At 38.9% G+C, this 72089-nt stretch overlaps 1 protein-coding gene across 1 annotated transcript; it reads left to right on the top strand.

The window, feature by feature from the left end:
- The first annotated feature begins 31533 nt into the window (after positions 1-31533).
- On the top strand, positions 31534-57837 carry LOC131479858 (BAG family molecular chaperone regulator 1-like). Its single transcript, XM_058661327.1, has 2 exons — positions 31534-31630; positions 56663-57837. Exons 1-2 carry the CDS (start codon positions 31534-31536, stop codon positions 57691-57693), a joined length of 1128 nt encoding a protein of 375 aa, XP_058517310.1. The 3' UTR covers positions 57694-57837.
- Positions 57838-72089: the final 14252 nt, after the last annotated feature.

Raw genomic sequence — 72089 nt, forward strand, 5'->3', positions numbered from 1 at the left:
GCTTGTGGCCTGGGAAAGTAGTCGAGAATGGCCCCAAGCCTTGGAACTCTGCACCCACATGGGAGACCTGGAGGAGCTCCTGGCTTCGGATTGGCTCAGCTCCGGCCATTGTAGCTGCTTGGAGGTGAATCAGTGGACAGAAGATCATCCTCTCTCTCTCTTCCTCTCTGTATATCTGAGTTTCCAGTAAAAGTTAAATAAATCGTAAGAAAGAAAGAAAGGAGAGGCAGAGAGAAAAATCTTCCATCTGCCCAGGATACTCCTCAAGTGGGATGAATGACCTGATCAGCAATGAGCTGATCCAAAGCCAGGTGCCAAGATTTTTCTTGGTTTCCCACATGTGTGCAGGGTCCAAAGGCTCTGGGCCCAGGCTATGGGTAGGGTGTTGAATGCAAATGGTACCATCTGAGTCGCAAGCCAGCACCCGTATGGGATCCTGGTACATGTAAGACAAGGATTTAGCCACTGAGCCATTGTTCTTGGCCTGTTTTTTTCTTTTTTATGGTACAGTTCTATAAGCTCAAGTCATTTCCCCTTCCAACTTTCTCATTGAAATGAGTTAAAAAGATTTTAGAAAAAAAGATTCGATCCATCCTCTTTTATCAACATATTTCTTCATAATATGTTTTTAAGATTTTTTGATATTTAGAATTTGTCAAAAATAGCAAATATTAAGTAATTTTAAGTGAAATATTTTTTTAACAACCTAAGCTTTATATTGAATATTTCAATGAGGTCATTTAAAGTTATTTATATATTCTGAATGCTACAATGTAAGATATGAGAACACAAAAACTAAACAAAATACCATTTATGTAATGAATAAAAGCAATTACTATGTTTTTTAATCATAAGTAGATACCAGAGGAATATATGGCAACTTAAATAAAATTAATATACAGGAGTAATTCAGAACCTGAAAGAATGAAATAGTGGGATTTGCAGGTGCGGATTTTGTGGCAGAAGACCTGGGCTACTATTGAAATGTCCGTGGGAGACAATGACTTCATGTGGGAGCACAGTTATTATGAAGATCCAGCATCCTATTCTCTTTGTCTAAAAGATATAATAAATATTTTGTATCTAAGGGAAATTGATAGCACCTATCTAGACATAAATATAATATTATGAACAGAAATGTAGCAGAGTAGAAGTATAACGTGTTTAAATAAAGCATATATTACTTTTCATTCAAAAATAATCTGTATATAAAATTTGTTGGGAAAAAAAGAGAGAGGAGAGAGTGTAAAGTGTGTATGTGTGTGTATGTGTGTGCATGTGTCTGAGAGAGAAATTTTCCATCTGCTGCTTCAGTCTCCAAATGCCAATAACAGCCCGTTTTAGGACAGGTTCAACCCAGGCACCAAAAATTCCATTTGGATCTCCCAGACAGAGGACAGTGGTCCAGATAACTCGGCTATCATGAGCGCCACAGATATTGTGCATAGGCAGAAAGTTGGACTCCCTAGCTGGAATGCTTACTCAATTTTCAACACTGCAACATTAGACTTGAGCCTCTTAAGTAGTAAGCTATATGCTGCAAGGAATGTTCAGCTTCTGAGATATTCTTAATAGATAAGCACAGTTTGCTGTGATATGCAATGGGTCTTATTTTTATTCTCTCATTTCAGAAATGTTTGGTTAGCATAGCTGCCATGAAAGAAAGCTATCTCTCAGATATTGTCCCAAAATTTGGTGAAGCAGCACATGAACACATACGGAACTCACTCAAAGATTAGCTGGTTAGTGATGGCCAATGCTTCAGTTGTGTCCTATGTACACTCTATTCTCATTAGTCAACATAGTTCGGTAGCAAATTAGATATCAGTAAATGTTTCTTAAAAAATAAGCAAAGAAATGACTACATGCAACTAGGATAATCTGTGGAAGGACTTTGTTTCATCTTCCTTGTTTTCTCAAGTAAGTGAATTCAATGAAATGCATTTTGATTAATATAGATTTTTATTTTCTTTCACAATGTAATTGCTGCAATACTCAGAAAATAATTTTGTATATCTAAAAGAGCTGATTTTATTGAAATTCTGCTTAAAGAATGTAAATTCTCTTTTCTGTAATTTATATTCCGTTACTCCAGAAATGATCAGATGAATTAAAGCATACAGTACAGTATTTGCTGTGTAATTGCCTGTAGTTCACTATATTCCTAACATAATTCTAACTCATCTCTAGGCTAAACAATTATAGTCCTTTTAGTCTTATTTTAGGGGTCACATTTTTAATCCTCAAATCATTTATGGAACTCTTTTTTAATTCTCAGTACGTTTCCTTTTCAGTTGCACAGTCAAAATGAAATGTTCTATTCATGAAAAGGTTTAACCATGCTGAGTTTCTAAGTATTACAGGGGTTTTATCTTATAGTACCTTTGCATTCTTCTTCTCACCATGAATTCCAGTATTGCACTTTTTAATAACTAAGAAATCACATTGTACATTCATGTTCATCTTGTTAGTTCATCTTGTTACCCACGGTTAATGAATAGTTCCCATTGGGATTATGAATGAGAAGCAAAGATGATACTTCATAGGATCAAATGTGAATTACACATTCACAATAAAAGGAAGAACCATGCAAATCCAGTGACCTTCCTCAGTAATGAAAAGACTATTACTTACAGCTCACCCTGGCCATTTATTCACTAGGGTGGAAATTTAGGATTAATTTATCCTTCTATCACATTAATGAAAGACCTGAACAGCTCAATATGCAGCAGAAAGAGGTAGGTGGATTCAATTTAAATTAAGCATTGGATTTATAACATATGACAAACAGTGATTTCATTGGCTTGATGATAATAACTATAAAACAGAGAATTCTATGCCTTTAATAACAATGTAATATTGTTACCTCATGAAATTTTCTAAAGACTTGCTATTTAAGAATATCCAATGGGACACCAAGGTGGCCTTGGAAACTTATCCTCAATTTGGTGCAGTGGCATCACATTTGGGTTCTGGTACATGTCCCACTTGTTCTTTTTGTTTTGTTTTGTTTTTGTTGGATCTTTTTCTCTTCTTTTTTTCTATATTTTTATTTTGAATTTTTAATTTTATGGTATAAATGCGTATAGATTGGGATTCCCCCCCAAACTCCCACACCCCAACAGATTTTCCCCATGTTGCTACAACGGTATAGTTCTTCATAAGAAGTCATAATTCCATCAATCTCTAATTTAAGTGTGTCCCAACATTGCTGGTACAGACAATCTGATCTCTGCTTATGTCCTGAGAAAGTGGTATAGGATGTCTTAGGACATTAAGCCCCTGACTCCATGTGAAAGACTGAGAAAAAACTTGGACTCCATTGTTACGAATTGGCTCAGCTCCAGAAAGTGCCTCCACTTCGGGAGTGAACCAGTTCATGAAATATGTTTTTCTTTCTCTCTCTGTCTCCTGCTATCTCTAAATCTGCGTTTTAAATAAAAATAGATGGGTGCTAAAAATAAATATTCCCAAGTACCAGACATAGCAATATCAAGGAACTAAAAAGTTACTTAAAAAGGTTTTGCTTGTTTTTTATTTTAATTTGATTTAAAAAAGAAATAATTTTAGAATCACAAGAAGCTTCAAAGACATGTGCAGGGACTTCAACCAAACTTCACTCGATCTCCTCATACCTCACACTTATATTTGTATAACACTACAGCACCAAGTTAAAACCAGTAGCGTTGATGATAGTACAATTCATGTGTCTTAAACAAAACAGCAACAACAGCAAAATACCGAAACTATTTATCTTTGGATGTATAGTGTTTGCATGTACATTTCTATGCAATTGTTAATACTGTGTAGTTTCACGTATTATCTATGAGAATTGTTATGCCTACCTATGACTTTGTAATGTTTCCCCTTTATTCAAATAGTTTCTAGATTTGCTTACTATTATTTATCCAGTTAATTATTAATTATGTTACTCCAAAATTGTTCTTTTTAGAACAGTGGATTTTGTTTTTACCAAATAGGATTCCAGAGGCTCAGAACCAAAATAGTATGACTAAGTCTTTCTAAATTGAAACGTACGCCAAAGTTGTTGAATTCCTTTGCCATTAAATGTAGTATGGAAAACACCGGGATAACTAGCAACTGACTGAATACAGGTTCTGATATTAAAGCTCAGTCATAATAAATTGTGTTCATTTCATTAATACTAAGGGATTCTTAAAATCTACAGTAGGAATCATTTTATATGTGCTATGAGAAACCACAGAAAAGTTTTACACACCATACAATAAAAAAAGAACAATTCCAAATACATTCTAAAGGTATGCTGCTATATTATTCTAAGTGAGATAATTAGAAACTTGGACAATTTCACATAATTAAGTATAAATTACTTGTTGAGGATTGTTAGAATGAAGCTTTTTTCTTAGAAATGTTAAAAATTAGTGGAAAACATACATGATTGAATATAGCAATGATGTTAGAACTGCCAATATATGTTTATGTTAATACAGAATATTTATAATTGTAACATAGTTTATAACATTATCATAAAATATATAATGAAAATACAGTGTGTATAAGATTGCAAGGTAAAATATTTTCAGATGGCTATTTATCAGAGGTGGGGAAATGTTTCTTCTACCAAGAGCCAGGTGGAAAATGAAAGCATCATTTATGGCAATGCAAAATTATCAACTTAGAAATTTGCCTATCATGTTATATTGAATTTCAAATTACACTTTCTGTTGCCTTCTCAGGGCCCAAACAATTTGATTTTATGGACTTTCTTCAGTCTAAAGGAGAGATATTTTAATTTACATTATAGATAGTTCTAAAGAATCCAGAAATAAATCATTAAACAATTTTTGCTCATAAAAATTCATCTATATATAAAAGTCATTTGTACATACTGTTATTAAAGCAAAAATCCCTCCACAATACTTTTGACATACTTTAAAAAATATATTTATGGAAATATATCGAGTGTTTAATACTGCAAATTACAAAACATTGATAAAGAAGTCTAAATGACTTAAATAAATAGAGAGGAACTTTATTCTCATTTTTTTCAAAGACTCAAACTAGTCCAGATGTTATTTGTTTCTCATAATTCTGAAAAGATTATATAAATATGAAGAATACTCTAAAATTGCTGTGGAAATGAACACTAGCTAAAATGATTTTAAATAAGGGGAAAAGAAAAATGTCAGAAACCATACTTCACCTTTTTTTTTCCTTTTAAGGTTTGCTGTATAGCTATAGTAATGAAAAATATGTGAGATTGGTGGCTAATTAGACACACCCATCAATGTAATGAACTATAATTCCATAAATAGAACCTCACAAATAATTGCAGCTGAGTAAGTTAATACAATATCTTAAAAAGTAATCTGAATGAGGTCTGGACCTTGGGGTGGGGGCGGCTTGCAGCTCCTAGCAGGGTGATGGCTGTGGGAGATGTCCCTGCCAGACTGGATCCAAGGCTGGGGACTCAGGCCAAAGCCACTGCTGAAAGGCAGTGACTGAGTCCTTGGCTTTCTCCAGACCCAACAGGAATCTTCCCTCAGGGTGAGTAAACCATGAGGGAACCTTGAGAATGGGATTAAAGTCCTAGCTCCACCCTGTCGCCAAAACCTTGCATCAGGACAAGTCTGGGAGGGGTCTGGGCCTTGGGGTTGGGGGCAGATTGCAGCTCCCTGCAGTGTAGCGGCTGTTGGGGGGGTGCCCCTGCCAGGACGGATCCAAGGCTGGGGACTCAGGCCAAAGCCACTGCCGTAAGGGAGTGACTGAGTCCTTGGCTTTGGGCAACCAGTGCACCAAATGGTGCCAACCTCTGCCTGCTGGCAGCCCAGTGGTGAGCTCTGGGGTTTGTAGAATATGAAATTGCTGTTTAGGGACACACATGAATAAGACCAGCTTTAGTGTAGGCGGCAGATGAACTCTGGGTGATTCCCACTAACAGATCATGAAATTTTTGGGCAAGCATGGGGACTGAGACCTAATGGTTTGGAGGGGAGTGTCCATAAGATCTATTTGGGTCAGACTGAATCACCAGCCAAATTAGGAATCCTGAGATGGGCTGTTAGCATAGAGCATCACTGACTGCCACACACCAGTCAATACCAAAGCTATGGATGGGGGCTTGTCTGGCAGGACTAGGTACCATTACTTGACAGGGTGGTGGAACAGTGGGCTGGTCACATTTGGCAGGGTCAAGACACTAACCAGCATGTGAGAGAACTTGGTCCGGAGGCAAACTCTGTGGGGGAAATGTGGGCCCAACCCTATGGAAATACAAGTCCCGCAGGTCAAGGCAGCACCACCCGAAGGTGCATCTTAAAAATAGGATGTGGGGTGGGCCGAGCTGGAACTGGAAGGGGGCAGACCAGGCAAGGCCAAGCAACTTCAACTCACAGAAAAGAATAGAAAACAGGATGGAGCACAGGTCATTCCAACCTAGGCTTTTACACCAACTCGTCTGCATGAGGCAGGGATACTATGCCACAACATCGAAGGCAAAGGCTGAGACAGGTGAGGGGCTAAGAAAACTGGGTCAGAGCACCCACTGGCACGCTTACAATCTAGGGCTGGGAATAGACTCGGTTGGGGAGCTGTGAGAGTACACCCTTGCTGGGTTGGGATTCCCATGGGAGGGGGTGGGGGCTGCCTTCTGGTCTGGATGTGTCTGCAATCTCCCTAGGCACAAATGTGGACTGGGACTGAGTGCACTAAGCTTGGCTAGATGCCTTCACCATCTGGCACTCTGGAGAACCTGGGTAGGTGTAGGAAGGATTAGGCTGGGTCTCTGCCCCTACTGATCCATGTGTGAGCAGTGTCTGGGTATGGACAAGCCTTGGCTAGGATGAAACAGGTAACACCAAGAACTGGAATGGATTGAAGGTCAACAATGAAGGCCGGTCAATGAAATCACCAGTATGTGCAAAACCTGGCATAGGGAGAAGTTCTGAAGGAGGAGCTTGGGAAACTCCTCTGTCAGAACACAGCCCCTACAGGTGAGCACAATAACCACAATATGGAGCAACCCAGACCAGGCCACAGGAAGATACCCAGCATCATACATATGGCATAGGTGGGGAGCAGATCAAGCTGAACCAGTTCACATCAACCACTGGCGAATCCGAGCACCAGAATAGACTGTGGATCAGGCTAGTTTTGATTGCAACACATACCAGTGCACATTGAGGAATGCCAAGGTGAGATGAGCCGCACCAGATGTGGTTGCACCACCCAAACAACAGGGAGGGAGGAGGCAAAGCTGGCAGGGGAATGTGGGCTCCCTTGCTTCACAACCACTCCCATTGGAGAGCATGAGTTGGGATGGGGGCAGACCAGACCAGGCAAGGCTACAACACTTGTGGGCCTCATGTGAGCTAGATCGGGGAAGGGTCAGAGTGGGCTAACTATTCCAACTGGTACAAGCAAAAACTAGAGTGGATAAGGGTTGGTTGGGCTTTACCACATCATCAGATGGCAGAGGCTGGCACTGGGGGTCAATTCTGTTAAATTCAATGCCAGAACCACCTGGAGAGTGCACAATGCAAAAGTTGGAGTGGCCTAGTAGGAAGATAGTGGGCACCTCCCTCATGGATAACCACTCCCACTGGAGAGCACAAAAACCAGAACAGGGGCAGGAGTGGCTAGACAGAAAGACACCTGCCAGTATGTCTGTGGGCTAGATAGTAGGTTGGTTGGGTTGAACTAGGCTTCAATGCCGATTAACAAGTACGAGAACTGAATAGGATCCAAGCCTGCGGTACATACTGGCATGCATGTGGACCAGTGTAGGGAGCAGGCTTGGTGGGGGTTATGGGAGCATTCCCAACTAGGCTGCAGCTCCCACTGGTTTGTGTAAGGACCGAGTATGAAGTGGGTAGGATCGAGCTGGACTGAAACACCCATTGGTTCAAGTGGATGACAGGGCTGGAAACAGAATCTGTCCAGCAATTGCAATTTCCAGCATGTGCATAAGCTGATTGGGGCGACGGACTGTGCCAGACCCTGTACTGGCAAATTCACTCAAGAATCAGGTTTGGGATCATCTCAGATGAAGTTTCTTTGGAGATCCTTCCAAATGAACCTCTGCGAGTGCATTGGTGGTTCAGTGGTAGAATTCTCGCCTCCCAAATGAACCTCTGATCTCAGAACCCCAACCATGAAGAGACTATGTCAGCCAACGGATTCTGAATAAGTTTTCATAGCGATTGGAATGGCAAGATTGGCAGCAATTCAGACCTGCTGAACTATCAAAACTGCTTGAGCAGGACCTTGGAGTGTGCCTCACATTGGGGACCTGGAATGGGTGGGAGGCTGGGTGGGGCTTTTCCCTTTGTTTCTCCCCTGACGCCTGATATAGAGGAAAAAATGATATTAGTGTGGAAACAATGGTATCACCAACTTTCCTGTAGCCCTCAAGCCTTTTACCCTAATCAACTAAGTAAGATCATTTGAAATAAATATTTTTTTAGAAATTTTTAATCATCTTATTTAGTTGATATATCCTTTGATTTATGAATAAGATAATCAAAGGCAAATTTTTGTTGTATTTTGTTGATACTATCTAACATTTTGTCAAATGAGCAGCATAAGTATACAGGTCAGTGTAGTTGGAAAATTCAAAATTGGGGGTGGCATTGTTTTGCATTAGTTTAAGCTACTCCCTAAGACTCAGACTTCATATTTCTGAGCTGTGGCTTGATGTTCTGGCTATTTCACTTTCCATCCATCTCCCTGGTAATTAACCTGGAAAAGCAGAGGTAGATAACTCCAAGTACTCGGACAGTTTTCTCCCAAAAGGAGACCAGGATGGAAGCAGCCTGTCCTACCAGCAACTGTTGCAACACCAATTAAATTGCATGCTTATATCCTTATAAATGCATGTGTTGAAGATTTAAATTCTGTGTTGGAAAGTGGAGTTTAATCAAATAGGAAAGGTTTGGCTACTAAGAGTTCAATCCTGCTCCAAGGATTAAATTATAAGAGGTGTTTAGGCTTTCAAACTCTTTCTCTCTCACTCTTTTTCTCTCTCTTTTCCCTTTCCTTCTTCCCAATCTGTGAGTCAAAATTGTGTTTCTTTTAAATTAACCATTCTATGTCTTTGTGTTCCGGCTGCACGTAATGGACAGCCACACTTAAACAGACACTATTCAGACACTTTTCAGTGAATATATTATGGTAGATACTTTAGGAGGTGTTATTCTTACAGAATTTTCTAAGGAATCTGTGATATATTTTGAAACTTCTTGAGGAAATTTATTCTACAAATGTTCTCAAAGATGGAATTATGTTTCGAATTGATTTTCTTTCAAATGTTTGACGTCTCAGTACAAATGGGCTTGCTTTGACCAAATTATAGGCTCCAAATAACTATGCTAATACAAATGCATTTGTATATTATTTCACATAGGTCACCATCAAAAGTAAACTTTATTTTTAATTTGTAGTTTCTGTACCTCAAAACTAGATAAACAGTCATCAAAGTAGTGTTGTTATTCTTAGTACTTCTCAGTTTTCTCAGGTATTTCTGACAGTTGCTTTCATTTGGGAATAGCTAAGAGTATGATAGAAAAATAATAATAAGAAAAACAACTGAGTAATTTGGGAAGACTGATCTGGTAATACATTTGTGAATTCTTAAAGTTCCATCAATTTGTCTTAAAAACAAGAATGCTATCTGCTAGACACGTGTCTTTTGTTAAATAAAGATATTTTATTTCAACTCAGAGAAAACTGAAGTTGGCAACATAGCCTATGAAAAGGTTACTTCAATGCCAATGTCAAAATATCTTAATCTTTCCGTTACCTTCCCCAAAAACAAGAATGTTGGATATATTCTGGGCAAAATTTCACAATATTTGAAATAAAAATTGCTACCTTTCAAATATTAAATACAAGATGTTCCTTAGTTTTCATAATTTTAATATCATTAATATCACTCTACATCTGTTCAATGCAATCCACTGGTGGATATCTAGGGCTGAAATTTGTTTGTAGGTAGCTGCAGTGTGTTTGTCTATGTGTTTGAGAGACAAAAGAGACAGGCAAACAGGTAGAGATTACATCTGCTGGTTTGTTAGTCAAGTGTCCACAGTGACTTCCAAAACTGGAGTCGAAACTGCAAAAACTGAAAGCCTAAAAATGGGAGTGGCAAATTCAGTCCTGATCCCATGTGAGTGACAGGGACTCAAGGACTATCAGCCTCCATTGCTGCTCCCCAAGGAGTGCATGAACAGGAAGCTTGATTAAGAGGTTGAGTAGGAGTATTGGATATGAGCACTCTCATATGGGATGGGGGCATCTTATCTGCTAAGCCAACTCTCATCCTGTGGGTGTGGTTTTTAACATAATGGATTTTACTTCTTGAATAATTGGGGCAATTTTGATCTCTAAATATTTTATTTAGTATCAATAAAGTTATATAATTTACAATAGTTTGATAATAATCTGAAAATTAGTGTCTCTTGCTTTAATATGGATATTGTTCCTATTATTTTTTCATTTGCTTTTAATATGATAATATCTCATTGCTACACTTGGTCTTGGTAAAAAGTCAGCAACGATACTATTTCATTACCAGTTTATATATTTTGCATATGAAACATCATGGATTACATAATACATTAAAGCTAATATTGCCTTCTTTAGTACTTAAGACTTGAGAAATGCTAGGCCAATTTATTCCATTTTAGTGACAAAGAATTCATGTTTGGTCATCAGATGTCTAAGTACATACCGTCTTTCCTTGCAAGCTGTTACATCTCAAAATCCCATCTTGAAGCTAAGGGAATTATTGTCGATGATAGCTGAGTGTGTGGTCTGATACACACAGTTGAGAGTAACGCATACCCACATGTGCCTCTAATTAGGATGGGGAGGTTCAGGTACAAAGATTGGTGGAATGGAGAGGGGCCCACTCTTTGCAGCAGCCTTGCCCACTGTGGCCCACTTCCAACCCTCTTGTGAACTGCTGGGTGGCTCAGTTCAACTTTGCCTAGGAGTTGCACCCTGTCCTGCCTCTCACTTGTGTGCTGTAGACTGACCCTTACTTTTCCACCTCCAAATTCGGTTCACGCATAAGCCAGAAAGTGCGCCCCAGATTTCTTTAATCTGTTGCCAGTCCAGATCATGCACTCAGTAGTAACAGCTGTGCCAAATAGGAGAGTATTCTAAGTTCCACTCTCAGGCAACAAATCGTGTGTGCCCAGTCCCCAGTCTGGCACTTTTCAGTGTGTATTTCAGCCTAGCCTGAATGGTCCACCGCCATTGCAGCTCTCACCAATTGGTTCTACAGCATGATCCACCCCTAGACCTGGCTCTGGAGTGATCTGGTGAGTGCCACAACCTTGCCCAGGCTGTTCCACACCTATTCTGGCTCTAGCAATTAGCAGTGCATGTTGGAGCCTAACCCGGTCTGGCCTGCCCCCAGATCAAGCCCCTATGCATGCTGACAGGTGCTACAGCTGGCAGTGCCTGACCTCCTCCCATTTCCAGCTCTGTATCAGGTGAGTTCCAGTCAGGTGAGTTCTGTGATTCAACCTAGATCAGACTGTCACCACCCCAGCTCTTCGCATAAATTTCTGGGTGCTGCAGTCTCACAGAGGTGAGCCCACAATATCCTTACAGAATCATTCCCCAGATCTGATTCTCCTGTGTTTTGGTGAGTGCTGCAACCCAGCATGATGTGGCTTACTCCATGCTCTGACACTCTCAAAAGTGTATTGGGGCCTAGCCCAGGCAAGCATGGCCCCCTGATGTGGCCTAGCATATGCTTCGACACTCTCAGGAGGGTACTGTAGTCTAGCAGAGCCAGGCATGTCCCTCAGCGGCAGCTTTTGTGAGCACCAATAGGTGATGCTTCTTAGCCCAGGTAGGTCTCCTATCTGGGCAGGTGCATTGGGTATGACTTAGACATGCTCTCCAAGCCCCCATCCCTCTTCTCTCCTCCCAACCTCCGCCCCTCTAAACCACATGGTCTTGGCTCCGTTGTCTACTTTTGAGTGCATTGGTCTGTTCTGTGCAAGCCCACTGTCAAAAATGCCTTGAGCCACCACCACTCCAATACATCCCCCACTCCCTTTCCTGGGAAAACTGCAGCTCCCTGCCTGGGGGCTGGTGTGATGTTTTCTGGTCCAGAATCCATGCCTTTAACCTTTCTTTAAAAAAAGAGAGGGGGCTGGCGCGATAGCATAGTGGTTAAAATCCTTGCCTTGCACATGTCGGCAATCCCATATGGTCCCCAGTTCTAATCCTGGCAGTCCTGCTTCCCATCCAGCTCCCTGCTTGTGGCCTGGGAAAGTAGTCGAGGATGGCCCAAAGCCTTGGGACCCTGCACCTATGTTAGTTACCCAGAAGAGCTCCTGGCTCCTGGCTTCGAATTTGCTCAGCTCCAGCCGTTGCGGTCACTTGGAGAGTGAATCATCGGACAGAAGATCTTCCTCTCTGTCTCTCCTCCTCTCTGTATATCTGCCTTTCCAATAAAAATAAATAAATCTTAAAAAAAAAGTAGAACAAGCAACTATGTTGAGATACTGGTATAGTTGATACAGTGGTTAATACAAATTTGGCATTCAGTAGTGCTAGAATGCTACTTTTCTCCCAGCAGGGTTACACTTGTGTAAGTACAAGACAACCTAGGCAATTGTCTGCAGCTGGGGTTGCCATGTAATACTAGCTTTTGATTAATGCAAACCAAGGTTGTAACTTTATTTTTATAACAGTTGTCTTCTGGCTGGATTTAATTTACTCTGAGGTCAAGGGATGACTTGTCAGATACTATTAACTTATTTTATTAGTATGAATGCCTGAGGAAAGCCCACAAAAATGGAATAAGAACAAAGCAAGAAAAATAGAAAACCGGCAGAACCAGATAAAATGGAAAAAAAATCAATGAATTCTAAATTAATACAGATAGGAGATGTGGCTTTTCAGAAAAATATAATCAAAATATAACATTCAGAAAATATGAATTCTTGGCAAGTCTAAAAAAGAAATACTATTAACAATATAATGAACGCATTGAAAGAGATTTTTTAAAAATTCAAAAATTTAAATATTTATAATTGATATTATGAAGAATAACAATTAAATTTGAGAAATATAGCGTATTTAACTAGTAAGATTTCCAGTAGAAAAGAAATTATGGAAGATAACGATTTTAGAAAATTTGGCAGAACTGATCAGTGAATGAAAATGGTTGAACAGGATACTCAGACTAAAGGGTGGAAATAAAAGAAAAGAAAATATAATAAAATCTGAAACCAGTGGAAAGTGTTAATTGTATTCTGAGATTAAGTGTAGAAGTCTAGCACAAGAACATACCTATTTTTCAAAATTAAAATGCAAAAATATCTTCAGTTTTCTAAGGAAAGCAATAATCTTTTAACAATCAAGGTGAAAGTAGGATAAATGCATTTTTAGGTGTGTCATCCTTCCAAGTAAATAAATCTTATGCAGTTATCAATTTTCAAAATTTCCTTTAAGCATGTGTCCAAGGGAAAAAATCAGCCATTTTTTTCCACAGTCCATAAATAACCATACTAATAAAAAAACAAAGAGAAAAAACACAGCTCACATTCAGGCAAAATATATCTGAAAATGTGCAAAGGATGGGAAATATTGTTTTTTAATTAAACATTGAGTCACAACTGCAATTCTATCCATTAAATGATTCCCATTAATGTTTAAAACAAACACAATATTTTCAGAAGATAGTTTTGGAAAACATGTACAATTTTAGAGTCAGAGAAGGAAGAGAACATCTTGTTTTTGAGAGCAAACAGGTGCAGAATTTCAAAATGAAAGGTAGAGTAAATATTGATCCACAATATCCAAGGTTAAAGTGTCAGTGGTGATGGAATGCTAGAGACTGTATGATGGAAGTTTCTGGAAAAATGACAACTTACACACCGTGAACTCAACAGAATGATAAGTGTGCAATTTCACAATATTACAAACAACATATAGAAAACCTACATTTGGTACCAATGGTTCATAATACAGCCTACAAAAGATTTTATGTAACATTCTAAGAGGAGAGCAATTTTTTATATATTTAAAAATAGAGCTTTAGGAGATATGATCCTTAAATTTTTCATGAAGATACACATGAACCTGAGGCTATTTTTCAAGATTTTCTAGAGCTAGTTTTTTAAACTTTTATCAAGTATACAAAGAAAAAACAAAATCAAAAGAACAAGAAGGCATCTCCCCTTAGGTAAAAATTAAGTTAAAAATTTTGTTTGGAAAATAAAATAAAATTATTTTTTTCTTGAAGAAAATTTAACCACACGTCAAGAAGGAACATACCAACCTCTTTACCCAAGTTTCTCTAGATGAAATACAAGAAACATTAAACATACTCTAATCCCTTCACAAGTACAAAAACAAAGGAAAATATAGTATTATTAGGTTAAAGGAACTTCAAATACTTTTAAAGGTAGAGGCAGAAGGATGGATGCATTAATCACGTTGTGAATAACATGAGTAAGTTAAGCACATCATACAAATATGTATTTCCACTAAACTAAATTACTAACAGGCAAACGTTGCCAATGAGAGAAGTACAAATTATACAACATTGAGACTATCTCTAAAAAAAGTTTTTCTTTCAAGAAAACCTGTGCATTTGTAACCAAAGGGGTTATTTTCACACATACATTCATTAGAAAAGAACAGTTAATTATGACTCCAAAGGTGATATCAAGATATGAGCTTTAGCTTCAGAACTGTGTTTAAAATACTGTGCAAGTCTTCAGTACTGTTTGTTAGATGCCCCTGGCTCGCTGAAGTGTATCTGGTAAAATCACACTTCTAAGCCATGTGACAAAGTGAGGTAACACAATGTAAATTGAATTTGTTTTGAAATTTAAGAAGACTGCTCAGGGCTCCTGGCTATTGTTCAGATGTCATTAGACCCTGTGAGGATGGTTCTGGGCTTCTTCCATCCCATGTGGGAGATCTGATAGGGAATGGTTGATCTCAGAGTTCTCAGTCTACAAGGGTACTCCAATTATCTGTGGTTTCCTTGGCAGTTGGGATATAGTCTTTGGTGCCCATACTGATAGTCCTTGGTGGGGTTGCCACTGCTTCTTTGGTGAAAGCATTTGGTAGGTGACCAGGAGTCTCCAGGGTTTGGATACAAGCCCCCTCCTGTCCTCCTGTTCCACTCTAGGGTGCCTCCTGCTCTGTGCATATGATCTCCTGTTAAAAGGCTGTCAGGATTGCTCTTGGATCCCCCTGTATGTCTTCATAGTTTTTGCTAATGTCTAACTTGCATTTTCTAACACAATGGTCACTCAGTACCATGTCAATTAACTTCATGATATTGCAAATTTCCATGCTTCTTCCTGTTGTTGAATTTGTATTGTGGATTTTCCTTGATGAGGGATGATATTCTGCCAACTCTACTTTCAGATCAAGGATGGTCTCCCAATTAAACTGTTGAATTTATCTGGACAATAAGATGCTGGACTCTCTGCATGATCCATGCCTGCAATGATGGAGTTATGACTGACTATGAGACATACTACTTTAATAATATGGAGGAAATCAATATGGGGGGAGGACTTGAGGAGGGGTTGAGGGAATCCCAGAGCCTATGGAACTGTGTCATAAAGTGAAATAATAAAATAAATAAAAAATAAAAGAAATTTAAAAAGAAGGCACTGTGGGTTGTCTTGATGACTATCTCCTTACCTTGCAAGCACTGGGCTTCTTTATGGGCACTGCTTTGGCTCAGGTCCACCCTTTTTGGCCATTTGGGGAGTAAATCAGCAGATGGAAGATGTTTTCTCTCTATCTGTGCTTCTCTCCACAAATCTGATATGGTTTTCCAATAAAATAAATAAATGAATAAATAATTACTCTTACAGAAATTAAAAAAAAGTAATGTAAGAATGAATTGCAAATGTTCAATGAGAGGATTTTGAAACTTAGCTCACAGTTCACTACATTATTTAATTGTCTATTTCATGATTCCTGAATCAGAATGAAAAATATCAACGTTCCTAATCAAACTACAGCCAAAAAAAAAGTGGGGGGGCAGAGGGAGATATTTCAGTAAGAACCAAGATCCAATTAAAAAAGTGAAGAAACAACCTACAGAATGGGAAAAAATTTTTGCATTCTACACAAGTGACAGGGGACTAATATCGAGGATCTACAAAGAGCTTCAGAAACCCAAGGATAGTGAAAAAATAAACCCTGTAGCAAAATGGGCAAAGGAAATGAACAGACTTTTCTCAAAAGAACAGATACAAATAGCTAATAAATATATGAAAAGATGCTCAGGCTCTCTACCCATCAGAGAGATACAAATGAAAACCACCTTGAGGTACCACCTGACTCCTGTGAGACTGGCCTACATTCAGAATTCGAAAAGCAACACATGCTGGCGTGGATGTGGGGAAAAAGGTACCCTCCTTCACTGCTGGTGGGAGTGTAGGCTAGTACAATCATTGTGGAAATCCATATGGAGAGTGCTTGGAAAATTGCAAATAAACCTGCCATATGACCCAGTAATCCCGCTCTTAGGAATATACCCAACAGAAGTGAAATCTGCATACGAGAAGGGGATCTGTAATCTTATACTCACAGCACCACAATCCACAATAGCAATGTCATGGAAACAAACCAGATGTGCGTCTAAGGAAGAATGGTTAAAACAATTATGGTACATCTATTCAATGGAATATTATTCAGCTGTCAAGAAGAACGATATTATTCTATTCAAAACCAGGTGGTCCCAACTAGAAACTATTATGCTCAGTGAAATGAGTCAATCACAAAAGAATAAATACCATATATTCTCTCTCATATAAGAAAGCCAACATGGAAAGGTAGAGTTCATCAAGTGCCCATGGAGTTCTGATCTAAATATAGATTGCTGCAAGTCAGGTCCCACGGCAGGAGATGGTGAAAATTCTCTGTTCTAGGCATGTTGGCATTTCATGGATGAAGTAACAGCAGAGTATATTTAGCATGTTGTGAGCATGAATATGGCAAATTGGCAGTTTCCGTCAGTTGCTGGCAATAGTTTAGAGTGATGACAAATATTATTTTGATTTTTTTGTGTGTTATTTAGTTATGAGGAAAGTGTATGGTAAGCAGTCCATTTGATGGTTTACTAATTTCCTTGTTGTTGAGAAGTCCGAGTTGATTATGTATTTAATATGATAACCATTTGTGTGCTGTGAATTGCATTAAGAGTTATGTAGGGCAGAGATGATGCTTACTAAATGTACAAAATGGATTGATGAGATTAGCCAGTTAAATCTTTTCACCAGTAAGGCACTCAACAGCCCATGAGATATTTATTAAAAATGTCAAGTAAATCCTCTTATTTTTGTATCATAGTGTCAAATAGCAGTAAAATAAACATGTTAAGATCCTTAATATACTGCTATGTTTCACTGTAAAATTTACCTTTGTTAAAATTTGCTTCTGTTCAAATTTGTTGAGATCGCACGTAAAAGTATCCTAATATTACTTTGGCTGGTATTTTCTAATTACTGTATAATATTTTGGGAATGCAAATTTTATTTGAATGTCAACTACAGTTAAGCATGTGCCGTTTTTCTTGCTCAGATTTTGTAATTTGATGGAATGTTTTTATTATAGTTTAATAAATGTTTGCTTTATTAAAAAAAAAAAAAAGAACCAAGATCCAAAAGGCTCTGGAATTTAACTTTCAAGTTTCTCATACTGCTCAAGAGTTACTCATTAGGCCTGAATGAGTTTCATACCAACATATCGCATTCCTCAGTAGGTCTCTTTTTAGGCCTGGTCATTGGGAGTGTCTGACAACTAGGATCTTGCAGGAAGTTATTATCTCTGAAGCTCAGAACGAGATTCCGTAAGTTTTAAGTTATGTTCTTTCCTTCCTTCTTGCTTTCCTGCCTCTCTTTCTTCCTTCGTTTTGCTTTCCATCCTTCCTAATACATATTTATTTTTATTGAAAAGGCAGCTTTATAGAGGGAAGGAGAGACAGAGAAAAGGATGTTCCATCTGCTGATTCTCTCCCCAAATGGCGGCAATGTAGGGGCTGAGCTGATTTGAAGCCAGGAGCTTCTTTGGGCATCTCACACGCGGGTGCAGGGTCCCAAGGCGTTGTTCCTACCTCAACTGCTTTCCCAGGACACTACAGGCAGTTAAATGAAAAGTGGAACAGTTGACACATGAAACATGTGTCCATATGGGATCCTGACACTTGTAAGGCAAGAATACAGACACTAAACCATTACACCTACCCTCCAGCTAGTTTCTGTGAGCAATGTGATTCATTGTAACAGCTATTTTGTCAAAGGATCTGGAGCTTGTGTATTAAACTCTGCTTAGACTTTTAGGCACAGAATGCCTTTGACTAAAAAGACAAAACAGTAAAAAAAAAAAATCCTCTTTTTGGGGATCTGGATTCACAGCATTTTTGGTTTAAATAAACAGTTCTTCCTAAAGGTCTCTCATGCAGTTTCATTCACTTATTAGTTGAGGTTAGAGTTCTCTGGAAGCTAGGTTATTGGTTTCTCTAGGAAAAAAAAAAAGATTAAAATTGCTGCAGAAATGTCTTTCTCTCTGCTTGGTTATTGCATATGCTCTGCCAAGCATGGCAGCTTCCCCATAGTTAAACTACTGTCTCTGTGGATCAAAGTTCTCAATGAACATATCCTGAAAGACAGACAGGACAAAACCTTATTACTTTTTATGATCTGACTTCAAAAGTTGAAAAGTAGTACTTCTGCTTTAATTCAATTATTCACATTATTAGTAACATGTTCTCGGGTTCAAAGGAAATAATATAATCTCCATGAGCTAAAGGAAGGACTTTCAAATCCATAGCGAAAGAACTAGAGATGGAAAGTGATTAGTTACATGCTGTGGCCAACTCAAAGGGGCAGCTTACAATTATTCTTCTCTCAGCAGCATTGCGCTAATAGAATGATTTTTTTAAACAAAACAGCATTTATATACTAAAAATTGACACTGCAATACTGTTGCCTAATCTTATGTGCATAGAATCAGTTATAAAATGTTTATTAGCAGAATGGGATACATGTTAGTACAGCTGTCTTAGCAATGTTCAACCTGCCTCATTAAACTATTACAGAGCAGAGGGGATAAAACTATGCGATGAAGTTATCAGCTCAAATGTTTCAAGTCTGTAATGATTGCTCTAGTCAAACTCAAGCAAAAACAAAACAAAACAAAAAACAAAAAACAAAAACAATTAAACATAAAGAGCATTATAATGTTCCCTGAAAAACTGACAAACCAGAGATGAGACTGCCAACAAAAATTCACCTTAAAAATCAGTTTGTGGGCCCTACACCGTGGCCTAGTGGCTAAAGTCCACACCTTGAATGCACCGGGATCCCATATGGGCACCGGTTCTAATCCTGGCACCTCCACTTCCACCCAGCTCCCTGCTTGTCGCCTGGGAAAGCAGTCGAGGATGGCCCAAAGCCTTGGGACCCTGCATCCATTTGGGAGACCTGGGAGGAAGTTCCTGGCTTCTGGCTTTGGATTAGCACAGTGCCGGACTTTGTGATCACATGGGGAGTCCATCAATGGACAGAAGATCTTCCTCTCTGTGTCTCTTCCTCTCTGTATATCTGCCTTTCCAATAAAAATGAAACAAACCTTTTCAAAAAACAAAAATCAGAGTGTGTGCTTTATGAAAATCTTGATAGATTAATCTGATTAGAGCAACTGACTTTGCTCTAATGGGCTCACAAAATCTAATCATGTATATGCCTTCAGAAATATGAAATGCTTTACATGATACTAGAAATAGATTTTTTTTCATGTGTGTATGTATGTGAATAGCTAGGGACTAAATCCCAATTAAATTTATGATCTAGAGACTTGATAACAGTTCAATAGAGATTATATCCAAGGAAAAAAAGGTATTATAAATCTAACTGAATTTCTTCATTGCTTTGAGTCATATGCATATTTTAATAATATTTATGTTGCAAATACATAGAACATATTTTCATTTTGTGATATAAATACAAATTTATTATTTCTATTTATAGTAAATATAATATATATTACTATGTCAATAATAATAATATAACAATATAATATATAATATAATATGTAGTTTTGTGTCATAAATAGTAAATAGAATATATTTTCATTTTTGTGGTTTCATTTTGTTATTTTGATTTGAACTTCTTTCAATACTGATTCATAATTTGCATTAGAGGGCGGTTGGTGTTCATTGGTGGCGTTCATCCTAAATGTTTAGCTATTGCCAGTGGTGCTTCTCTTAGGATTATTTGCTCAGTTCATGGTTGCATAAAAATTACTGGTTTTTACTTACTGAATTTTTCCCTGCAAATTTACTTAAATTGCTGATCAGCTTATTTTTATTGGTATACAAAGGAAAGATTTTATGTGGTTTTTATTTTTTATATGCTTTTCCATGATGTGGTTCTATAGATATAGGGATTCCCCACTTGCACTTCCCTTTCTTCCTGTATTTTCCCCTCCCACCACTTTCCATCATCGTGTTACAGTAGTATATTTCTTTATTTACAGTTACAAATTTAACATTTTGCCATTTAAATACACCATGGCATTGTAGGTATAGACAAAGATAAGAAAATCTGTTATTATCTTGTCAAGGTTTATTTAATTATTTTACTAATAGTTCTTATTCAGAAACAGAGATGACTTCTGCAGCATATCTTCACTTTAGACAATTCAACAATGAGAATATATCTATATCCTTCTTCAACTATATATCTATTTTTCTTGCATTCTGCATAAATGTTACCTTATATCAGAGAGGACATTTCATATTTGTCCTTTTGGCACACTGAGCATCCGTATAATTCCAAGAAATCACATTCCCCTTGTTCCTTAACCCACCACCAATATCACTCCCTCCCTTTCCTCTTTTTAACAGTGTTTACACAAAAATAACTGTATTCCATCCTAAGTTCAGAAGCCTAATTTACTACTAATCATAAAACTAAATAAGTACAAAGAACAAAACCACAAGACCAAGACCACATTTCCACTGGAGTATAAACACAGGCTAAATATGACAGTAATACGCCGTTATAGTTACAAATGTGTGGACTCTTTTCTGGGGTTTCTAATCTGCCCCACTGTTTTCTGTTTCTGTAACAATACCAAACGATTTTGATGACCATTGAACAGTGGAATGTCTTGAGTTCTGAAATTGTGGTTTTTCCAGACTTATTTTTGTCCTTCATGATATCTTTGTCTATTCTGTTTCCAGATGCACTTTTCCATCAACTTCTTTATTTCTGAGAAGAATGTTGTTGAGATTTTGATTGGAATCACATTGAATCTGCTGTTTTTGCGGCTTCCCCATGCCTGTGGGTTCCCAGGTGTCCCTTTACTGTTGGCCTGTTCTCTCCTGTTTCCTGAGATCACATACTGTATGTTCCACCTTGGCTAATCCTTCTCCATCTGCTTAAACCTATGCTCACCCAATTCTGTCATCTTGATCCCTCCCCAATATATTATTTTTATCCTTCTTTTCCCCCACAGCTTTGATCAGAAGTAGTTGTTAAATTTTATCAAATGCTTTTTCAGCTACTGTTGAGATAATTTATTTCAAACATTGATATTCTGGATGGTCACATGCTATGTTTTTTTTATTTATATGTATTAAAACATCTTAGTCCTCTGCATAAATCAGACTTGAATGTAATGAATACCATTCTTAATGTGCTGTGAAATTTAATTCGCTAATATTTTGTTCAAGATTTCTAAATCTGTAGTCCTTGAAGATACTGGCACCCAATATTTATTTATTTATTTGTTTGTTTATCTGTTTATTTATTTATTTTTGCTTTTCTTTTACCTGCCTATTCTCTTTTTTATTATTAATTATTTTGCATTATGTGACAGTTTCATAGGCTCTGGGAATCCCCCCACCCCTCCCCACGCCCCTGCCCCCTGGTGGATTCCTCCACCTTGATGCAGTATTACAGTTCAAATTCAATCAAGATTCTTTCCTTACAAACGTATACCAAGCATAGAGTCCAGCTACTTATTATCCAGATGGGTTGAACCGTTTCTTGGGGAGACCATTTCTGGTCCGAAGTTAGAGCTGTTAGAATATCATCCCAGTCAATTAAGAGTCCCAATATAACATCAACAGCAATTTGCAACGTTATGGAATTGACATGGTTTTGAGTAACCAGTATGTTAAAAAAAAAAAAAAAAAAAAGCAAGTTCTTAACCATAACCTATGATTAGCTCATTGACATTTCAATTTTAGTTTATATACAGGACCGGCTGCTATATATCTTAAAATGGCTATAAGGTACCATTCAGCTGTCTCGTGTCTATTTCATTTTAGTATTTAGCCATTTGTTGTGTTGAAGTATAATTTTGCTGATCTTGGCAGATTTTAGGATAATCTAGACTGGCTTGTAACTCTAACAAGACATTTGTCAACAATTAAGGTGCAGAACATTTTTTTTGGGGGGGGGGTTGCAGGAAAATCCTCAACACCATGGTGAGTCCCACCCACCATGGGTGTCCCACCCAGCGAGGCATGAGCCAATCCACGCCAGCTCTTTCCTGTCAGATTCCAAGCTCTACTTTTTGTTGTTTGTCTATTTATTTTAGGTTTTTTTAGTTTGTATGATTGTTTGTTTGCTATGAGGGGTTTTCGGAGCAATCCCGATGGTCATTGGGAGGGAGAGTGGAGGTCCAGAGGTGGAGCCAGGCTCGGACCAGAGAAAGCACTCCTCCCTGGTCCGAGGACGTTTATTGTTCTTCTGTTTCTGCGGACCACTCAGGGCTTCTGGTTGTCTTTCCGATGACTTGGTTTCTGCACGGTAGTGTCTGGACTTCTTCCATCCCCTGCGGAAGCTCTGGTTGGGGGGTGGGTGACCTCAGAGTACTCAGCCTCCGAGGGCATCCAATTCCCTGTGGCCTCCTTGGCAGTTGGGATATAGTCCTTGTTGCTCATATTAATAGTTTGTGGTGAAGATCTGGGAGTCTTCATGGTTGGGATCCAAGCTTCCTCCTTACCACCTGCTCCACTCTGGAGTGCCCCCCTGCTCCACGCACATGACCTCCTGTTAAGAGGTTGTCGGGATCGCACCCGATTCCCCCCTCATGCATTGGTATAGTAGTTTTACTATTGTTTAGTGCCACTTTGAGTCTGTTGTCTATGAATTACCTGATTTGATCTTGATAGGCTATATTGTATTTTTTCCTCATTCTTTTTATGGTCCTGAAAGATTTCCCTGCACTTCCTCCCCATTACCGGTTAACATAGCGTATTGAGGGTATAGTAGGTTTTACAGTTTTTTGATGTAGATGTTAAGTATTCTGACATTAATTGTTGGTTTATAGATTATATCGCATTATCTTATTGCATTGGATACAGGTTGTTAGAGATTGCACTAATATTACAATATACAGGTACTATCTTCCAAGTTGTCATCTTTTCATCTCAGATTAAGGCAAACATGTGGTATTTAACCTTTTGGGATTGGTTCATTTCTCTTAGCATGATGGATTGCAGTTGGGCCCATTTGACCACAAAGAACTGCATTTCACTTTTTTTAATAGCTGAGTAGTATTCCATAGAGTAGATGAACCATAGATTTCTTATCCAGTCTTCTATTGATGGGCATTTTGGTTGCTTCCAGGTTTTTGCGATTGTAGGTTGTGCTGCTATGAACATAGGTGTGCATGTTGGTTTCTTGTGTATGAGATGTTTTGGGTATATCCCTAGGAGTGCTATTGCTGGATCATATGGTATGTTGATTTTCGGTTGTTTGAGTATTCGCCAAACTGATTCCCATAGAGGCTGTACAAGTCTGCAATCCCACCAGCAGTGGAAAAGGGTTCCCTTTTCCCCACATCCTCGCCAGCAAGTGTTGGTGGCATTATGTATGTGTGCCATCCTTACTGGAGTTAGGTGGTACCTCATTGTTGTCTTCATTTGGATTTCCCTTATTGCCAGGGAACTTGAGCATTTTTTCATATGCTTGTTTGCCATTTGGGTTTGTTCTTTTGTGAAGTGTCTGCCCATTTCCTGTGCCCATTTCTTGAGCAGTTTGTTTGTTCTGGTGTTTTGGTTTCTCTGGAGATCTTTGTATATTCTGGAGATCAGCCCTCTATCTCCTATGTAGTGTGCAAAGATCTTCTCCCATTCTGTAGGTTGTTTTTTTACTTTGTTGATTATTTCTCTAGCTGTACAGAAGCTTCTTAGTTTGATGAGGTTCCATTTGTTTATTTTGGTCTCGATTTCTACTGCTTTTGGAGTCTTTTTTAGGAAGGCAGGGCCTACTCCTAAGCGTTACAGTGTGTTTCCAACATTTTCTTCCAAAAGTTTGAAGGTTTCTGGATGTAGGTTTAGATCTGTTATCCATTTAGATCTGATCTTAGTGTATGGTGAGAGATGTGGGTCTATCTTTTTGTTTCTGCAGGCTATCAACCAGTTGTCCCAACAGAATTTATTGAACAGACCTTCCCATTTGCTTGGATTGTTGTCTGTCTTTTTGTCAAAGATTAATTGACTGTATCTGTGTAGGTTTCCATCTGTTGTGTCTATTCTGCTCCACTGATCTTCCTCTCTATTTTTTTGCCAGTACCAGGCTGTTTTGATAACCACTGCCCTGTAGTATGTCCATAGATCCGGTACTGTGATTCCCCCTGTTAAGTTCCTGTTCTTCAGAGTGGTTGTGGCTATTCGTGTTTTGTTTGTGTTTCCAGATGAATCTGTGTATCATTTTTTCCAGTTCAATGAAGAATGCTGTGTGTAATTTGATTAGGATTGCATTGAATGTATATATTGCTTTTGGTATAGACATTTTGATGATATTAATTTTGCCTATCCAGGAGCATGGGATGTTGTTCCATGTTTTGAGGTCTTGTTCTATTTGCTTTTTGAGTGTTGTGTAATTTTCTTTATAAAGGTCTTCTACGCTTTTGGTTAAATTTATTCCCAGATATTTCATGCTTTTCTCTGTTATTTTGAATGGTAGCTTGTTGGTTAGATCTTCTTCCATCTTGCAGCCGTTTGCATACACTATGGCTGTTGATTTTTGTTGATTTATCTTGTATCCTGCCACTCGGCCAAATTCTCGTATGAGTTCTAGGAGTCTTTGTATTGAGTTTTTTGGTTCTTCTATGTAAAGAATCATGTCGTCTGCGAATAGTGAAAGCTTGACTTCTTCATTTCCAATTTTGATTCCTTTGATTTCTTTGTCTTGTCTTATGGCTTCTGCAAATACCTCTAGGACTATATTGAATAGCAGTGGTGATAGTGGGCAGCCTTGTCTTGTTCCAGATCTCAGTGGGAAGGGATCCAGTTTTTCTCCATTTAGTATGATGCTGGCATTGCGTTTTTCATATATTGCTTTGATTATGTTGTAGATTGTTCCTTCTATCCCCACCCTGGTTAGGGTTTTTAACATGAAGTGGTGTTGAATTTTGTCGAAGGCTTTTTCTGCATCTATTGATACTATTATATGGTTTTTGTTTTTCAGTTTTTGGATGTGATGTATCACATTTATGGATTTTCTTATGTTGAACCATCCCTGCATTCCCTGGATGAAACCTACTTGGTCTGGATGGATGATCTGTCTGATGTTATTTTGGTTGCTATTGGCTAGGATTTTGTTGAGAATCTTAGTGTCAACATTCATCAGGGAGATCGGTCTATAGTTTTCCTTCTCTGTTAATTCTCTATTCGGTTTGGGGATTAAGGTGATATTGGCTTCATAGAATGAGTTTGGAAGCGTTGCTTCCTTATCTATTGTTTTGAAGAGCTTGTAAAGGATGGGGGTTAGCTCTGGTTGGAATGTTTTGTAGAATTCTGCGGTAAAACCATCTGGGCCTGGACTTTTCTTTGTTGGGAGCTCTTTAATCACTGATTCTATCTCTGATTCGGTAATGGGTTTATTCAGGTCTTCTGTTGCTTCTGGGGTGAGTTTTGTTAAGTGGTGGGAGTCTAGGAATCTTTCCATTTCCAGGTGGTTATCAGATTTGTTGGCGTATAGTTCTTTGTAATAATTTCTAATTATTTCCTTAATGGTAGTAGTGTCTGTTGTTATGTTGCCTTTTTCATCTTTGATGCTACTAATTCTTGCTTTGTCTTATTTTTTCTTTGTCAATCGGGCCAGTGGGGTATCTACTTTGTTTATCCTCTCAAAGAACCAGCTTTTTGATTCATTTATTTTCTGAATGTTTTTTTAATTTCTTTCTGATTTAGTTCTTGTCTTGTTTTGATAATTTCTTGTTTCCTCTTGTTTGTGGGGTCCTTCAGCTGTTGCTTTTCCAGTTCCTGGAGGTGTGTGCTTAATTCCTGCATTTGTTCCCTTTCTTGGGCTTTGACGTGTGTGTTAATTGCAATAAATTTACCATGTAACACTGCTTTGGCAATATCCCATAAGTTTTGGACATTTGTATCTGGGTTTTCGTTGGTTCCCATAAATTTTTTGATCTCTTCTTTAATTTCTTCACTGACCCATTGTTCGTTTAATAGCATATTGTTCAGCCTCCAGGAGTTTACTTGTTTGCTGGGACATTTTGAGTTGTTGATTTCCAGTTTCACTCCGTGATGGTCTGAGAAGGTGCATGGTATGATTCTTGATATTTTTGTAGTTAGTTAAACTTGCTTTGTCTCCTATTATGTGGTCTGTCCTGGAGAAGGTGCCATGCACTGCTGAGAAGAAGGTGTAGTCTGTGGCCTTAGGATGAAATATTCTATAGATGTCTACTAGGTCCAGTTGTTCTATTGTTTGTGTGAGTTCTGTGGCTTCTCTGTTGAGCTTTTGCTGCGTTGATCTATCTATTGGTGTTAGTGGGGTATTCAGATCTCCCAGAATTATCGTATGTTCATCTATGTCTCCCTTTAAGTCCAAAAGTAGTTGTTTCACGTAGCTGGGTGCATCCAGGCTAGGAGCATAAATGTTAAGAATGGCGATTGGTTCTTGTTGGATCCTCCCTTTCAAGAAAATGTACCGCCCTTCCCTGTCCTTTTTGACGTTGGTTACTTTGAAGTCCATATCATCTGAGAATAGGACTGCCACACCAGCCTTTTTTTCTTGTCCATTGGCATGGAATATTTGTTTCCACCCTTTCACTTTTAGTTTCTTGGAGTTTCTTCTGGTTAGATGTGTTTCTTGCAAGCAGCATATAGTTGGGTCCTGATTTTTAACCCAGTCTGCTAATCTGTGCCTTTTGAGTGATGAATTTAAGCCATTTGTGTTGAGGGTTAATAATGAGAAATTATAATTTTGCCGTGCCATATGCCTGTGTTGTGAAATTTAATTCGCTAATATCTTGTTCAAGATTTCTAAATCTGTAGTCCTTGAAGATACTGGCACCCAATATTTATTTATTTATTTATGTGTTTATTTAGTTATTTATTTTTGCTGTTCTTTTACCTGCCTATTCTTAAAACTGATTAATACTGGTTTCATAGAATGAGTTTGAAAATTATTTCTTTATTTAAAGACAGAATCATTTCAGAAAAAGAAATGGTGAGCACTTTCTTAAAAAAAATTTTTATATCAAAGCAGCTGGTGCAGGGGCATAGCATGCGAATCCTCTGTCTGTTATGACAGCACCCTGTACGTATGTGGTCCAAGTATTGGACTATCCTACTTCTGATTCAGCTTCCTGCTATTAGCCTGGACAAGCAGTGGAGTCTGGATCAAATCCTTGAGTCCCTGAACCTACATGGGAGATGTGGAGGATTCTGGCTCCCAGCTTAAGAACTGCCCAGCTCTGGCCATTTTACCCCTTTGTGGAGTCAATCAAGAGATGAAGGATCTCTCTCTCTCTCTCTCTCTCTCTCTCTCTCTCTCTCTCTGTTTCTTGGTCTCTCCTTCTCACTCTGTAACTCTGTCTTCCACTTAAATTAAGTAAATGTTTAGATAATGAAGCTTTCAGATTCAGATAGTATTGCCCCAGGCTTTTTTCTAGTGATCTATTCACTCTCATTATATATATATGTTCAGGATTTTTATCTATACTATTTAAATTTGGTGACTTTTATGTATCAAATGTATCAATTTATGCCATGTTTCCCAATGTTTGATGTATAGTTACTCATAATAGTTCTCAATAAGCTTCTGTATTGTGATTGTAGTATTTTTCAATCGTTAATTATTTTTATTTATTATAGGTTCATTTATTTTGTTTATATTTTCAAAATGAGATTGAAGTGTTTTTTGCTATTACATTGTTAAGTAAATTTTTTCTAATTTTTTCTTTTACTCTTACTTATTCACATTTAAGTAACCCTACAATTTCAATATCTGTTCATCTAATGAGTATTACAAAAGTTTCAGAAACTATCATTTTTTTCTTTTTTGTTTTATTCTAAGATTCTTCAAAATATCTGTCTTACAATTTAGATAATTTTTTTAAGTTTCCTATTGAGTTTTTCAACTGTATTTTTACATGTTTACTTATGCTTAGTGGCATAATAGGGCATGGAACAGGCAACTCTGATCCACTGCTTCAATCCTTTTGTACCCATCACAACCATAGCTAGCCTGGCCAGACCCAGGGTCTCAGAACCCCGGATAGGCTTCCCACGTAGAGAGAAGGTGAGTACACAGGCACTTGAATCATCATCCCATGCCTCCCATGGTGCGATAGCTGGAAGCTGATTGGAAATGGAGGCGCTGTGACTTGTTTTGGCACAACAGTATACCATATCCACTAAGCGAATTGTATTTTTTTTTATTTGATCTAACCTGGATTTTCATTGCTGTGATGTCTGTTTGATTCTGTTTTCACAAAACATATCTCTTTTTGGAATGTCTCAGTAACACCATACACTGTTTTTCTTATTTCATCAAAAGGCTCTTAAGCCTTGAATATCTTTGAGAACTCTTATAATCATTATTTTGAATTATTTGTCAGGAATATTACCAATATACTTTTGTTTGCAGGCTATTACTAAAATATTGGTGTATACTTTTGGTGGTATCATATTGCCTCATGTTTTCATTGATACACATTTAATAAATCAAAAATTTCTATTAATAATGAGTCATATTTTTTTTTTGCACAAGAGATTTTTTCTGGAGATGTGCTTCAGGTGTCAGTTGAGTTCACAATTTGTTTCCAGACGGGTGCTACAGTGTAGCTCCAGATATCATCTTCCACAGCAATTGATGGCAGCAGCAGTTAAGTGTTGCATATGCCTCTAACACCCATATTGAGTGTATGAATCTCAGCCACACCACTCTGATATGGAGCAGGGTTTTGGTTCCAGGGACCAATGGTCTTAAGTTTGTCCACCATGTTTAGAGTTTAGGGAGCTTCTGCCTTGCTTTCAAGAGGGGTTGCTTGGGGACAGACACTGGCCAAAGTATAGTCAAGGTAGCACATGTGCAATGTCACACCACAATATGCAAGTCCTCACAATACTAGTCTCAGGTTTCTGCACAGTGTTTTGGCAAATGCAAAAATGGGTCTTATTTAAGCAGATAATTATTTCTATGTTTTGCTTCATGGACTGGAGAAGAAATAAACTGTGCAGTACTCTCATACTCATTAAATTATGATGGGTAATACCCACTGTCCACAGATCACCAAGATTAGTGTTACATAGGATAGACTGAATGTTCATTTTATCCTTAGCTGCCTCTTTCTGGTTTGTAGTTACAGTTTGAAGTTGCTGCCAATATCCTCAGCAAATGTTGACTTTGATAGACATCAGATTGATTCAGTCATGGTCTTGGAACCTGGACATGGCCAGAGGCTCCATCCACATATACGAACTTAGACACAGTGACCTTTAGTGTCTGTGCGTTCATAGCTTTCCAGATGCAGCACTGATTGTTTACCTTTGAGCACTGATTCCAAATGTTAGCTTGCTGCTTGCTGCATGCCCATGGTTGATGCAGTGATTGTAAAAGGTGATCTCTTGACTGTGAAGGCTAGCACTAAACTGAATTTCACTCGTTCCTCATAGTTAGAATCCCTTATATTGCTTAACAGATACACAAAAGATTATAAGACGTTGAGGGTAATACACACTGATACATGCACCGATTTTGTTCAGATTGCATGTCCACACCTGATGCTTTAGCAGGACAAGAGGTGCTGACTGGGAGTACTTGCCTGCGAATAAGGACTTCTGTTCTTCCTTCTGATTCCAGGTCTAACTGGCAAGCTCTTTTATGAACGTCAATGCAAAGTCTTTTCTACTTCATTGTATTCTTCTCTCTGCTTTGCTCTGTTTTCTACCAGAGGTAGGGGATATATAATTGAGTTAGTCCCTTGCCTGCTCAAACTACTATTAAGATGTGCTGTTTATGGAACTGAAAGTTACTCTACATTACAGCATAGCAAGGGAATAAGCCCAGTTCCATCCCCTCAGCGCATAGATCTGCATTTTGCATACAAGGCACATCCAGGAAGCTGCATGTGTTTGTACAGAATACAGGCTTTTGGGCTTTATGTGGTATTAGGTCACACCTAACAACGCAAGTTCTGTGCTTTAAGCCAAGCCCTAAGTTCACTTTTCCAGCGTATTCTCTAGCGTCAAGAGAGTTGCCCCTCCATTTGGTAGAAATAACGGAAAGGAAGGTGGGAACATTGTATCAGTCAAAAAATCAGTACTGAAGACTGACCTGGAAACTCATTCAACTTTCACATTCACTGTAGCAGATCTGGTGTAAAACTTATTTGCATTATTTCCTTCAAGTGGGAGGTAGCTTTGTAATTTATTTATTTAGTCAGTTAGTTATTTAGTTAGTTGCAAAGTCAGATATATATAGAGAGAGAAGAAGAGACAGAGAGGGATATCTTCCGTCTGAAGATTCAACCTTCAAGTGACTGCAACGGCCAGACCTGAGCCAATCTAAAGCCAGGAGCTCTTCCGGTTCTTCCACACAGGTGCAGGGTCCCGAGGCTTTAGGCCATCTTTGACTTCTTTCCCTGGTCCCAAGCAGGGAGCTAGGTGGGAAGCAGGGCTGCCAGGATTAGAACTGGTGCCCTTATGGGATCCTGGCACCTTAGTCACAAGGCCACTGCACCAGGCCCATGGGAGGTAGCTTTCTTCACACTGCACTGCCTGTGCAGCCACTCTTTTCTTCTTCAGTAGGTGTTTTCTTGTTATTACTCTACGATCAAGCATAGTGGTCTTCTTCTTGGGTTTATTGCCTCTCATGAAGTGGATCTGTTATAATTGTTCAAACTGGTGTCTGTGTAGAGAGATCAACGGAGATCTTACTCTGCATCATCTTATTCCACTTTTCTTCTCTGAAAAATCTTCTTGCAAGCACTCACAAGAGTGCAAATAATTCAGGCTGCTTAAAATGGAAGTAGAATTTAGACATAGGGGCTTGGCAGGATAAAATTTGGAAAAGAAACTGGAGATTTTTTCATGGCTGAAAAACTCCCTCTCATTAAGGAGCAGCCCATTTCATCTTCCATGGGAAGTCAAAAATGCCTAAAGACATCTGAATGAATAAGGAGGACTGGGGGAGCAAATGATTTGAGACTTCAAACTTCTCAAAGACTCACTGAAAATCTCATGGTAATACCAATCTTCAAGAAACTATAGTAAAGTTGGGTTTAGGGAAGATGATTGGTTCTTCTCAGTGGAACGTGGCAAATTCACCGTTTGTTAACACAGATTGGCACTATTCTGAGCAATTGCCCTTAACACCAAAGTTCCTAGGTAAGTCAGGATGATCAAGAAGCCGAAAGAGAAGGAAAAGCACAATGGTAATTTGATACTGTGATAGATCTTTCTATTCTTTATATGAAACACACAATCTTGAGGCAGTTTATACAGATCTTAACAATGAAGTAAAGAAAATTTAGACTTAAGGGAAATATTTAAATGTGTAAACAGGTAACAAGCTACCAAACAGTAAGGGTATTAGAAAATTTTCAATTTTCTAACTGCTATTATCAGTTTAGATCAAAAGAAATCTTTCTAATGGAGTAAAACATAAATAAAACTGGAAGTTTCTGTCAAGGTCTTCTGTTGCTTGCATAACCAGGTGGGCAGCTGGTACATTAATCAAGTAAATTAACTCAATTAAGGACACTGATTAGTCCAAAAAGTATAAAGAATAAAAGCCATGGCCAAATAACCATGAAATCCCAAGGATGATATTATTTTTTTAAATTAAGGTTCTGTACAGCACAATCATGGGGAATCATTACTAGATTAGGTGTATCGTTTCTTATAATTAATCACACAGTGGAGTGGAACATCCCTCTGTCCAGACTATGCTGATAGGAACAAACTCCTTAAGTTAACTAAAAAAAAAACAAGATAAACTAAAAAATAAAACAAAACAAACAAGGCACACGCATGAGCAAAAGTTTCCAGATAGTGGATACTAGCTTCCTATATTTGAATATTAACTTGTTCCTTAAAGGTAACTGTTCCTATTCTCTCTTGTTTCAAATATAAACAATTTTAAACCTTCAGTCACCTCCAAATTGACACACAGAATATTTTTCCTTATTAGACTCAAGGAATTGTTAAAGAATCACAAAGTATAATAAAAGGTACTGAGTGGGGTAAGATTTTGGGAATATAGAAAGGGAAACAAATTTTAAAAGTCAGCAAATCGAGCTGTAAACTAGAACTCAAAGCCTCTTTGCAATAATTCAGGGTGGGTATCTTGATTAAAAAAAAAGAAAGCTGGGTGACATGTCACAGACAGTAGTATGCACATTTTGAAAAATTCCATATCCAGGAGTTCAACGTGCAGTGTCACCTATTGTCAATACAGATAATTCTATGGCAGGCATAAAGGTAAAGTTAGAGCACATAAAGATGTTAGGGAAAAATAATTTTGAGTCATAAATTAGAATGTAGAACTGAAGAGATTCAAATAGACTTCAACAGAGTGAGCATTTTGGGTGGATATTTGGCATGATTGAGGAGTGGCTTTAAACTGCTTTCCAGATAAAATCTAGTTATTTAGTTAAGGTAAACACAGGATTTGCTTCCGTTGTCCCTCCATACCAAACATTAAACAATCAAGATTTCCAGGAAGGCACTGAGAGATCACTATTATGATGAACTGAATGGCTAAATGGGGCATTTTTTAATTCTTCAAAGCCATTGTTATCAGTTTTGCATGGCCAAAATTGCAAAACAGATGGTTCCTGGAGGTTAACAACAGACTAACAGGATTAAACAAGGTGGTTGTTCAATTCACTCTGTGTAATAAGGGGTAAATTTCACAGGAAACGCAACAAGCCAAGAGGGACAGCAGGTCACAAGGTTAATGCCTTATTTTCTATACAAATTTGTATTTCATCCAGGCACAAAAGTCAGGTTGACAAATGTAACGATGGAAACAGGAACATATTTGAATTTGACAATCAGGTAAAAATAAATACTTTTTTGTTTTAATTGTGCTCAGACATTAACTTGGACAACTGATGCATTTGAAGTGCCAGCACTGTAGGGTATTGTTGCAGACTGAGCACATTATTAGTATTATTTCCTTCCATGGGAATATTTGCAATGTCATAGTCTGTTGAATGAGGATTATGACTGTGACAATTTAAAGTATGAATATTAGTGTAATCTATCTCCTTAACATGATACCTAACTGGAGTGAGTTATAAATAAAAGATCTTTGTTAACCTTACAGCTCTGCCAACATAGACTATCAGATACATCTGGTAAAGGTCATCATATCCATAAAATGGTTCATCTTGATATATCTGCCAATAGGCTCAAGAGCATGCAATTTGTTTTTACTGTGATTCTCAATAACTGCCTTTCTGAACTTGCTTATGTTGTCAGAAAAAGGGTTGGACAACACAATTTTAAAAATTGAAAGAACAAATTCTGTTTAAATTCAGAGAAATTAAATTTGTTTCTTCAAATAAAAGTACACGTATCACTACAGTCAATGTATAAGAAAAGTGAATAATATAGAAATCAGCTAATCCGACATCTAGACCAAACCCTCAGAATTATTATCACAAAATTAAATAGCTAATTGAAATACTTGCTGCTAAAGGTACATGATGCAATATTAAATTATTGCTATTTAAAATGTTTAGTTATTAATGTATCTATTTCATTTGAGAGGAAGGTATCCACAGACAGAATCAAAGAACTTCCATCCACTATTGTAATTTTAAATTTTTGAAACAGCTGAGGTCTGGCAAAACCACAGTCATAAAGTGAGAACTAAATAGAGTTTACCCATTTGGATGATCGAAAATAAATCCAATGCCCTGGGATCAGAACTATGACTTAACCCAAGAACGCTGGTATGAGTTACTGGAGTCCTAAGCAGTTTTTAATCAACGGGTTAAATGGATTATATTTTTAAATGTGTGTTATCACGTTGCATACAAAGAGTTGAACATTTGGCTTAGCAAAGATAACCCTTAGGACCTTCATTTACCCATACCATAGCTCCCAGATTTGAATTCTGGCTCTGCTTCTCATTGAAGATTCTTTTCTCTGCACAACTTTGGAAGAAGTGGATGATGGCTCACATGGTTGGATTTCTATCCCTCACATGAGAGACCCTGAAGGAATTCACTGACTTTGAAGTGACTCAGTCCTATCTGTTACTGGCATTTAGGAAGTAATCCAATGAATGAAGCCCCTTGTCTGTTGTCTCTGCTTTTGATTAAAATAAACTAAATCCATAAAAAAAGTTTATGGATAATTTAATAGGAAGGTTTCAAATATTAGACATGAAGCTGAAGAATGGAGTAGAAGAAATACAGAAATTTTTATTTCACATCACAAAATTATTCAGATCTCATAATGCCGAATCTTCATAAGAACCTGGGTGTATCCAAAGCAGCTGGTAGAAATGTACAAGATCCATGTTCTACATCATCAAACTTCACCGTTTCTACTTTCAAATATAGTTTAGAGTATGCTATCATTTCACCTCGTGTAGCCAAGTGTGAGTTAATTATAGTTGACTATTACTATCAACACAGAAACTTTTTGAGTTTAAGATTTTCTCACCGGTTAATTAATACATTTGCGAGACAGAAAATTGATATCTGCTGGTTTATTTCCCAAGTGCTTCAGGTACACAGGGCTAAGCTAGAGCAAAACTCAGAGCAGATAAATCAATCTAAATCTCACACATGGATATCAAGAACCAACTACTTGAGCCATCACCACTGCCTCCGGGGCTGTACATTAGGAGAAACAGGGAGGCAGGAGCTGGAGCCATGTATCAAACTCTCGCACTGTGATGTGGCACACATGTATTCTTACCATCATCTTAATTGCTGGGATAAATATCTCTCCAATTTTACACATTTTTCTTTTCAGTTAAATTTGCTATCCGTATCAAGTAGTGGTTTCCAATGACTGATGCTGAGAAAAAACTATGAAGTCCCATGAGGTACACTGAATTTCTTCTTACTTATGAAGTAGAAGTTCTAAATTTTCCTAAATTTCATGCTTGAGTAAAGTGGAAGGAAATATGGTGCTGTATTTCCTGATGGTTTAGCTTCCTACTGTAAAAAAATCAATTAATGACCAATTTGTATGTTATAGTCTGCATTACCTTTCTGGTTAATAATCAAAATGGTTAAAAATAATGGAGAATGGAGAGATAAGACAAGAGGGCAAATGGGAGATAAAGAAAAGGAGAGACAAAGAGGAAAGAGTGGAGAGAAGGAGGAGAGAGAAAGAGAAAGAGAGAGATAGAGAGATTCCATTCATTAATTTATTGTCCAAAAGTATAAAAATGCAGAGGCTGGACAAAGCCTAAGGCAGAATCCAGGAATCCAGTCTATGTTTCTATGTGTGACAAAGTATTAAATATTTGAGTTCTCACCTGCTGCCTCAGTGGTATGTGTGTGTGTGTGTGTGTGTGTGTGTGTGTGTGTGTGTGTGTGTGTGTATCTGTGTATAACCAGGAAGCTGGAATTAGAATTAAGACTCAAACCTGGATATCTGATATGCAACATGTGTGACCTAAGTAGTGTAACTGCAACTTTTAAAACCTGCCCTTTTACAGACACTTTGAAAACACAATCCGTTATGTAGACCTGTTATGCTTACATAAATATTGTTGCCACAAGTTAATGTCATTATTTGCTTTATTGTGCTGATTACAACAAATGTACATTTAGATGAAAAACATTTAAAGAGGTAAAAATTAAACTTGAATGGCAATAAGATGTTTGACTAGGCTGTTACTTCCTACCAAAATCATCCTTGTTAACTTTGATGACAGTTTCTAGAAAACTTAGGATGACCTGAAATGAGACTGTATTTTGGCACACTATATATAATAGTAAGTGTAAGATATGCAAATATTTTTATCTGCATACATTGTATTAACAAAGACAATACCATATGTTATGACTTGATCAGCTCTGTGTATTTTATGTCAGTGCTGTACGGTCACATGTGGATTTTTTGAGGGCATTCCAGGAGATGATTTAAGTGATTAATTTGATCTATAATAACATTATTTGATGTTGTTTATGATAGTGACATGGAATTGGTAATCCAAATGAAGGTTTTAATAGAAATTTTCTTAGCAGAAACTGGATACCTTCAAATTTTGAAGGCACTCAATTTTTCAGAAAAGTAAAGTTGTAAGTTAATGAATGAATTATTCTTTTCCTAAAAAAAATATTTATTTTCATTGCAAAGTCAGATACACAGAGAGCAGCAAGTCAGAGTGGAAGATCTTCAATTTGATGATTCACTTCCTCAGCCAGAGCTGAGCTGATCCAAAGACAGGAGCCATGAATTTCTTTCAGGTCTCACATGCATGTACAGGGTCCCAAGGCATTGGGCTGTCCTCGTCTGTTTTTCCAGGCCACAGACAGGGTGCCAGATGGGAAGCAGGACAGCTGGTATTAGTGCTGGCTCCCATATGGGATCCTTGTGCGTTCAAGGCAAGGACTTTAGCCACTAGGCTCCTGTGCAGTGCCCGAGATAATTATTCTAATGTAACAGTGCTGTGGGATAACTTGGAAGTTTAACAGAAAGGATCAATGAATGTTTTGATCATTTAGGAATTTAATATAGTTTAAGACTAGTGGTCTGGAGTTTAAAAAAGCTAAGTTGGAATGGTATATTTTATCAGTATTTTGGGGCATCCTGGCTTGATGCCTTGGCCAATATTTTTTTAAGGGAGAAATTTATTTTTGTTGAAAAGACAGATATGCAGAAAGGAGGAGAGACATATCTTCCATCAGATGATTCACTCCCCAAATGACCACAATGACTGGAGCTCGCTGATCCAAATAAAGGAACCAAGAACTCCATCTGCGTTGCCGACATGGATCCAGGATCCCAAGCCCTTGGGTCATCTTCTACCATTTTTCCAGGTCAATAGCGTGGAGCTGGAAAAGAATTGGTGCAGCCAGGACTCAAACTTGTTCCTATTTTGGATCACTGCACATGCAAAGTGAGGATTTAACCATAGCCCCAAACTCTTGACCAACATTATTAATGACCTAGATTCCACCTGGAAGCAGTGAAATTTTGACATTATGTATTAAATAAAGAAGGAGTGATCAAGGAAGAGATAGATGGGTCATGTTAGATAACCTTGTCTGCAAATGAATATGCTTGAAATCTATTGTGTAGCATTAACCAAGAGAATCTTAATACTTCCTTTTGTGATGAAACTTGATAATTTTATTTCACACCACAGATATGTTACCTACACTTCCCCAGAAGAAACACTTTAGAAAACTTACGCTGTTAATGTCTTCTATGCTTTTTGATATGCAAATACCCTACTCTTCAGGAATGTCTTTTTCAACAAGGAATTGAATACTTAAAAACATACTAATTATGAGCAGAAGTCAATAAACAATTCAACAATAAGCAAACACAGATTGTCTAATCATGTTGAGTAACTTCTAGAAATTATTTTCCAGTACATTTTTTATTAATTTACTCTGGGACTTAAATATATTTTTATCACTATGTTTACTGAAGCTCAATCCACAGTAGCTAAAATACAAAAATCAATCCAGATGTCCATTTACTAACGACAGTGTAAGTACATAAGTCATGAAATACCACTACTCAGTCATTAAAGAATGAGATCTTGTCTTTTGCAACAAAATGGATGCAGATGGAAAGCACTATGCTTGATGAAATGAGACAGTTGCAAAATGGTAAATATATATTGTCTCTTATCTGTGATAATTGATATAGAAAATACACAAAAAGCAATGAGACTGACATCTTATGATTTGATGATTGTTTTTAACTCTTGCCTATATTTCTGTGTAACAGTGATCATCTTACTTTTTCCTTGTTGGATATTATATTGAGTGGTACGTTGAGCCTCTGGTTATAAACTAAATTGAAATTATGTTATTTCAATGATAGAAAACAAACAAACAAAAAATGATGGACAGAGCAGGGATTGAAGCAGGGAGGGATGGAGGGAAGAAGGTATAGTTACCTTCTCAGAATTTTATCTGTAAAATTGAAATCTAATCTCTTTATGTTCATAATGTTTTGTAATGAAATGTTTAACAAAATCTGCCTTTGGTTTTAGCTGAATTTAATCTCATATTTTTCTTTGTCATTTTAATAAGTATTTTTAATAAGTAATAAAAGCATATCCATATAAGTAGTTTTATAAAGCATCAGCTATCATTTTACCAGAATGGAAAGCATAGGAACGCTGCATACATGGGAAGAGAGAGAGGACACTTGGACTTGTCTGCTCCTGAATCACCAAAATATGCAATCAAGCCTTCAGTAAATAGAGTAATCTGTTTTACCTACTGTAACCAACTAAGTTGACTTTGAGTTACACCTGCCTTATGTTGTTATAATTCGTTAATCGCACTGATCACCATTTGAAAAGTTGCGCACTGCCACTTTATAAATTTGTAGGAAAATGGAAAGACGTTTTCTATGAAGGTTTTTGCTATTCATGCGTTCCACAATAAACATTTTGTGTTTACCTTTTGAAATGCACTGGCATATTATTTGTGGTATAATTCTGTTTTTCTTTGTGTGATAATAATTTAATTTCTAAATTGGAGAATTTTGAATTTTTTATGTTAGTGTGTATTCCCAGAACCTAGAATTTAATAGGGTGTATTTGTGCCCTCAATAATTTTGATTGAATGGATGAAAAGTTGCTATAATGCTGGCTGTTGACAGTATCAAAAGATATTTTTTTTCAGAAAACATTGTATTCAACTATTTTATTAGATTTAATATGGTGAAATATATTTCCATTATAATGTTGAGAAAATGGAGAACATAACCCTTTGATGTTTTACTTCAAAAACCTCTGGAATAAAGATCAACCTATTCTGTGTGTGTGCTAGAAAAGGAAAAGCTAAAATCTATTTGCATAGAATTGCCAGTTTTATATTTCCTTGGGGTAATCAGTTCTAGAGCTTTCAATCATTGTCTTAGTCTTGCTATGAAAACACCTGTAGGCATTTGGCAATTTGAGGAGCATTTTTCTCAGTCCGACAATTCTTACTTGGACAGAGTACTTTTGTTCATGCTCTTTAAAAATCAATATTACTTTTTTACTCTAGCTTTATACTTTTATCTATTTCAGTGAATGATGGTGGAGTCTTCCCATTAGGGACTCGTCGCGAATAAAAGCCATGTAATTCAAAACCCCATATAATTATTTGACATATTCATGTCTGAAAAAATTTTGACATACTAGGATGCTCTAGTATTAGATGACTATCATTTTGCTGGCTGTTATTATTTCTACATATATCCAAAGTTTCTTGAATTTTATTTGGAAACATTTACTGTAATAGAAGAATCTTCTTAGATGTGTGTGTATGTGTGTGTGTACAAGAGGAAATAACCCTACATCAAACAAACTATAAGAAGCTTTAAAATTGTAATATAGCAGTTTTAGTCACAGTCTGTTACACTGACATAGTGTGTAGGCACCAATTTGAGATCTACCTGCTTGACTTTTAAACTAAATCCCTATTAGTGCCCTTGGAGATGACAAGGTGACTCAAGTGGTTGGGTCTCTTTCACACATGTGATAGATTAGCATGAAACTCCTAGCTCCTTCCTGGCCTAGCCCCGGCTGTTACTGCCACCTGAGAAGTGAACAAGCAAATAAAAGACTCTGTCTTTCTCACTCTCTCTCTCTCGTGTTTGTATGCAGTACTCCACCTTTCAGATAAATACATAAATTTTAAAGAAAGGGTGAAACAGAGAGATGAAGAGAATGTATAGCTGTATATATTCTGGAAGCAGATGAATTTAACTCTGTGTATTATTCCTTAATGATAATTACATAAATTGTTGTGAAACAGAATTCACTGATGATAACGTGATTTTGGATTTGGTACTAGAATGATAATGCAAGATTGCAAGTGCTTTACACACTTTCAAATAAATGTTGTAGTTAACCTACCGAGTATTGATGACCTACTAAACAAATGGTTAATCCTTACCAGTTTTGCAGAGTACTGTGGGTAAAAACTGATAATAGTGCTGAAGATGGTTAAGCAAGGAAACTTTACCATGAATGTAGAACATGATAAAGAGGTGTTTTTCTTATAAACTAATTTGAAGAAAAATATTTCCTAAGCAATATTAGCAAAAGTGATCTAATAACTAAGATGTGTAGCTTGAAAGCAAAAGGAGTAAAAGTACTGGAAAGTCAATAGATTTTTAAAAATATTATTCTTTGGGGCCCAGCACTGTGGCCTAGCAGCTAAAGACATCGTGTTGAACTCACCGAGATCCCATGTGGCACCAATTCTGGTCCCGGTGGCCCCACTTCCATCCAGCTCCCTGCTTGTGGCCTGGGAAGGCAGTCGAGGACGACTCAGAGTGTTGGGACCCTGCACCCGTGTGGGAGACCCGGAAGAGCTCCTGGCTCCTGGCTTTGGATTGGTTCAGTTCTGCCCATTGTGGTCAGTTGGGGAGTGATTCATCGAGCAAGGGTCTACCTCTCTGTTTTTTCTCCTCTCTCTATATATCTGACATTGGAATAAAAATAAAACAGATATTTAAAAAACATTTTCCTTTGAAAAGGAAGGAGGGAGGGAGAACAGTGAGGAAGAGTGAGTTGGAGAGGGAGACCCATGCCACGTCCTTGTCTATTCCTTAATGCTTATAGCAGTGAGGGCTGTTAGGGTAACTACAGATGTCATTCTAAGATTGCAGTCTGGGTTATAGCAACCTAGGCACTTGGACAATCGTTTGCTTCCTCCCATGTGTACATCAGCAGTTAGTTGGAATTGGCAGCAGAATGGAAATTCAAGGTTACGAACTCCAATACGGGATGCTTGAATGACAATATTGCAAGCAGTATTTTAAATGCTATGCGAAATGTCTGCCCCCAGACATTTTTAAGATGTATGATTTAGTCTAAGATGGTAGGCTAACCTAGATACTTGGTACAAGATAAATAATTCAGAGGCAGGAGATACTTTTTATGTTGTATCTAATTGATTCTAAAATAGGTCACGCAGATGATGATGGTGCCAGTTATTTATTCATGTGAAACATAGTACTCCGAAACTTAAGAACTGAAGTTACAATTTATTACATCTTCCAGTGTTGTGTGTTGCTGGGGTCCAGCAGGACAGTTCTCCTCAGCAGTCTCGACCAATCATCATTTTAGATGGTGACTGAAAGGTCAACATTGCAAATGGTTTTTCTGTTAGTTCTGGAAACTGGGATGAGTTGTCTGATCAGAAAACACTTCTCCCATGTGGATAACTGCATTTTTCAAAGAGAAAATGCTGTCTCATGGTAGTCGGATATTTAGCTTTTCTTGTTCTCTACAGAATAAATATTTTAGGAGGAAGTTCTTTAAGAATGCAGCCTATGGGTCCAACGCTGTTGCATAGCCAGTAAAGCAGTGGCCGGCAGCAATAGCATTCCAGACTGACACCAGTTGAAGTCTTGGCTGTTCAACTTAACCTCTGAATCCACATGGAAAACCTGGAAGAAGTCCCTGGCTTCCAGCTTCAGATAGTTCCAGCACCTTGCATTATGAATGAATAATCATCCTCTCTTGTCTCTCCAACTCTTCATATGTGACCATGCCTTTTAAAGAAACAAATATTCTATGAAAACTTTAACTACTTATTGTTTGTGAAGCAAATGACTAAGACTGTTGCTCCAATATAAGGTTGAGTCTAATTTGAAGGCAAAAACAGACTCCAACTATTAGGACAAAGTGATATCCAGGAAAATAAAAGAAATTCATTTTGCATAAGCATTTGGGGGTATAAGCTATTATATAAATTTCTCAAACCATGTACTTTATGTTTCATGCATATGAGGAGAGAGAAAACAGATAAGCACACAGATTTGGCAAGACCTGGACATATAAGTAGTAACAAATATAACTGATGTAATTATTCAGGGAAAAATGTAAGATTTAGGAATAATAACTAACTTATAGGATAGTCATGCCAATATATAAAAACTCAATATTGTAGTCTCAGATTTTACTCTCCTGGAAAATTGCCCAACATATCATGGATGTTAACATAATACATAAAATATTTGTATTTGAGACCATTTTCAATATGACACCTGCTTTCCATGAGCATATGTTTGCCTTGAGTCCTAAGTTCCACAGGGTAATATGGGTGAATATAGATAGAGATTATTTATGTAGTGGGTTTGTTTCAAGTTAGAATTTTGTTTACACTAAATGTCTTTTTTTGTTTGTTGTAATGATTGCAAGCAAGCCTGTTCATCTCTACCCTGAATGAAGATATTATCAGTATTACCCTGGACAGCAAGCAAACATGTCCTTTTTTCCGGATGGAGATTTCATCTGTATCTTCCCAGGCTGCCTGAAACAGGAATGTCCTTGAAAGCTTCTTCATTTTCTGTTGCTGCCATAACAAATTATTACAAACTTAGTGGCTTAAAATAACATAAAGTTACTATTTCACAGTTATGTAGGTCAGACATCTGGGTTGATTTAACTGATTTCTCTGCTCCCGGTTTCACATATCTGATATAAAGATGTTGGCCAGCTGCTCTATTATCTGGAGGCTGTGAGAATAATTCCCTTTTAAGTTCATTCAGGTTGTTGCAAAATTTAATTCCTAGTGATTGAAGATTTTAGATCACCATTTCCCTGCTGTACCTCAATTGGGAATTACCCTGTTACTAAAGGCCTTGCTCTAATACTTCCCAATGTACCACTTGATCTCAACGCTGGAGACATCACATATACTCATTACTGCCCTTAGAATATTTTGATTTCTTCTTCTGATTACATTTCCAAAAAGTTACCTGCTTTTGTATGATTGAAAAATATTTATGGTTTTAGGATTCTTACATATATCTGTAGTAGTAGATTTTCCTTGTGTATTTCCCAGGTTCTTAGGTTAGGGTGAGGCATTCCTTGAGCTGGAAAGGACCGATCAAAAAGGGAAACCCTGAGCCACAATTGTCAGTGTCTGGTAAAAACACTTTTCAGAGGGCCTGGCGCGATAGCATAGTGGTTAAAGTCCTCGCCTTGCATGCACCCAGGGATGCCATATGGTGTTGGTTGTAATCCCGGCAGTCCTGTTTCCCATCCAGCTCCCTGCTTGTGGCCAGGGAAAACAGTTGAAGATGGCCCAAAGCCTTGGGGTCCTGCACCTGTGTGGGAGACCTGGAAGAGCTCCTGGCTCCTGGCTCCTGGCTTCAGATTGACTCAGCTCCAACCATTGCGGTCACTTGGAGAGTGAACCATTGCATAGAAGATCTTCCTCTCTGTCTCTCCTCCTCTCTGTATATCTGCCTTTCCAATAAAAATAAACAAATCTTTAAAAAAAAAACCTGCCAGAAGTATGAAGACCACATTGGAACATAATCTTAGCACTCTAAGGAGTGAGGAAATGTTCCAAAGCCAAAACTGAATCAAGGAAAAAAGGAGAAAAGAGAAGTGACTACTTTTGGGAGAGTTGCTGGGACTAGGCAGTCAAAATATCACAAAGTCCAATACTACATAAAGATAAATGAAATCGCTAACCATCCATTACTTGTAGTAAATTTGGTCATCAGTTGTGTTCAGCCCAGTTTCTACAGAATTACAAGAAAAAAATATGAAACTGCTGGAAAAATACTCTGGAGAATCAACTTAAGACCTGTGCTTAGGCAATATTTTTGGATAATGCACCAGAGATGAAAGTAACTGAGGAGGACACAGCCAAAAGGTCAGGAGAAAATATTTGAAATTATTCACTTATCCAAAGACTAAAATGTGAAAAATATATGAAGGACTAAAAAGTCTAAGCATCAAAGCCACCAACTTGACTAACAAATGTGTAGATTGCCAACATTATACAAAAGATGTTCAATATCAGTAGCCATGATGATGTGACATCTCTAGTTAGAATCGATATTATGAAAAAAACAAAAATACTCATCAGAACATGGAGTAAAGTGAAACCTTATATAATAATGAAGAAATTGCAAATTACTACAACTAGCGTGAATAACAGTAAAGATGTTCCTCTAAATACTAAAAACACATTGAGCAAGACCCTGCTATTTCATTTCTCCTATATATATCTCATATATATATATGTGTATATATATATATATGTATATATATCAAGGAAATTAAATCACAATATGAGAGGAATACCTGAAGGCTCACATTTATTATAGCACTATCCATAATAATTGATGCTATTGGATGGCAGAATGAATGAGTAAAGTAAATGGGATGTCTATGCACAACAGAATAATGTTCAGCCATATAATGATGGAATTACAGAGCCGTATAGTAACTAAATAGGCAAGGATTATGCACACAAATATTATATACTCTGTCTCATATCAAGACAGAGATTATTTGATGTTGTGAATTGTGTGGGAAGGGGATAATCTGAAAGAGTTGATAACATGTTTGAAGACAGAAAGAGAAGTATTAAGTTATACAGTTAAACAACAGAATTGAGCTCATTGTAGTTCAAACTAATGAGCTATACAGTGTAGAAATAATTGTGACATTAGAGCTGATAGTCTGAACAGACAGAAGGAGTGAGATCTCATTTGAGAATAACATATATGGAATTTAAAATAAGAATAAATTGTTAGGTAAGGACAAAATACATGCAATTAATTATATTACATATTAAATACTGTCATTGCAACAGAAGCAATGAACAGATTATAAAGAGTTGCCATCATTTCAGTGGGCAGGTCTCATGTACTCACAGCTGCATAGGCTAGTACAACCACCATAGAAGTCACTATGAAGAGTGTTAAGACAACAGAACCTTGATCTACCATATGACCCAGCTATCCCTCTTTGGAAATATATCCAAAGGAAATGAAGTTTCTGTCCTGTCCAGCAGGACAGTCAACGGGGTCGCAGCCACCTAGGAGAGAATGAAGGGACAAGAGACACAAAGAATGGACAGCAAGACAGTAGGTCTGATCAAGCTGTCAGTTTATTGATTTCAACTGAGGGTTTTTATATTCTTCAGTAACTAAGGCTCAGGGAAAGAGAAGCTGGGACGCAAGCCATGGTCTCAAGACCGATTGTTCTTGAGCAGCCACCATATCAACAATAGTAACCAACATATCGACAATAGCATAGGTAATCAGTAACAAGATGTTGGTAAGTACAGCATCAATCACATTCTGAAACAGTTGCTAGGAACAATTGAAGCTAAGCGTGTGATTAGTTTCATAACTTCTTTCCCAAGCATCTAGCCAACCGGGGGTTTCCACTGTCCCATAAGTCTATATTCAAAATGGCTTCAGTGTGGCTATAGTGCACGGCTCCTGACATCTCCCCCTTTTTTCTATATATCAATGAAAGCGGCGAAAAGAGAAAGGTTTGTGAAGCAAGATAAGCGCTGCCTGTCTTAGGTTCATTCTGAGGGACCCTCAGCTCTTACCCGTCTCTGGGCAGCCCTGCCAGTCATCCAGGGCTCCCTGTCTTAGGTTGATGGGGTATCAGAAAGGTGCCCGTCATTGGCTAAACACTTATCTGGCAAAGGCTGTGCCCCATTATATTAGACAAGCCTCTTTGAAGACTGGAGCCGCATGGCATGATGTGGGGGGTTATCACTTGGAGAGTCCCGTCAGATCTTATCCGTCTCTGATCACCTATTAACACATCATGCTCAGCCAAACTTGAGCGCTAGGATTTTCCACAGCCAGTGCCATCACGGCTTGTCCAATGACAACTTGCTCCCAGGCTTGCTGTTTGTGTATGCAATACAGGAAGAGCATGGCAACTACTAGTGCAGCAACCATCGAGGTTTCTAAGGCCATAATCCTGCTCCATTCCTTGAACATGCAAGCTGCCAATTTAATGCCATTTAGAATAACTTCTCCTGACATGGGTAGAACTCGGGTCTCATTTACTTTAATTATACTGGTGGCTAACTGGTGAAATTTAGGAAGGCACTAGACCATTGTCCCTGGAGGTATTGATTGATTTTTATCACTCTGGCCAAAACATTGTGGACTTTTACTGGAGTGACACATATATGATGGTATATTGGGGAGTAGCTGACTGGTGAAATTCAAAAAGACATATTTAACAATGTACAAGTATTGTTGAAAATACAAACATTCAAGAATCTCATAACACTAACATTGTTACATGTACACAAGACAGTTTTACCAGGAACCGGGGACCCTAACTGCCCATTATCCCATCTAGCTCCTACATTTCCAAACACAGAAATGGACCCCAGCTGCTTTTAGGGAAAAGGGACGCCGTCATCTGTTCTTAACTACTTCCTGCTGAAAGGGGGGTGCCGTTGGGTAACAGCAGCTGTAGGGGATCCATCTAGTGGTTCCTGATAGAAGGCAGAAGTCATTAGGTGTTCTATGTACATTCTGGCACTTGAAAGGTTTCTCTTTCTTGAAGTCTAAATAACAAGACATAACATAGTTAACTTTCCCAGCTTAGCAGGTTGTGAGTTCGGTTAGCAATTTGAATACTTGAGCTTCAGAACTTAGATGTAAAAGAATTGTTAGCTTTCAATCTTTGTCAGAGTAAACTTTAATTTAAGACTGTGGACTAGATTTACACCTGTCTAAATTAACTCCTTGAAGTCTCAAATTTTGGAACATATTCAATAAGCTCAATGGAATACATGAAACTTCTTTTAGCTGCATAAAATTGCTAACCTAGATCAATCAGAAGGCACAGTAACAATGCAAGGATTAGCATACAGCATCAGGATATAAGACCATCACAGAACAGGTAAATGCAAGCTGACTTCCTAGAGCAAAAGAGTTAAATATTCAGACATAATAAAAAACTGAGATAATAAATCTTTATACTAAAATACAGCAAGGTGTACTATTAATTTTACTATGACTGAATATACAGTCCTGCATGGGAAGCCAGTGTACACAGTGACTCTAGTGGATTTAACAAATTAGCACTCTTATATGTGACGTCAGTTATCACCTGAGGCTCCAGACACGCAATGTTTAGGCTGTGGAAGCCTCTTGAATCAACAACAACCCCATCAGACCTGGCAACACACAAAGTGGAAGTTCTCTCCTCCATTGAGAGAAGAGCACAACCATCCTCGGTGGTTGCTTCTTTGCACTGGGGCGTGGACCACTGAGTTCCTTCACGGAGGGACACTCTTAGCAGCAGCGTCCTGGCTTTCCACACCTGATATGCTTGCTCTCTTGCTGGCTCTCCTGTCAGATCAGAATGCCTTTTGGGCTGATTCTGAGGCCACTGAGTGCTGCTTAAAATTGACAGTCTATGAGTCTGCTGTAAGAGCTGTTTCCCATGTTGGAGCATTTTAACATTCTCTGACATCTGAGTTATCATTAAACACTTGCATACATATACTCATATATTTTCCATCTAGCTTATGAGGATTTGGGCTCCCATGGCCAATCTTGAAACTGTACGCTAGCAGTAAGTCCATTTAAAATCGTGTAGAACTATTAAGCTGAACAGATCTTGTAGGTCCTAAGAAAACAGTAACAGACATGACTCTCTAAGAGCTTAATTATGCATCTATACATAATTTTTAAAAAGGATTTAGCTTGGCAATTTTCATTCATAAACATGTACATGCATATCAGATAACACACATAAAACAAAACAGCTTTTGTAACAGCTACTTGAGAATTCTGTTAAGTATGTTCAAGTTACCAATTATTTAGAATTACATTTTGCTCTTAGTAATCTGAATAAACCATACCTATAGTTTACAATTAAACTTTAGCTTTAATGGATGCAATAGGCTTGCTAGAATCCTAGAAAACAAAGTATCTATGTTTAGCTCTGATACCACCTGTAGGATTTTACACACTCTTGTACTTTTTAGACTTAGCTGTCCTGGCTCCCCACTGGCAAGGTTTCCCAATGTCTTTTCTGCAATTGCCTCTCACCCCCAATTTAATTTTTTTTTTTTAGATTTAATTAATTATTTGTCTCACAATTAACTTCATTAGCAGAAAGATACAACCTTTGAAACACATTCCTCTGAGTTTGAGACTGTCAGGGGCCTATTTAGAAATTCCAGAACCAGAAGAGTTAAACCTATTAAATATGCCAAGAGTTCTTAAAGTATCTGATCAAAGATTCCTCATTATAATATCCATTCATTTAGTCAGACTGATTCAAACAACACATCAAAAAAAAAAATTTTTTATCACTTATAAATGATCACCCAAACATTTTAAAGTAAGTACATACCAGAAAATACCCTTAAACACAGTTCTTTTAAATCATGAGAATTTAACAAAGACAATATACAGAACACAAGGGATTATCTAACTGAAAGGCAAAATGTATATTTCCTTAGTCAGTCACCAAAAGGGAGATATAACCTTAAACATGGGAATTAGTGCATAAAATCATCTCTTAACTGTTTAAGAACTGTAACAAACTCAAAGGTTGGAACAAGAATAGAGCTTACTGAAGCTGGATAGACAATTGACAAAGCTACCCATTGAACAGAGACTACCTAAAGTTCAATGTTTCAATTTTTTTTTTCAATGCTTCAATTTCTTAACAGCTTTCAAAATTGGAGATATTTTTATTTTTAGGTATTTACTAGCATTGCTATGTATACACACTTCAAAAACTTTTTTTGAATACAGATATCAATTCTAACATCAGCATGTATTAGGTATTAATGTTAAAGATTTACACAATGTTATAATAGTATCTTTAAAATTATAGCCAATTATATGTAAAGCTTACAAGATTCATTCCTCAACTTTTCTTAAGACAGTTTCTTAATAAAAGGATACCAACTTTTAAATACAATGGCTTTAAGCAATTTTCAATCATTTCTCCTAATTCATGGAAACACATTTTAGCACAAATCCTCCTCAAAACTGGGAAAGAGAAGTTTTTTCAGTCTTCTTCTAGCTGATTTGGAAATTTTTCCCTTTTAAAATGAAGGCAGATAAGAATCACCACAACAGGGACAAAGTCAAATCCCAAATTCTTCAAAGGGCAGACTCCAAGCACATCCCTTCCTTGTTTTATGGCTGATAGGCCTGGAGCTTCCCCTAAGCTTCTGTTTTACTGAAGTCAAGAGAGCTGAAAAAACTTAAATTTAGCTGTTGTCTTGAGAGACTACCTTGGAATTTACTGAAGTTAGTTAACAGGTTTGGTTATCAATAAAATGAAAATTACTTAAAAGAAGATGTTAAAACACTGTTTTTCACAAAGAATCAGACTTCAACTCCATTGTTTTAAAGGCAAACATTCAGAAAATATACACATTATGACCCATTTTACTATACATCTTTAAAGAATCCATTGTTCTCCTGCAAGGCAAAATTTCACATATTTCCTTATAAGTAAGAACACAAGTAATTTACAATCTGGATCAATTTTATGAGTAGGAAACATTTTGACCAATGAACATAAATGCTCTTCTATTTTAACAGCATATATGATGCAATAAATTTAGCATAATTTTGTAATATTGTGAGATTATAATCCAAATTATTTTAAATGACAAGTACATTATTTAAATTTTGTCTCAATCTTTGAGAGTTCCAGGGATCCTACTGGAACCCCCAAAGTCATGAGATTTGGTTTAAAACTCTGAAGAATTTAGAGGTCTAAATGAGTTAAACAAAAGTACCTTTAGCATTTAACTGAACATGTTGAATACTGTATGTTAGACTTAATCAATGCCAGGACAACACTATAAGCTGAAGACCAAATAGCAAGAAAATTACACACGAATTTTTTTTCAGTGGAGGTGGGGAGTCCGGTCTGGCCAGGTCCTGTTAAATTTGTTAGACCTCTCTAAAATTATTTACCAGGAGAGAGAAAAAGGGTTAGTCATGGTCCGTCCCATCTCGTCTGTCAGTCACACACGCACCCAATTCAGAACAAGAACAACAACTTAACAATTCAAGACAAAGACACAACTGGAGAAAGAATATTAAAACAAAATTTAGTTTTGTCCGGACAAAAATAATAGAACACCAAGAATATTGACAAAACAAACATAAGCACAAACACCAAACATGTCAAAACAGAGACATATAACTCTCAAACCTGTTGCAACTTCCAGACTCTTCTTCAAAATACTTTAACCTGGAGATATTTTATAAAACAAGCACACATAGGTTCATCTCATGCTTTAAGTTAATTTAACAGTGGATTTGGATCACTCTTTATCAGATTACTTTTGTTACATCAAGTTACAGAACATATTTTTCTTTTCTTTTTCTTTTTCTTTTCTTTTCTTTTTCTTTCTTTCTTCTTTCTTTTTTTTTTTTTTTTTTTTTTAATAAACCTTAAATGGCTTATCTTACCCTGCCTCTCTCAGCTAAGGGGTTGGGTAAAGAAGTGGGAGATGCATGCCTGAAAAGGACTCAATAAGGGCAAAGGTAAAAGGTGTCTGAGTGCCATAATCTTTCACTGCTTGCTTAATATTTTTTAGAACTTTAAACTGCAGTGGTTGATGTTCGTGGCGTGGTGTCCACCACCTCGTGCAGGGATGTGAATAACAGGGCAGCATATTACACTCTTCTTGGGGAGATCTGAAGCCTCACTCTTACGGGGTTCTATTACAGGCTCCTCTTCTAGTAATGAGGCAGGGGCTGAAGGAGCTGCTGCTTCTGAAGCATAAGGTAGAGGTGGGTGAGAGGCGTCGTGAATGACTATTAATCTGAGAGCATATAGTTTCTGGGGCAGATTGCTCAGGGGCTTGGCACTGGACTCTGCCTCAATATCTATAATGACAGAAGATGGTCGAGAACCTGGGGAAGGTGAGGGGATAGGTGTGGACAGCCGAGAGTGACTCTTTTTAAGAGATTGTTCTCCCTCAAAAGCCAGATCCTGTAAATCTGGATGCTGAGACTTAATCTTTAAAATATCATAAATCAAAATCCAATAATTAAAAGCCGTAACAGGAATTTTCTCAGGTCCAAAAACTTCATAATAATCTTTAAAACAATCACCTACTCTACACCAAGTTTTCTCATCAATAGAACCGTCCTGGGGATGCCAGGAACAAATCAGACCAACAAAATCCAAAAAGGTTTTGAGGTCTTTCTTTTTCACCCTAATTCCTCGTGTCTTGAATGAATCTATAAGACCTTGCAAGAATAGGTCATGTTATGAGAATGCTTGTCCCATCTTACCTTGGCTCCGTAAGATTTGCGCCGTGAATATTTCCCACGAGCTCGACTTCCGGCGGGTCAACCGTGAAACTGCTCAACCGGTGTTCCTTTCGACACCACGAGAGGCCTCTCCATGAATGATGGCACGGCGTTCTCTCTGTCGGTGGTCTGCACACATCCACGTTGGGCGCCAATTTGTCCTGTCCAGCAGGACAGTCAACGGGGTCGCAGCCACCTAGGAGAGAATGAAGGGACAAGAGACACAAAGAATGGACAGCAAGACAGTAGGTCTGATCAAGCTGTCAGTTTATTGATTTCAACTGAGGGTTTTTATATTCTTCAGTAACTAAGGCTCAGGGAAAGAGAAGCTGGGACGCAAGCCATGGTCTCAAGACCGATTGTTCTTGAGCAGCCACCATATCAACAATAGTAACCAACATATCGACAATAGCATAGGTAATCAGTAACAAGATGTTGGTAAGTACAGCATCAATCACATTCTGAAACAGTTGCTAGGAACAATTGAAGCTAAGCGTGTGATTAGTTTCATAACTTCTTTCCCAAGCATCTAGCCAACCGGGGGTTTCCACTGTCCCATAAGTCTATATTCAAAATGGCTTCAGTGTGGCTATAGTGCACGGCTCCTGACAAGTTTCCAAATTTGAAATTGATCTGTAATCCTACATTTGCAGCAGTGCAATTTACAATAGTAAAGGCACAGGAAAAACCAGACGCCTGTCCAAAGAGGAGTGGATAAAGAAACCATGATACATATACTCCGTAGAGTAACACTCAGCCATTAAACATAATCAAATGGTGCCATAAAAGAAAATACTGATGATGAAGGCCAAAGAGAAATGTTTGCTCAGCTAAACTCTATGGCTATAGAATGTGGACTTTTCCAATAGAATCTGGTTTGCAATTACAGGGGTTGCCTATAGACTAATGATCAAATTCTGGTTTTTATATAATAAGAAAAAAAATAGGGCCTGGTGTGATATTTTGTGTCAAGCTGCTATCTGTGATGCTGGTTTTCCATATGGGCATTGGTTTAAGTCTTAGCTGCACTACTTCAAATCCATCTCCCTATTAATATACATTGTAAAGAAAGCAGAGAACAGTGCAGTTCCTTGGGTCTCTGCATTTAGTTGGGAGACCCAGAAGAAATGGCCATTTAGGAAGTAAACCAGAGGATGAAAAATAAAGACTTCTCTGTTTCTCCGTTTCTCTTCTCTCTCTCTCTCTCTCTCTCTCTCTCTCTCTCTCTCTCTCTTTCTCTTTTTCAAATAAATAAAAACAAAATCTGAAAAACAAAGGTGATTAACGTAGAAGTGCCTTGTGGCTAATTGTGAGCTTCCATAAGTTCCATTCTGTTTCAAGTGAAACACATCATAAAAGAAGAAATAGAGAAGAAATAGGGAAGAAATAGAGCTGTCAGCACTCTGAAAGTTGTAGACTTGTACTACACACTTCTAAGTCTTAGCAAATATCAACACTGATCTACTATATGTTATCAGAAGGCATGCCTTTAATGCTTTAATTATCTGACCTGTATCCATCCATTCACTCTATGCAGTTTGTATTTTCTCTGAATGAAAGTCTGTAACTAATATTACCCAATATTTTGCTAATTCAACTTCACTGTGATTCCTTAAGGAGCTTAATTCAATTTGTGTTGAACCATTCTGACTCCTTCAATAAAGATAAGTGTAGTTTTACCCATGCTTATATTCCTTTCTGACTTGTTTACTAAGTCATAGGGGTGTTTCCTCAGACTGGATAGCTATTATGTTACTAATCTTTAATGTATCCTTAGTTTTATTAATAAAACCAAATAAGGAAATGATTGTACAGTATGTAATATAGTCTTCAACAAAGATCATGACCATTATATTTGGTGAAATACCTGTTTTATACAAAGTAAACATTATTATTAATTTCCTAGTAACGTGACTAGAATTCATATGTATGCAAGTGGGAATAAACTGTAGATATAGCATTTTCTTAAAATACTTATAAAAATGCACATCTTTGAAACAATAAGTATGCTTTTGATTACATATAAAAGCTACATACATTTTAAAAGAAAAGTCTCAACTTAAACTGTAGAAATATACAGTTGTTTTTTATGTTTTGGTAATTGTATTCTAGTGAACAGATGGAAAAGCTGGAGATAAACTTCAACTGCCATTAATTACATAAACCTGTTTGATTTCAGCATATGGTGTCATTATAAATGTTATTAGCCTTAGCAGGTATCTATGTAGCATTCTGTTGTAAGTTTTCTTTTTTTTTTTTTCAGTCTTTATTCAGTGCATAATGGTCATAAGAAATACATGTGGGTGTTGATATCAATTTCTAGGCTATGAAAACCAAATTTGCAAAGTTTGTCTTTACAACTACTGCCCCTTGTGCTTTAGGTATCACCTGTCAGTTTTTATAATCATATTCAGTGTTTAACTTGAAATGTAACTTTCGTATTTCTTAAGTTTTATTGTTGATGCTGTTTACATAGACCACCGATTAGGGTGTGAAGAGTGGAGAAATAGAGGAAAGTTGATGAGATCATTGATTAAAATTTTGTTTTTCTTTTTTCTGTATCTGAGGAAAGGGGAGAGAATGGTACAAGCTGTACCCAGCCTCCCAAACATATAAGTACCCAGGGTCCCAAATATGGAACATGCCCTGAAGATTCTATTCACTTGGTTTTGATAGTTCTGAAATGCTGTTGATTTAATTGCTCCAAGGATGAGGAAATCCTTCCAAGGTCCAGTGGCCAACATAGTACATGTTAGAGTCTCCTTTCACTTAGATAATTATTGTCAACACTTGGCTTGGAGAATTATTCAATTGGTTTGGTCCCCATCCTCTGTTATGGCACTAGACGTCCTCTGCAGTCCCCATTGGACTGATATATCCTCAGTGTGCATCTGGGCATGCTGTCTACTCTTCCATCATAGCCACTGAGGAGCCTCAATTCTGACACATGCCCTGAATGGGCAGACCATAGATTCTGTGATTCTCTTGATGGTTGGGGTTCTGAGTCCAGTGATTCAGTTGCAGGGCTTTCCCAAAGAAACTTTGTTTGAAGTGATCCTAGACCTGACTCCTGTGTGTGTTGCCATCACCCACATCGTCCTACATATAAATTGATGATTGCAGTCACTTGATCAATGCTATCTCCAGCCCCATTTCATATGCAAAACAATGGGTGCTCTAGCCCAGCGAAACCTTGCCCACCACACACCTGGCCCTCATATACACCACTGCAAACTATAGTCCAGTTGGAACAATAGCCAATAACTCCCACCAGACTCGTCCCCAGTCCTGGTCCCTGCTCATGACGTTATGTGAAGCAGACTGAACCAGTCTGTCCATATCCCAATGAGCTTTTGTGTTCACCAATGGGTGCTGCAGCCTAGCTAGCCCAACCAGCCTAATATCCAGCCAACATTTATGCTGCCGGGTGCCATCATCTGTCCAGCTAGGCCAACCTCTAACGCTGGTTCTCATGCTTACAGTCCATTAGAGAGGTGTCCATAGTTTTCCTAATAGTCCCACCAGCAGTCTTGGAACTTGCACTATCCAGATGGCCCTGCAGTTTAGCTTATCACGGCTTGCCCCCAGTCCCAGTGCTTGCCAACTGATGTTGTGGTAAAGCCCAACCAGCCTGTACTTACTCTGGCTTATACATACCTCAATAGGCCAATGGACTTTGTACGCCTGTCCAGCCTGATCTACCACAGTCGTAATTCACAAGCTCACCAGTGAGAGCAGTGGTAGAGCAAAAAAATCCTCTCTGTCCTCCTACTGGGGTCATGCCCTTAGCATCCCTCAATCTTATATGTGCTGCTGGGTGCTGCAGCTGATTTGTCATGGCCTGCCTCACCTTGACATCCGGTTGCAGGTGCTGTAGCTTGGCTCACTGGGCCTGCCCTCAGTTCCAGCTCGTGTTGGTGGGTGCTGCAGCCTAACCCAGCCCAGACTGCCTGCAGATTGGCAATAATGTGAAATAGCTGGTTTGGGGGCCCAACCCAGCCTTTCTTGCTGCTGTTGTGGTTCTCACATCTGCCAGTGGATGTTGTGAAATGGCTCAGCCCAGCCCCAGTCCAGGACCACATATATGCCAGCAACTACTTTAATATGGCCTGGTCTGAGCAGTTCACCTGCGGGGATTGCATCCAGATAGAGGAGTTTCCTAAACTCCTCTGTCATGTCACCTCCCAGTCACAGATCTTATGCATATCACTGGTTCCATGGGCCAGCTTGACTATGCCTACTTCTTGTCTTGGCAGGAACTATGGCCTTGCCCTAACAGCACACCCATTCCGGCTCTTACTGTTGGGTGCTAGAGCCCATCCATGGCTTGTCCAATCCTAGACCCAGCTCTTGTATGGTGTTGTGGGTGCCAAAACCTAGCCCAGCCCATCCTACACTCTCTCTGGCTCTCACGGGTACCAGCAGGTGTTAGTCTAGCCAAGTCTGACACTTCCCAGACTTCCTCCACACCCATGCCAAGGGATGCTTCAGCCATGTGCAGCCCAATTTGCTGCCCGCATTCTAGCTCTCGGGCCCACCAGTGGGAACCAAATCCCAGCCAAGATGTCCTCTTAGCTCTACAACTAAGCATGGTCCCAGCCACAGATTTCCCATGTGTCAGCATTTGCTTTCACCCGGTCTAGCCCAGCCTAGCCCTTATCTTGGCCTTTGGCATCAGATGCTGTAGCCTGGCTGTCCCAGCCCAGGCCAAGTTCCAACTTCTGCTGGTGGGTGCTACATCCAAGCCCTGCTCACCCTGCCCCCATCTCTGGCTTTCACCCAGCTGGAATTCCCGACGCCGGTCATAGGCCGAGGCAGAGCACACAGAGCACTTGAATGTGAATTCAAGTGCAGCTCAATATTAGCTTCAGTATAAAAACTGTACAGATTTTTGTATAGCTGATAAGATTCTTTGTAGAGAAAATACTTTTTTTTTTAATGCAGGTTGTAGCTTTTTGAGGGGCTACTACATAGTTAGATTTTTAAAGCTTCTGATGTTGAATGTTCCTAAATATTTAATGGTTTCTTTAATTTCTTTTGTATGGTAGCACAGCAAACTTGTAGACATTACTATTAACAGAAATTTTTTTTAGGAGGTTGCATTGCTTTTTTTTTTTAAAGACATTTTTGTAATAAAATTATGTATGTTATGGAAAAAAAAAAAAGGAGAGGCGGGTCCAGGAGGCCGGGGCAGGGTGGCGGGACGCGGCGCTCGGCTGCTGGGCGGCCGACAAGCGCGGCCACGCAAGGAGACCTCGCGGTCCAGCCGGGAGCCGCGCCCGTCCGAGGCCCTGGCCGAGGGCCGCCAGCCGGCCTCTCGTCGTCCATCGCTGAGGAGTGCAGCCAGTGGACATGACCGACCCACCCGGGGCGCCGCCTCCGGTGCTGCCAGGCCGCGGATGAAGAAGAAAGTCCGTACCCGTACCCGCTGGGCCCGGAGCGAGGAGACACCGCGAAACGAGGAGGCTCCTCAGGTGGAAGAGGTGCCCCCGCCTGAGGAGGTGCCGCCGCCGGCCGAGGACGTGATCCCGAACCAGGTGACCCAGGCAGAGGAGCTGACCAGGACCGAGGAAATGGCGGCAGCCGGGCTCTGCGTGACCGTCACCCACAGCAATGAGAAGCATGACCTTCACGTTATCCCCCAGCATGGCAGCAGCGAGCCAATCGTCCAAGACCTGGCCCAGGTTGTTGAAGAGGCCATAGGGGTTCCACTGCCTTTGCAGAAACTCATATTTAAGGGAAAATCTCTGAAGGAAATGGAGACACCATTGTCAGCCCTTGGAATACAAGATGGTTGCCGGATCATGTTAATTGGGGAAAAGAACTGTCCAGAGGAAGAGGTTGAACTAAAGAAGTTGAAAGATTTGGAGAAGTCTGTGGAGACGATAGCTAGCCAACTTGAAGAGCTGAATAAAGAACTTAGTGGCATCCAACAGGGTTTTCTGGCCAAGGATTTGCAAGCAGAAGCTCTCAGCAAGCTTGACAGGCGAGTAAAAGGCACCATTGAGCATTTTATGAAGATTTTGGAAGAGATTGACACTCTGATCCTGCCAGAAAATTTCAAAGACAGTAGACTGAAAAGGAAGGGTTTGGTGAAAAAGATTCAGGCATTCCTGGCTGAATGTGACATGGTGGAAAAAAATATCTGCGAGGAGACAGAGCGACTCCAGTCTACAAACTTGGCCTTGGCCAACTGATGTGCCATGAAGAGAAGCTATGCTGCCCTGAAGAACGGTGTCACCAACTTCTTGGCCAGGGTCTCTCTGGGCTGCCAGGGGCAATTGGCCAACTGCTGGATTTCCCCCTCCTACAGCAATTCTCTGAAAAAGTATTGTCTTTGCCACCTGAAAAAAAAAAAAAAGGCAGCTACCTGCAGTCGGACATTACGAAAGCGATGCCGACTCTAGCAGGAAGATTCTTGCCAGTGCCAGCAAAATTCAGTCTCATTCCACAGCAGGTTGATAACGGAGCCCTGCCAACGGTCGTCAGCGGGTCTGCTTTCCCCTGCAGCTCAGCTCTCCCAGGACCCCCCAAAGGTGCCGTGTCTGGGTATTGTGACTGCTTTGCCAGTGGGGACTTTTGCAACAACTGCAATTGCAATAACTGTTGCAACACGTTGCGCCATGAAATGGAGAGGTTTAAGGCCATTAAGGCCACGATCATGTGCTCATCTGTTTGTAAATGCATTGGCTGCAAAAACTACGAGGAGAGCCCGGAACGGAAGACACTCCTGGGTGTGCCACATTGCGTGGAGGCTGGGGACATGGAAGACGGCCACTGCTTGTCACCTGCCAAGTGTCCAGGCCCACCAGAATACAGAAAAGAGAGGCAGCCCGTGTCCTGCATCTCGTGGGAGGTGGTGGAGGCCACGTGCGCCTGCCTGCTGGCCCAGGGTGAGGAGGCCGAGAAGGAGCAGTGCTCCCAGGGCTTGGCCGAGCAGCTCGTCCTCGAGGAGTTCGGGAGGTGCTTGTCACAGATCCTGCACATCGAGTTCAAGTCCAAGGGGTTGAACATGGAGTGAGTGCACATGGCCAGGTGTGCCCGCCGGCCAGCTCGCCTCAGGACCCCCCAGCAGGCCAGCTCACCAAGGTTTTCAGGGGGAGCATAGGGCCAGTATGCAGCCCCCTCCAGAAGCTTGTAAACAAACCTCGTGTCTCTCCTGCCCCCGTGCCTGGGGGGCTGGGGGGCTAGGGGACGGGATGCCAGCACTGCCTGTGCACTGCATGGGGGAGGGAGCACCCCAGGACAGACAGGGTCCCACCCCCTGGGGCTGCCCACCTAATGACCTCAGCTGCCTTTCTGGTTTTTGTTTGCTGTTTTTGAAATTATTTAGAAAGAAGTTCCCCAGCTGGGCTGTTAGGTTCAACATAGCGCCCCCTCAAGGCGTGCCCAGTGCCTGCTGTCGCCCAGGCCACGGGCACTGGCTGGCGCCAGCAGTGTTTGGAATTGCGGGACTGATGTTTTGGTTTCATTTCTTATGTGTTTGTATTTGAATTGTGGAAAAATGCACTCACCTGTTCACTTCATTATTGTTATACTATGATCATTCTCGCTTGTGAAGTGCAGAAACAGTAGGTAAAGGTGCTTTTCAAAAAAAATTCAGGATGAATTTTTTTTTTCAGGATGAAAAGCTATTAAAAGGATGGAATTTTCTATGCTTCATGACCTTGCGGCATGTAGACGGTGGCCTGTGAAGCACACACTGGGGGTTCCGTGTCCCTGGCAGCCCGCAGCCCCCTCCGCAGGAATGTTCGCATGTGCCCTGCACAGGCCAACGGGCTGCCTGTGCGTGGGCCGCAGCTCTGTGGCCAGAGCGCAGAGACAAGGCTGCTGCAGTGGTCTCTGCAGTCATCCCCCTGGGCTACCAGTGAGCGCAGCATCCATGGTGTCTGGGGATGGGAGCAGAAGATGCATGGACAGCAGGAGCCTGCAGGAAGCTTGCTCCGCCACGTGGGAACACTGCACACCAACCTCAGGCTGGGACCGTTGGCTGGGAGGGTGGGACACAAGATGGCCAGGCAGGGGTCCTCGTTTCCAAGGCAACACTCTTTGGATCTAAGGTAATCCAGCCAAGGAATGGAGTTGCAACCTGTCAGTTCTCCCAGTCCGTGCTGGGCAGGGCCTCCTCCTCGTCGTCTGACTCAGGGGACGCCTCCTTAATCCTCCTCAGGGCCTCGTGGATGCTCCGCGTCAGGGGGTCCGTGTCGGGCAGCAGCGTGAAGGACTCCCGCAGCACCTCCTTCTGCACCTTCTTCAGCTTCACCCCACGCCGGATCTGCGCCAGGATGTTGTTGCTGTCGTCCTCGTTGGGGAATGGCGGCAGAGTACGTGGTTCCACCTTCCGCAAGTGGAAGCTGCCACGCTTCAGGGAGGCCAGTACCTCGTCCATGGGCGAGCTCACTCTGCAGCGGGGCAAGCCCTCGGCAGTCTTGCGGAGCTTCCTGCGGGCGCTGACCAGCTGGCTGCTGTCCAGCAGCTGCGCAGAGGGCACACTGGTGGGCATAGGAACGTGCTCCCCTCGCTGCTGCTCTCTGTGTGGGCCTTTCTCTGAGGTCACAGGGGTGCTATAATGGTCATTAATGATGGGCAGCAGTGGAGGTGGCGGGGGTGGTGGAGGAGGTGGCGGGGGTGGCGTGGGAGCAAGAGTGAGCTGCCTTGCTCCTGGTTCTCTACCCCAATACCAATAAATGTCTTGGGTTCCATGGTCATGACTAACTCAGCCTGTTGCCACCCCCACCTATTGAATAAAGCAGTGAATATTGCAGTTCCAGAGCAATGAACCCATATATCCCCCACAGAATTTACCCCCAGATCTGTTTTGACATATTGATTAGTGTTAGGTACAGCCTAATATTAGCCATCCCCTGTTACAACATTCATTGGTAGGTAACTGTTATCTAGCCCTAGGAGGTGGGCCCCTAGCCCTAGCTTTAGTGTGCACCATTGGGTGGTTGGCGATTGTCAATGCTAACTAGCCTAACACAGATCTCCTTTGTGGGTGGGTGCGTCACTCTGATTCCAAAACATCCATAAGCTTCCCTTCTCTAACCTGTTGAGTCTCAGCTCCCTTGCTTACCTGAAAGTACAGTGCCCTTGTTGGTGGAAGTCCCCCAGAAGTTATTTCTCAACTGCAACATACTCCCTCAGCAGTCCTCTCTCCCACAGATCCTCATAATGCCTTCTCTGATCAATCCACAATCCCTGCTCCTGGGAGTGCGTGGGTTCCCCAAACAGGTGTTCCCAAGCCCAGTCTTCCATTGGGGTGGAGTGGTGGTCTGGAGCTCTGCCCACCCATCAGGGACCCAAGCTCTTTTCACAATTTCCCAGACCCAGTCCACCAGCACACCCTACCGGCATGCTAGCCTAGGTCTTTCCTTTCCCTACATCTGCCTGGTCTCAAGCAGAAATTCCCAGGCTCACTCCCACTGCCTGGGCATAAGCCCCCAGCTCCACATTTGCCCCTACAGTTGCCATTCCCCAGGTCCCCTGCAAGTCTGCACCCACAGGCTCCAAAAAAGCATCCGTGCTGGCAGAAGTCAAGTACTCATGCTAGTGGACAATTCTCTTTTATTTTCACGTAGTTTTTTCATGGTCTGATGTAAGACAGTTTCTTTTCAGTTCAGTTTCCCTAAAGAAAAATGTCCATGTTGGGGAAGTACAGAGTAGAATTTGTTTATTTTGATTTTATTTTCCACTAAAAAATGGAGTATAGTAATAAGGATTGCCCAATTCATTTTGATTAATTTTATAAGAAAAAGGTAACAAGTGAAAATTTAAGTGTCATAAAATATTAAATTCCTAAACATTTTTCTTAAAGGTATAAAAGCTGTATTCACAAATTCACAAATCTGATTGCAACTACATTTTAATCAGTCACTCATCTAAATCTAGACATTAATCTACACATCAGGGGTTTTGGTCTCCAGACAACTAAAGCTGATATTATTGATTGTATTATTCAGATTACAATTTCGGTTCTCTTTGAAACAATGAACACTGTAAGACCTACTATTTATATAGAGCTTTATGCATATTTTAACACCTCAAATTTGTGAAAACTATATGAATGGTTGCATGGCAATTAAAATAAATGTGGAAAATAAAGGTATCAAAATTTAAGAGATATGCAATAATTTATATCAACTTCATTCTGCAGTGACATAATATAATGCTTACTTAGTTAAGGCTAAGTAATTTCAGAAATTGAACTAACAATTAGCAAGTAAATGATAATAGAACATATTCTATATTTTTTATAAATTTATAATCTTTATTTTCTACTATATATATATATATATATATATATATATATATATATATATTACACAGGAAAACAGTGAGTTAAAGAGCATTTCAGGGCCCAGTGGCATGGCCTAACAGCTAAAGTCCTCGCCTTGAAAGCCCCGGGATCCCATATGGGCGGTTTTAATCCCGGCAGCTCCACTTCCCATCCAGCTCCCTGCTTGTGGCCTGGGAAAACAGTCGAGGATGGCCCAAATCTTTGGGACCCTGCACCCAGTGGGAGACCCAGAAGAGGTTCCTGGTTCCTGGCTTCGGATTGGCGCAGCACCGGCCATTGCGGCTCACTTGGGGAGTGAATCATCGGACGTAAGATCTTCCTCTCTGTCTCTCCTCCTCTGTATATCTGACTTTGTGTTAAAAATAAATAAATCTTTAAAAAAAAAGAGTATTTCAAAATTAAAATAAATATTTATTGTGACATAGCTCTTCTTTTAAAAAAAATTTTTTACTTTTATCAGATTTTTGAAGGTGTACACAGCTTTGACAGAGAGACAAGGTGGTGAGAGAGAGATGGGGAAGAGAGAGAGATAGAGCTTCTATCCACTCTTTCACTCAGCAAATTGCTGCCATGGCTGGAGTTTAAAGTAATGGGTATGATGTGAGGGGCCAGGAGCTTCTCGATATCTCATGTGGGTGCTGGGCCCAAGGTATTGGACCATCTTCCATTGGTTTCGTAGGCCACAGGTTGGTAGCTAGTTGGGAAATGAGAAAGCCAGCACCATAGGAGAAATAGCTTGCTACATGTCCGCACCGACCCCACTACATAGTTCTTAAAGCAAAGAGATGTAGATAACCTTTAAAAATTGATGAAAAGGTCATCAGAGTTTCTTGTACATTGCCAGGTAGATTTATTATATTCAAGCTAAATATTAACCTCCTTAAATCATTTTAGAATGAATTAAAATATTCATTGTTAGTTGTGCCAAATAATTGAGTACACGTGTATGATACTGAAGTGCAATATAGGATGTTTTCAGTTGCAATCAGTGTGAAAATTACCTTTATCTTCAGCTTTAGAAAATATTAAAACAAAATGATGTTACATTGCACTTCAAAAAGTAACTACAGGGCCCAGTGCAATAGCATAGTAGTTAAATTCCTCACCTTGAATGCGCCGGGAATCCCATATGGGTACTGCTTCTAATCCCAGCAGCCCCGCTTCCCATCCAGCTCCCTGCTTGTGGCCTGGGAAAGCAGTCGAGAATGGCCCAAAGCTTTGGGAAACTGCATCCACATGCGAGACCCTGGCTTTGGATTGGCCCAGTTCCAACCGTTGCGGTCACTTGGGGAGTGAACCATCGGACGTAAGATCTTCCTCTCTCTCTCTCCTCTCTCTATATCTACCTTTCCAATAAAAATAAACAAATCTTTAAAAAAGTAATTATATTTGGGCATTACTTCTAGACAATAGATGCTTAAACATAATTGATTTTAAAAAGATTTGGTTTTTTATTGCAAAATCAAATATATAGAGAGAGGAGGAGAGACAGAGAGGAAGATCTTCTGTCCGATGGTTCACTCCCCAAGTGACCGCAACAGTAAGAGCTGAGCTGATCCGAAGCCAGGAGCCAGGAGCTCTTACAGGTCTCCCACACGGGTGCATGGTCTCAAGACTTTGGGTCATCCTCGACTGCCTTCTCATGCCACAAGCAGAGAGCTGGATGGGAAGCAGGGCTGTTGGGATTAGAACTGGTGACCATATGGAATCCCAGCGCGTTCAAGGCGAGGACATTAGCTACTAGGCCACTGTGCTGGGCCCAAACATAGCTAATTTTTTTTAAGTTAACATTATAAGCATGGAATATGCTGATTGTATAGTATATAAAATGAAGTATTCAATTACAACTCTACTCACAATCATCCCTTTAAAGAGAAAACTATTGAAAGTAAGTGTGTTATGTGATTTATAATCCTCAAAAGCATGCCACTTTTCACAAATATATTTATAGAGAATATCTGAGAATATAATAGCTCATTTTTGACAGAAATAAAGATAGCTACCAATATAATTGAATTTGTATGGATTTCAATGTGCAAAATTGCTTCATTATGCATTCTAAAGAAATGGTTTTCATTAAAATAATTTGCTAACATTGAATAAAAATTTCCAAATTGCATTACTCGCCTGCTAAATTACTTTGCTGATTTGTCTTTTGGGTTTTTTTGGGCAGGGGAGAGATTTAAGCATTAGTAGTAACACACACAGAGAAAGTAGAAATCACTTTCTTAAATTTTGCTTGTCAAATTTACGAATTCTGAACATTAAGGGTTGAGACAAAGTCCAATATTTGGTACCTCTAACAAGCTCAGAAGTGGTGTGTGGTTATTGAAGGTCCCTGGAATACAGCTTACAAATCTGGGTCTTAGAGTCACTTTATCAATGTAACTTTATTAAAATAATATGGGAAGCCTAGCTTCAATGAATGTGCTTGTGTGTTAAGAGAGTTATGTGACCAAGCAAGGACCAGAGAAAGCTCCCTTCCCTAGTCCCAAAAGAAGTTTTCTGTTCTTCTGTTTCTGCGGACCACTCAGTGCTCCTGGTTGTCATTCCGATGACCTTGGATCCTGCAAGGCAGGATTTGGACTTCTTCCATCCCATGTGGTAGATCCAGATGGGGGTGGGTGACCTCAGCATTCTCGGTCTCCAAAGGCACTACAATTCCTCATGGTCTCCTTGGCAGTTGGGATGTAGTCCTTGGTGCCCTTACTGATAGTCCTTGGTGAGGATCTGGGAGTCTTCAGGGCTGGAATACAAGCCTCCTCCTGTCCACCTGCTCCACTCTGAGGTCCCCCACCCCCGCTCCATGTGTATGACCTCCTGTTAAGACATTATCAGGATTGTTCCTGATTCCCCCCATATGCCTTTGTGGTTTTACTATTGTCTAATGCTGATTCAAGTCTGTTGTCCATGAGTTACCAGTTATGATCCTGATAGGCCATACTTTATGTCTTCCTCTTCCATACACATTCTAGGGAGATGGAAGATTTCTCTGCTCTCCCGCTCCATTACGGAATAACATACTATCTTAAAAGTATATTAGGTTTCACAGTTCTTTCATGTAGATCATAAGCAATCTGACTCACATTGATTGTTGGTTCATTGGTTACTTCACAATATCTTATTGTATGTGAGATAGGCTGTTTGAAGTTGAGACAATGTTACATTTTACAGGTATTATTTTTCATATTGACATCATTTCATCTTAAATTAAGGCAAACATGTGGTATCTAACCTTTTGGGATTGGGTCCTCACCCTCTCTTTGGGTCCCCACCCTCTCTTGCAATGACCATCAGGATTGCTCCAGAAACCCCTCAAAACAAACAAACAAAAAATCTAGAATAGATAAACAGAGAACAACAAGGAAAGCTTAGAATAAGACAGGAAATGGTCAGTGTGGATTCACTTATACCTCTCTATTTGTGGGACACAAATATTAGTCACTCCTCACTAGGACATTGAACATTTCTCTGCACACACCTCCTAAAACTGTTCTGCACCTAAACTGTTGACACATGTTTTGTTAGAATTATAAGCCAGTTTAAACTACCCAAAAAGCAGCCAGGTTCAGCAAAATTATGCTTCAATGCTATAAACTGCTAAATACTAAAATGAAAATAGACACGAGACAGCTGAATAGTAATCTATAGCCATTTTAAGGTGTATAGAACCCGGTTATATATAAACTAAAATTGAAATGTCAATGAAATAGTCACACGATGTGGTTAAGAACTTGCATTTTTTAACATATTTGTTACTCAATACCATGTCAATTAATTCCATAATGTTGTAAATTGATGCTGATGTTATGTTGTGGCTTTTAATTGATCGGGATGATACTCTGCCAGCTCTACCTTCAGACCAGAGATTGTCTCCCCAAGAAACCGTTGAACTTGACTGGACAATAAGATGCTGGACTTTATGCTTGGTAGATGCTTGCAGTGAAAGAATCCCAACTGAATTTAAACTGTGGTAATGCAACCAGGTGGAGGAATCCACTATGGGGGGAGGGTTTTGGGAGGGGTGGGGGGAATCCCAGTGCCTATAAAACTGTGTCACATAACGCAATGTAATTAATAAAAAAAGAGAGTTATGTGAAATTTTAGGGATTTTGGATTAAAGTAATAATTTGTTGTAGTGTTGTGAATGTTGACTTGAAGTTCAAAAAATGTGGATCATAAGCTTATATTACTGCCTTAATTTGTAATTTAAGAGGCAGGAGATATAAAGAAGCTGACAAATAGCAAAACAGAGAGAGGTCTCGTATTCTAATCCATTTAAATGTACACCTTTGCCCTGCTTTATTGATATAGAAGCCAGTAGCCAGGAATCAAGCCCGGGTTTCCCACATGTAGTGTGTGTAGCTGGGACACACGCACCGGAACCATCCCCTGCCACCTCCTGAGGGGCACATCAGCAGACAGCTGATAACAAGAGCAGAGACACATCTCAAACCTAGACATTCTGTCTGAAACCGCAGCTAGGTGTTCAGCCACTGGTAAACACCTGTTTTTTAATTTATTTTCAGTATCAGTAACTGTAATTACTTACTGATGAAAGAAGACGTGCTTTTGTATACATTTTTTTCATTTATTTTCTTTGTTTTGTGCTGTGTTTACTCTGGGGCCATACATTTTCATTTCTTTAATTTCTTCTGGAATATTTTTTCTTCTATGACTCTTCTGCTCCTTTTCATTGAGGATTATCATTTTTAATCTAGTTTTTATTTTTAATATTTTATTTTCATATATTTAGCAGGCAGTAATAGGGAGAGGGAGAACAGAAGAGTGACTGATATTATACCCTCTGGTTCATGTTCCAAATTATTGAAACTTCTGGGGTTCGTCAAGCCAGGAAATCAATCCTGGTCTCCAATATTATTAGCAAAGAATGAAAAACTTGGACTATCAACTGCTGCCTTCCCAGGTGCATTAGCAGGAAGTTGGATTGAAAACGGAGCAGACAATACTCCAACTTATGCTCTAATATGGGATGTCAGCATGGCATGCCTTCACTCTGGTCTCTGGTATACAGTATTCTAATTCAAGTTTGTTCTGGTGCAAGAAGTTAGAAGTGTTAATAGGCAGTTAGAAAAGACCTCTGTGGGAATTAATTTGCTTCTATGAATCCTTCCACCAGCTGATTAGACAAGTGATTTCCCAAAGAAAATGAAACTATTAATAAGGAATACAGTGGGTCCTGTACTGATTGGTAACCATGAGAGAAACTGAGCTTTGACATCATAGCAGAACACATTACCAATTGGCATGTCTCAAGTGCTTACCAACTAATCATGCAGGCATAATTTGCCTGTGTTATTTTCATGGTATTCTTAGGAAATTCTAATAACATTAATCTACATCCTTACATTTACTTTTTTGTTACTTATATTCAGTACAAAAAAAATTCATTTGCCCTCATTTAATTACATCTGATTAATCAGGACAAATCCTCTACATAGCTATTTCTTCATAGTTCTCTTCACATCTGATTAGTACAAGTGGACATTATAAAAAATAATCCTTTGAGTGCATTAAACATCAGGTGAAATGGTAATTCAACTTATTTGCATTTTGAATATTGACATTAAAGATTAGATGAGGAATCCATTATAATTCCCCAAATGTGTTTCTTCACCCTGTCACTTTATACAATGGCGACTAAAATGTGTTACCATCATTGAAACATTCTATTAGTCTTCAGCTGTTTGAAACTAGAGTCTCCACAACTGTGCCACAAAAGTTAGTAAAATCTAAGTAACCCTTTATTTGATAGGATACAGTGTCTAATAGAGAAATTACTTTTATTAAATTCGTATTCAGGTTGGCTTAGCCATAGAGACTTTTACAAAACTTACGAGCCAAAGAGAAATGGGGAATATATTGCAATAACTCTGTTAAAGTCATCTGTTGAAAATTTATCTTAAGTAACATTCCCTAGAATTGTAACACTTAGGTACTCATGAATGCATTAAGGCAGTTCGAGTCACTCTACCATGGTTAAGCTGATTTAATTATTGTCCTATTGAAAGCTCACATGATACGCTGAGTGACTTTGTGTGGAAAAACAAGAAAAAAAATTAGTCAATCACTCTTACTGTTACTTCTGTAGTATACACTGTTAACAAGGAGCAGGGACCATGCATTAACATTAAATCAGTAGATAAAACATCCTTTATTTTAAAAGAAATGTAAACAGTAACGCAACATTGCATCATTTCTATTCAATTGCATTTTGTCTTCGCAGGTCTCAATTCTTATTTTTGATACCATTTTCAAACTTTGTTTGAATTTCAATTAAAACTAAATCATTACTATAATAACTGTTGAAAACATAGATATATGCATAAGTGATAGATACCATTAAATTTTTGTTTCATTTCCGTTATTATACAGAAACTTTACCATAGCAACACTAATAGTAAGAAAATAATTCACATTTAAGTTTTAAGTAAATTTAAATTGAAAATGTGTAATTCTCATGTAGTTATATCTTTTGTTGCAATTTTAAACAGAACTGTTTCTGAATCACAAAAATATTCCTTACACATGGTTGGCTCAGAATGTTCTAAGAAGACTTGGCTTAATCATAGCATGATTATAAATGTAACACATTATTTTAGCATCATAAAAACTAAATAGTAAGTCCTGTTCAGGATTCTTTATTTTTTTCCCACTAAAACAATTCATTTCATGTAGAGTTTAGTGTAGAAATTCAAACTACATTTACTTTTGCCATCTTCACTGGATCCATCCCTCAATGAAAGCTCTTCTTCTCTCCCTGCCTTTCATGACACTTTTGAGTGCTAACCAGATATTTTTAGAATATTCTTCAATTTGAACTTGACAGCTGTTTTATTTTCATCATTAGATAAACTTAACAATTTCTGTAAAAACTGTATGCAATGCTTGACTTTTCAATGAATCATGGAAAGGGTAGAACATATAGCCACCTGTCTGATTATTGGAGATTTCTACTTTTTCTAAGATGTATTTATTTATTTATTTATTCATTCATTCATTCATTCATTTTATTGAAAGGCAAATATACAGAGAGAAGTAAAAGCAAAGATCCTCTACCTACTGGCTCACTCCCTAATTGACCAGCATTACTGGAGCTTAACTGATCCAAAGTCAGGAGCCAGAAACTCCTTCCAAGTCTTCCACGTGGCTGCAGAGACCCAAGGCTTTGGGCCATTCCCCACTGCATTCCCAGGTCACAAGCAAAGAGCTGGATTGGGAAGTGAAGCATCTGTACATGAACCAGTACCCATATGGAACCCCGGTGCCTGAAAGGCGAGGATACAGCCACTGGGCTACTGAGCCGGGCCCTAGAGATGCTAATGCTAACCACATGATTAAAACGGCGGTTCTAGTTTTCTTTAAAGTTTTATTTTTTGTGTTTAATAAATTTACCTAGGGAGAACTTTTTAAACTGCAAAAACAGTTTTTCTTTTGTGATTTTTTATCACTAGTTTTAAAATTGATCTTGCCGCCTTCTGTGTTCTAAACACATTTTTCCTGATTTCTAATAAAGAATATTTTAAAAGTGTCAACAAATATGAGTCAAATTGGCAGGAAAAGGTGAATCTATATGAGTAAAATCTATCTTTTGAAATTTAATATCAGCTATTTGGTATGCTTTTGAGGAAAAAAATAAGAAAGGAAATACATATATATATATATATACATTCCCTCCTCTTTCTCCCTGTAGCAATTACTGGGGGTTTTCTGTAAAAACAGAAGTTATCTGTTTTCCTCAATAACTCATTTTCTAATTTTTCCATGTTTGACCATTAATAGCTCTTCCAGATTATCTTATATGCATTCTAAATATGTTTACATCAGTGGACATCTATGATAAGTCATAATAATCTATCTATCTATCTATCTATCTCTGTAGGATTTTGTATCATCTACCTATTTAGCTCACAATTTTCCTATTTCTAGCAGCAAAAGATGTCCCATATTCAACTTGATTTCATGTATTTTGAATAAACAATTATTTATTTACTTTGTATTTGAAAGTCAGAATTCTGGAGAAATAGAGCAGGGACACAGTCAGAGAGTCCATCCATCTTCTGGTTTACTCAACAAATGGCCACAATGACCACAGCTGTACTAGTCAGAAACCAAGAGCCAGGACCCAGAAATTTCTTGCATGTCTCCAATGTGAGTACACCTGCTGACTTTCTGGGATAATTAGCAGGGTGCTGGATCAGAGTCGGAGCAGCTGGGATTAGAACTGGTAACTATGAAATGCTGGTGCTGCAGGTTTAGGCTTAGCCTGCTACATCATGGCATTGGACCCTCAAAGATAGAATTATAAGAACATAAGGATATTTCCTCCTCTCCTTTCATTTAGCCTGCCTTCCTTCCTGCCTGCCTGCCTTCCTTCCTTCCTTTTATATTTTAAAAACTATTTTACTTATATTAAGAACAAATTAAAGAACATATGATACTTCTCACACTGCCTTTTCTCCTACCTTCCCCGACGCATGCTGCTCCATTCTTTCTTCATTTTTTCTTCTAATTTCTATTCCTCGTCACAAAATTGAGATTTGGTATCTTTCTCTCTGCATGCAAAGAAAACATCCAGAATTCCTCAAACTTAGTGTACAACCAAAAATACTTTAATTCCAGAAACTGCCTTTGAAAGAAGCATTCTAGAATTTTCACACATATCATAGTCCAGAGATGCTCCACTGAGAAAAAAATAATAAAGTAAAAAGAGACAAGTCATTTGAGGTTCAGAAGCATTGCAGTGCTCCTCAACTGAGCCAAGTTCCTAAATCATGATAAGATTAAATCAAGCCAAGAGTTGATTTAGCTGAAGAAGGTGATCATTCATTAGAAAAGAATATAAAATATTAATTTTTCTGTCAAGAAAAAAAGTAAATAAATGCACACATCTGAAAGTAATTAATTTGCTTAACTTTGAGGTCACCACCACAGAAACTTCCCAAGAAAACATGAAAATCTGCTAAAACAAATAACCAGGTTATCTTCTTCATTAAGTTTTCCTAGGACAAATTACTAGCTATCACCTGAGCAAAACTCCATGTTCAAATCTCTTTATTCCCGTATATTACATGAAAAAAAAAAGACATACTTCTGTCTCTTCAATGAGAACTTCAGGTAAAATTACCAGACTTAAAGGCACTTAGGGGACCTGTAGGGTGACCTAGTGGCTAAAGTCCTTGCTTTGCACACACCCATATGCTTGTCGGTTCTAATCCTGGTGGCCCTGCTTCCCATTCAGCCCCCTGCCTGTGGCCTGGGAAATCACTTGTGGATGGCCCAAAGTTTTGGGACCCTGAACATGTGTGAGAGACCTCGTGAAAGCTCCTGGTTCCTTGCTTCAGACTGGCTCAGCTCCTGCCTTTGTGGCCACCTGAGGAGAGAATCAATGGATTAAAGATCTTTCTGTTTTCTCCTCTATGCATATAACTTTCCAATAAAAAAATAAATGAATCTTAAAAAAGGGGGGGGGCAGGACATTGGCCCTTTCACTGACAGCTAAGCTCAGTGAGATCAGAAAAGAGGAAAGGTGGCAAAAATTTGCAGAGACTGTGTACATGGAAGACACCAATCAAGCCAAGAGAAATGGCAGTCACCACCTGACTGGTTCCTCTTCGTTAGGCCTGAATGACCTAAGATACTCCACTAAAACTGTAGTTACAAAGGCCATTGAACACATTACATTCCACTGCATTAAAATTCCATAAAAATCATTGCTCACAGGGGATGGAATGTATTTCCTGCTCTCTGACACAAACTTTTTTAGAAAGTTTGCATTTCCTCTCATTTTCCTCAGACATTCAGTCTTCCCACTAATCACCACAATCTGTACTTACTCTTGCACATACTGTACTCACCAACCCTGAGAAGATACACTGCTCCATAGAAAGGAAGCATTCTCCTTCCTCAACTCCAAAATGAAGTCCTACCTTATCATGTGTTCCAGGGCAGGGCTTAGGACTCTGAAACACTCATTAAAAAAGTAGCTTCAGCCAACACTCAGTTCATAAGCAGGATCTCATATTCCATATCGGCTCACATGTTAGGATCCAAAAGCCAAAAGAGCCATGCATGTTCCACCCACGTTGAGTCTCAGTTATGAAAAACCAGTATCACGCACTTGGCTGCATTATTCAGAAAGGTTAAAGCACAACACAACAAACATCAATGGATTTAGACCAAGAAGCCCTGAAGAAAAATAGCTGAAATGCAAGACAGTACACATGAAAAGCATAGGAAACATAGAAACTCAAAAAAAAAAAAAAATGCCAC

The sequence above is a fragment of the Ochotona princeps genome, chromosome 3 (genome assembly GCF_030435755.1).
Source record: "Ochotona princeps isolate mOchPri1 chromosome 3, mOchPri1.hap1, whole genome shotgun sequence".
In the NCBI taxonomy this organism is placed as follows: domain Eukaryota; kingdom Metazoa; phylum Chordata; class Mammalia; order Lagomorpha; family Ochotonidae; genus Ochotona; species Ochotona princeps.

Coding starts and splice junctions, on each gene's coding strand:
- LOC131479858 (XM_058661327.1), top strand. CDS start 31,534: ATGATTGGTTCTTCTCAGTGGAACGTGGCAAATTCACCGTTTGTTAAC. Junction 31,631..56,662: donor CTTAACACCAAAGTTCCTAG/GTAAGTCAGGAT, acceptor AAAAAAAAAAAG/GAGAGGCGGGTCCAGGAGGC.